At 43.5% G+C, this 71,862-nt stretch overlaps 2 protein-coding genes across 6 annotated transcripts; both read right to left on the reverse strand.

Annotated features, from left to right (window-relative positions):
• Positions 1-14,694: 14,694 nt before the first annotated feature.
• Positions 14,695-30,444, reverse strand: LOC134293767 (phospholipase A2 inhibitor gamma subunit B-like). Its single transcript, XM_062962372.1, has 6 exons — positions 30,281-30,444; positions 29,894-30,003; positions 27,895-28,023; positions 25,968-26,114; positions 17,639-17,773; positions 14,695-15,050 (listed from the first exon to the last, which is right to left on the reverse strand). Exons 2-6 carry the CDS (start codon positions 29,940-29,942, stop codon positions 14,833-14,835), a joined length of 678 nt encoding a protein of 225 aa, XP_062818442.1. The 5' UTR covers positions 29,943-30,003; positions 30,281-30,444; the 3' UTR covers positions 14,695-14,832.
• A 22,944-nt stretch (positions 30,445-53,388) lies between these two features.
• LOC100552667 (phospholipase A2 inhibitor and Ly6/PLAUR domain-containing protein) lies at positions 53,389-62,516 on the reverse strand. 5 transcript variants are annotated; one of them, XM_016994782.2, is made up of 7 exons: positions 61,093-61,462; positions 59,626-59,715; positions 59,029-59,145; positions 58,347-58,499; positions 56,574-56,714; positions 54,546-54,596; positions 53,389-53,618 (listed from the first exon to the last, which is right to left on the reverse strand). In XM_016994782.2, coding segments are annotated over exons 1-7 (579 nt in total). In that variant the 5' UTR covers positions 61,118-61,462; the 3' UTR covers positions 53,389-53,616. The 5 variants fall into 5 exon arrangements, with proteins under 5 accessions (XP_016850271.1, XP_062818443.1, XP_008111987.1 ...); XM_062962373.1 differs by lacking the exon at positions 61,093-61,462 and adding an exon at positions 62,156-62,516 and having other exon boundaries at positions 53,389-54,596; XM_008113780.3 differs by having other exon boundaries at positions 53,389-54,596; positions 61,093-61,461.
• Positions 62,517-71,862: the final 9,346 nt, after the last annotated feature.

Genomic DNA, 71,862 nt, shown 5'->3' on the forward strand with positions numbered 1-71,862 from the left:
CTTTCACAGTGATGGAACCCCTATTGAATGAACAGGAAATAACAATTCAAAAGCAGGAACAGATTTTTTGCAATTGGTAAAGTTTTTCTATATGAACTATAAAATTGTGCAATAAATCTTAGGAAAGGGCAAATGCTCTGCAATTTAGCAAACAAGCAGGGTGGATTGTGTTCTCCCACTGTACCAAATTTGATCAGTATAGCTGAAAAAATGAGAGCAGGAGAGCCCCCGAACTCCCCCCCCCTCTGTGGCTGTTTTTGGGCGACTGCGCATGCGCGTCCGCCATTAACGAATTAATTTTGAAGATAACGAATTTTCGTTAATTTTGAAATTTTTTGGGGGCAAAATTCGTAAATACCACCAAAAACAAAACGCTGCCCCCCTCTAGTTTTGAAATGAGTTTAGAATCAAATTTTTCATGGATCGATTATCTACCATCAATCACAGCTGTGGGCATACTTTGGAAACGAAGGGCTGTGAAGGCTTGCCTAAGTTTTGGAAATGTGAGCCTAGTCAGGTAGATAGCCCTCTCATGGTCAAGTTTGTACAGTCTTTACCAGTGAGAAAATTTTGAGTTATTAATAGCCTGCCTATCCAGGTGAACACTGTGATTTAAAATATATTCCTTGAGCTTCTCCCTTGAGTTCAAGATGGAGGGTGTATTGGTCAGAGGGGGGTGAAATTCAAGCAGCTTCTGGTGTCTTTATTCCAGACTTTGCATTTTGCTATCTGTTCAAAACATCCCCTGGGGAGGACCCTAACTGATTAATCCTTTACATTTCTCCAATAATTAAATAGGGTGAAGTGAATACGTGATCTAATGGAAGGGAGACCAACCTCTGCCCGGACTAAGGCTGCTGGGGCGCCTGGGGGGAGCCTCAGTAGTTTCTTAAGAAATGTATTTTGAAGGGTCTCTAGTTTCACTGTCTGAGTCTCATCCCATCCCCAAACAGCAGCACCATACAAAATCTGGGCTATGACTTTACTCTGGAATATTTTGAGTGCTGGAACAACAAGATGACCCCCTGCAGTGTTGTAAAATCTGAGGATTGCTCCAATAGTTTTCAAAGCCACTGTTTTAGTATGTTTTATATGGGATTTCCAAGATAGTTTTTCTGTGAAATGGATTCCAAGGTATTTAAATTCCTGGCATTGTTCAATTTGGTGACCCCTGATGGTCCATCTGTGTTGAGAGTGTCTTCTTCCAAACACCATTACTTTTGTTTTATTATAGTTGATATTCAGCTTTTCTTCAGAACAGTAAGTGCCAAGCTTAGAAAGCAATCTCCTCAGCCCAATTTGGGTAAGTGAGATTAGAACCATGTCATCAGCATACAATAGAATGGAAATTTTCTTGGATCCTACTGTGGGTGGAAAAAATTCTGGCCCTGAGAGTGCTGGTATTATGTCATTTAGATAAAGATTAAAGAGTGCTGGTGCCAGTAGACATCCTTGTTTTACTCTTTTATTTGTATGGATGGGGTCAGTTAATGAGCCAGAGATACCAACTCTTATTCTAGCCGTGGTGTTAGTATAAATTGCCTTGATTAAAAACAGTAGGCGCTTATCCATGCTGGTGTTAGCCAGTTTATGCCACAACAGGTTTCTATCGATAGAATCAAAAGCTGCTGCTAAGTCAACAAAGGCAACAAATAGATGTTTGGTAGGTCCGGGAATGGCTTGTTGGGCTAAAAAATACAAGGTCAAACACTGGTCGATTTTACTTTGTCCTTTTCTGAAACCAGCCTGTTCAGGGTAGATGATTTGGTTATCATATTCCCAGTCTTCTAATTTGTTTAACAGAAGTCTACTATATAACTTTGAGTCAATATCTAAGAGGCTAATAGAGCGATAGTTGTTGGGATCTTGTTTATCACCTTTCTTGTGAATGGGGACAACTATGCTCTGTTTCCAGCCCTCTGGGATTATGCCTGTGTTATTGATTTGTGAGAACACTTTGGCTAATATTGGAGCCCACCACTCTGAAAAGTTCTTAAATATTTCTGGGGGCATCATATTTTCCCCTGGGGCCTTGCTCAGAGCCAGGGCTGTAATCAATTTCTTTACCTCAGAGGTTGACACAGGAGACCAGTGAGGCAAGCCGATGGTAATGGGAGCACTAGTAGAATTCCCTGGGGAAGTAGCTCCATAAATCTTACTAAAATGATCAAACCATTGCTGTATTGAAATATGCCCAAGCACTACCGGCCTGACCGTATGCATTCCAGATGAGATGATATCCCAAAACTGCTTTTCATTCTTTTCCGGCACAGCTAAGGATAATTGGTTCCATTGAGCTCTAACATGTGTGTCTTTTTTCTGCTTTAAAAGTGCCTTGTAGGATGCCCTCATTTGAGCTAGACTTACAGTAACAGCAGCATCATTTTTTCTAAATGTATGTTTGGAATACTCCATTAGACCTTGCCTGGCACTTCTACATTCAGAATCAAACCATCTGTTAATTCCCACCTTACTGGGGTTTAGTTGTTTGTTACAGACCAGTTTGGGTCTGAGATTTTGAATGATGGATTGATAGGCATGTAAAATGTCTGTGTTAGAGTCTAGGATGTATTGTCGGTGAAGTCTATAGGGATTGCTCTCCAATATGTGTAGAATGGAGTTGCCTAAGTTGACTGACCACCTTATTCTTCGTTCTCCAACATGGATTCCATTTAGATTTTGGGGATTTTGGGAGGATTGTGCTGGAGGTGATGTTTCAAAGTTAAATATGAGAGACAAAGGAAAATGATCACTCTCAACCCTATTATTAATTGCAAATCTTTGAATATCAGGTAGCAGGTCAGCAGAAACTGCTATATAATCGATAGTACTAGCTCCCCTGTTGGTGACGTAGGTATAGGCACCTTGTGTTGTATCATGCTGGGTTCCGTTGAGGCAATGCAATTGATGCAAGGATAGGACCTCTAAGAAACTCAGACCTAACTTGTTTCTAATTGTGTCTTGAGAAACCCTGTCAGCAGATGTGACCTGGCCATCTTGCCCAAAGTTAGTGCCTTCCACTTGTTTCATACCCACCCCAATTCTAGCATTAAAATCTCCACACAAAAGGAGCTTTGTGGAGGGATATTGGCAACACTGAATGTTGTTTGTCTATTGGCATTGAATGTTCGCCATATATGTGTTCATTGTAATCCGCCCTGAGTCCCCTTCGGGGTGAGAAGGGCGGAATATAAATACTGTAAATAAATAAAAGAAATAAATAATTCCAAACAGGTGAGGGTTTCAGATAGCCTGGACCAAACATTATTGGGATCACAATTTTTTGCTAATCTAGGTGGAAAATAGACATTTATACAGATTACACAACCAAAGAACGTGCTCTTAATGAGGAGGACCTGTATATATTGCGGTAGGGAACTATCCAAACTTTGAATGTCCACATGCAGATCATCTGAAATGAAAATGGCAAGGCCTCCACTACCACGGCCTTTAGAGCTCGTTTTCACAGCTGGAACTGAATATGCACTGAAACCATGGAGAGAAGGAGGATTTGTTTCAGTGGCCCATGTCTCTTGCAAACAAATAATTTTAAATTGTTGCAGATAAATTGCAAAATCTGCATCATGGAATTTATTTGTCCATCCCATTATATTCCAAGATAGCAGTTGTAATTGTCACGTTGGTGTAAATGGGTCTGAGACATTACCGATCTCCAGAAGTTCAGTCTGAGCAGGAGTTGTTTGGTTGGGTAGCAATTCGTGTGTTGAAGGTGTCTGATTTTCCCTCATAGGCATCAGAGGGTGCATTGGACCCCGCCAAATCCCTCGTAGCATGTGGGGCTTCAACAGAGGGAACTAAGTCTATTAATGGTTCAGCCATGTCCCTGATAGTAAACATCATGTTCTTAAGGTGGTCCAATCTACAAGCAATGTCTTGTTGTTCCTTGCAGGATGGCCTACTTAGGCCCCGAGGCTGCTTCTCTGTTAGTGTACTAAGGGTTTTGGCTGTGCTGGACTGCAGCATGTTCTTGTGAAATGTTTCTTTGGGATTTCTCAAACAATTACTGTTGTGCAAAGGAATTATCAAAGGGGTGATGCTTGAATCTCGAAACACCCTTGTTGGTGTTATTTGAAAACTGGACAGAAAGAGCTTCATCTTCATCAGCATGCTGGGAATTGTCATCTGCTCAAACGATATGAGAATCCTGTCGTGAGCTGACACTCTGGGAAGCCACTCCACTGTGAGCATATCGATACTATGTGGATGTATGTTTAATAGCTGGCTCAAAGAAGTTCTGATAGCTCTAAATGAATTCCATTTGCCCTTATTTATTCCAATGTGGGCAATTTGCAGCATTGTTTGATTTGCTTGTAATATCCTATTGCCATTATGCATTTGTAGCTCCTTAGTGGGTAATTCAGAGGTGTTTTGGTGCACATCATTATCCTCCTCTCTGGCTGTTATCCTTAGCTGGACATTCTTTTAAAGGTATACTTTTCTGAGTGAAGCGGTCAACAGCAATTTTGAGAAGCTCCAACTGTCCTACTATTTTTTCTATTCTTTCGAAGATAGAAACAACAGTGTGGGCTGTAAGAAGACATTGGTTCATCACAAAGTCTGTGGTAATTGTTTGCCCTGTATGTTGTCTTATCTCGGTAAAGAGGGGGTTCTCTTCCACTTCATCTGTTTCAATTGACTCCAAGGATACTCTTTCATGATATGCAGCCAAGTTGTTGTCAGAGGCTACTGATAGAGGCTCGTTAGCTTTATCATGAAGAATTAAGGGAGTAGCGTTGTTGTCAGTTGTAGTTTCAAACAGGGTGTTTAAGTCAGATATACTCACAGTTCCTTCCCCGAAGAGTTCATCAATTTTCAGTTGTTTAGAAGCCTTGTGGTGCGTTGTTGACTCAGGGCTAGTCCTATTGCGTTTTCTGTTTCCCATTTCCAGGTAAGGGAGTAGGAAAAACAAAAAATACCGGAGCCCGTTAAATCACGTCCTATCACTCCGATGCCATCTTTCCCCCCATTATTTACCGATAACCGCTTCTTATCCTTGGATAAAGAAAACAGAAACTCCGGTAACAACTCAACAGCATATCAAGATGGAGTGTCCTTGGATTTGTTCAGGGGAGATACGCCTGGAACAAGCTCACTAATTACTGAGTTAAAACAACCTGAGCTATTGCAGCAGACAAACTCCACCAGTGCATTGATGCAGCAATGTTTACTGACTGCTAAAACAGTGACATTTATTTTTTGATAAACTAAAGAATGTAGCAAACCAGATTGAGCAGCTCAGACTGTCTTTTGACTCTTTTGTCCAGAGGAATATGGCCCTAAGAGAGAGCACAGTACAGGCTGATGGCATGGGGCCCAGAAGGGAGGCAAATACAACGGATGAAAAGCCTTGCACAAAGGCAACTAGGGGCTACTCACTTACTTCTACTAAGTGTAATAGGATCCTACAAGCAAACCAGATAATGCTGCGAATTTCTCATAACAACATAAATAAGGGCAGATGGAGGTCATTCAGAGCTATTAGAACATCGTTGGGTCAGTTACTACCTATACACCCCCAAAGTGTTGACCTGCTTAAAGCTGAGTGGCTACCCCAAGTATCTGCAGATAAGAAAATCGTAATGACCTTTGAGCAATCAACATTACCATCTATGCTGATGAAGATGAAGCTCTTCCTGCTTAAATTCCAAATAGCTCCTATGAGGGTTTTCCATGACCTGGACATCAGCCCACTGATAACTCCCATGCATGGTGATGACATGCCTGTGGAAGTGGGCAGACCCAGCCTATTAGCCCCCAGGGAGACTTCTGGCAGGAATAGGCCACAGTCCAGTCCAGCCAAGGCTGACAGCAAACCAACACAGAAGCAGTCTACGATCCTGAGCAGTGCAACCTGTGATGATCAGCGAGACATTGACTTTGGATTGGATCATCTTGAGACTGTAGTGACCACCATAGGGGACATGGTTGAGTCATTGGTGGGCTTAATGTCCACTGATGAGTCCCCACAGGCTGAGATGGACTTAGAAGTGGGCCCTGTTAATGTTAATGACCTACTGGAGCTGAATGAGGAGGACGAGACCCCCACCTTGTCTCCAATTCAGGTCTTGGTACCTAGGAGGGATGACAGCAGACCCCCTATCCATGATCTACCTCCCAGGGAAGGAATGAGTGTACCCTCAACATCAAGACAGAATAATACTACTGCTGAAGAAATACAACAACCACAACATCTGCGGCAAACCAGAAAGGAGAAAAGAGATCCCCACAACAACTGTGTTTTCAGTGGGGATATTGGTGGCATCATACCAGCCTCAGACACGAATTGACTGTCAGAATCTTCAATACTCATACAACCTGGCCAACAAGAACACTTAGAGACAGTAAGACCAATCCAGATTGTAACCTGGAATGTAGCTGGCTGGAAAGAGACCGTTGATTGCGAACTGGTGAGATTCTTATCTGATTTTGAGATAACAGGGCTTCAAGAGACTTGGCTGGTAGGAGTGGTTGACTCAATACAATTACCTGGATTTCAATGTTGGCACACACCTGCTCAGAAAAGAGGAAATAAAGGGCGTGCCTCAGGGGACCCATGTATGTGTATTAAGGAGGAATTACAGTGAGAAGGGCAGAGATTGTGCAAGGGGGATGATATCCACAATATATTGGCCATTAAGTTTAGTTATAAAGAAATGGAGCTTATATTGATAAATGTCTATATCCCACCACTCACATCCTCCTATTACAGTCCTGATGCCTGGGTACAGCTAGAGATAATGGTGGAAGAACTAACAGTAGCGTGTACCCAAGCAATAATTATTTTATTTGGAGATTTTAATGCTAAATTAGGCCCATCTATACATGATCTAGCCCAATATGGTGGCCTTCCACATGATTTTATTAAAAATCACCCAAAATGGTACTCAAGAGACAAAAAGATCAATAGGTCTGGTATAAGTCTGGCATCACTGATCTCGAAGTGCAATTTACAAATCCTAGGAGGTAAGAATAATAACAATAATTACAATTATGTATACCCCTATACATTTCATTCTAGCCATACAAGCAGTGCCTTAAATTTTATATGTGTTTCAACAGGCAAGGCCAATCTTTTTTCACAGATCAAAGTACTTTTGAGGGAAGAAAATGACCATCAACCAGTGTGTGTGAAATTTTTGGGCCCCTCAGATTTAAGACCAAATAATAGGAATGATAACTGGATTATGGCCAACACTGAGGTGATACAAAACAAAAGACTTGCCTGGACCAAAGTAAACATGACAGCAATAGCTAATAGCCTCAAAACAGAGGATATTACAAACTGGAACTCAATAATTCAGTCACACTCAGCAGATTGGCAGACAGTCTCTAATGCATTTACAAATATCTGTGGTAGTCTAAAGGAACATCTTGTCACAAAATCCACTCCTAAAGGTCCTTACTTGAGCAGAGCGCCCTGGTTTGACAAAGGATGCCAACTTCAGAGAACAAAGCTGAGGTCGGCAATGAGACGTGCTCAGGGACAACATCTTGTAAATCTTCAATTAGAAATGTTAACCCTGAGACGAGAATATAAGAAACTTATAAAAACAAAAAAGAAAAATCATACAGTCTCGATCTGGTCAGGGCTTGAGTGCTCAGCTAAGAGTCATAACTCAGCTATCTTTTGGCACACAGTAGCTAGAATTTTGAAGGAAAGGAAATTTGCATTTGATATACCTATTCCTGCAGAGGACTGGGAAAATTACTACTCCCACTTGTTTGCCTCCACAGAACCTACAGAGACACAGTCACGAGGTAAAGATTTATCAATAAAAGCTCTACCCTAAGTCATGCTTGTTCTACCTCCCAGTCCCACAACAAGACCCCACTCTTGCTTAGTCACCTTCCCATTCATGATGATGCCAAATCAACTGACCCCTCTCTCCCATCAGTGGAGAGAAGCTCCTTTTTTAAACAAACAAGTACCTTTGGAGGCTTTCCTTTCCAGGACAGCTGACTAGTCCCGGCAATTGGCAACTCCACCCAGTTCTTCCATCAGGGGGAAGAGGGCTCTCATGGAGGTGGCCCCATTGAAGTGATATGGGGGAGGAGAAAGCACGGTCACTATCAACCCAGGGAGAAGCGCAACAGAGTTTTTGCGACCCTGGAGAGGTTTAGGTGTGGTAGTCTTCAGGACAGACCCCCCAACCTTAAGGTCCTGCTTCTGAACGCCAGATCCGTCAATGGTAAAACAGCTGTCATCCAGGATTTGATCCTGGATGAGGAGGCGGATCTGGCATGCATCACCGAGACGTGGCTGGATGAGCTGGGAGGTGTGACTCTCACCCAGCTGTGTCCTCCAGGTTTCGGGGTGCATCAACAGGCCAGGGTTGGGGGGCGGGGAGGAGGAGTTGCGGTGATCTTTCGGCAGTCCATCGCCCTGATCAGATGCGCCGTTCCACAATCCCCGAGGTTCGAGTGTGTTTTCCTGAGGGTGGGAGCCCGAGACAGCTTGGGGATTCTGTTGGTGTACCGTCCACCCCGCGACCCAGCAGTCTCTCTGTCTGAGCTAGCAGAAGTGGTCTCCAATGCGGCCCTTGTCTCCCAACAACTGATAGTTTTGGGAGACTTTAACATTCATGCCGAGACCACATTGACAGGAGCAGCTCAGGATTTCATGGTTGCCATGACAACCATGGGGCTGTCTCAAGTTATATCTGGGCCCACACATCAGGCAGGACACACCTTGGACCTTGTTTTTATTGTGGACGGTGGGACAGTCAGAGTGGAAGAGCAAAACATTCTTTCATTGTCATGGTCTGACCATCATCTGATCTGTTTAAGTATCGCCGTGCCTTCTAACCTCCGCAGGGGTGGTGGACCCATTAAGATGGTCCGCCCCAGGAGACTGATGGATCCGGATGGACTTCTGAGGTCTCTTGGGGATCTTCCTGTTCTGGAGACTGGCGATCCTGTCGATGTCCTGGCTGATCGCTATAACAGTGAGCTATCAAGGGCACTGGACACGATCGCTCCCAAACGTCCCCTCTCACTGCGTAGAATCGCGTCGACTCCTTGGTTCACCGAGGAGCTGGCTGTGATGAAACGTAGGAGGAGGGGACTAGAGTGCATCTGGAGGAAATCTCAGGACGTGTCCGACCAAGCACGGGCTAAAGCCGCTATTAAGGCTTACTCCGTGGCTCTGCGAGCAGCCAGGAAAGTTTTCATGACTGCCCGCATAGCGTCTGCAGCCAACAGGCCATCGGAGTTGTTTCGAGTTGTTGGGGAGCTCCTGCGGCCTCCCGAGGCCCAGGGGTTTCCTGATGACTTGGCAACTCGGTGCAGCGATTTCGCGCACCATTTTGCAGGCAAAGTTGCTCAGATACGCCGTGAGTTGGACTCCAGCTTAACTGTGGTCCCAGCGGAGGTAACCGAGGTACCTGTCTGTGCGATCTTATGGGATTCTTTCCGGCTTGTTCTTCCTGATGACGTGGAGGGGATTCTTGGGTCTGTGAGGGCGACCACCTGCGCTCTGGATCCTTGTCCTTCTTGGCTGGTGAAGCTGGCCAAAGATGGGTTGTTGGATTGGTTTGTGGCTATTATAAATGCCTCCCTGGTTCAAGGGTCAGTTCCATCCTGCTTTAAGCAGGCGGTAGTAAAACCATTATTAAAAAAGACCTCGTTAGACCCATCTGTATGTAACAACTACAGGCCAATTTCCAACCTCCCATTTCTGGGCAAGGTTCTGGAGTGGGTGGTTGCTACGCAGCTCCAGGGGTTCCTCGATGACACCGATTTTCTGGACCGCTCGCAGTCTGGCTTCAGGCCTGGACACAGCACCGAGACGGCTCTGGTCGCCCTGGTGGATGACCTCCGCAGGGAGCTGGACAGGGGGAGTGTGTCCCTGCTGGTTCTCTTGGACATCTCAGCGGCTTTCGATACCATCAACCATGGTATCCTTCTGGGGAGGCTCGCCGGAATGGGAATCGGTGGCACAGTTCTGCTGTGGCTTCGGTCCTTCCTGGAGGGCCGTTCCCAGATGGTGAAGCTGGGGGAAACCTGCTCGGACCCCTGGCCATTGACCTGTGGGGTCCCGCAAGGGTCTATTCTATCCCCCATGCTATTTAACATCTACATGAAACCACTGGGAGAGGTCATCCGGAGTTTTGGAGGGTGTTGCCATCTCTACGCAGATGACACACAAATCCACTACTCGTTCCCATCTGATTCCAAGGAAGCCCCTCGGATGCTGAACCAGTGCCTGGCCGCTGTGGCGGACTGGATGAGGAGGAACAAGCTGAGGATCAATCCTGACAAGACAGAGGCCCTCCTGGTCAGTCGCTCGTCGGATCGGGGTATTGGGTGGCAACCTGTGCTGGACGGGGTCGCACTCCCCCTGAAGTCACAGGTCCGCAGTTTGGGGGTCCTCCTGGATTCAGCGTTGACGCTTGAGGCTCAGGTGTCGGGAGGGCTTTTGCACAACTCAAACTTGTGCGCCAACTGCGACCATACCTTGTGAAGTCTGACTTGACCACGGTGGTGCATGCCTTAGTTACCTCTAGACTGGACTACTGTAATGCGCTCTACGTGGGGCTTCCCTTGAAGACGGCTCGGAAATTACAACTGGTCCAACGCTCGGCTGCCAGATTAATAACTGGGGCGAATTACAGGGAGAGATCTACTCCCCTGTTTAAGGAGCTCCACTGGCTTCCGTTCATTTTCCGATCCCAATTCAAGGTGCAGACCATCATATATAAAGCCCTAAATGGTTTGGGACCCACCTACCTTCGTGACCGTATCTCCTTCCATAAACCTGCCCGATCTCTGCGATCGTCAGGGGAGGCTCTCCTGTCGCCACTGCCTTTATCCCAGACCCGCCTTGTAGGAACAAGGGAGAGGGCCTTTTCTGCTGTGGCCCCCCGTTTATGGAACTCATTGCCCATTGAAATCAGGCAAGCCTCCACTCTTTCAGACTTTAGGAAAGATCTAAAAACATGGCTCTTCCGGTGTGCTTTCGGAGAGTAACTGTTACATGCTTTTGTTACGCCCCCCATTATTTATCCTCTAGACTGTCTGCTATCTTTTCCTTAGTTCCCTGTGGTTTTATTCTTATCCTTTTTCTTATCCTTTTCTCACCCCGAGTTTTAACTGAGTATTAGTGTGGCCTGCCCTGTTATATTGCTCTTTGGATTTTGTGTTGTACTGTATATGATTCTTTATTGTATTGTTGTAATTGTATTATGATATGTTGTTTTTATATTGTGTTATATTGTATTTTCCCAGGCATGGCCCCATGTAAGCCGTCCCGAGTCCCCACTGGGGAGATGGTGGCGGGGTATAAATAAAGTTTTATTGTTATTATTATTATTATTATTATTATTATTATTATTATTATTATTACCCCTTTGGCCACCAGTAACAGAAGATGAGATCAGATGTATCATAAATAATTTGAAGACCAATAAAGCCCCAGGGGAAGATTATTTACCTGCTGAGCTATTTAAAACACATCTGGATTGGTGGGGCCCCCTGTTAGCAGGCTTATTTACACACATAAATAACAGCTGCCAGATTCCAGTTGGATGGAAGATGGCTATAGTTGTCCCTGTTTCCAAAAAAGAGAACAAAAAAGACCCTGGTTCCTACAGGCCAATTAGCCTAATTGATATTGTGGCCAAGATATATGCCAGATATCTCCTGAACAGAGCTGAATGCTGGGAAAAAGAAAAAACATATCTTCGTTGAAGAACAGGCTGGCTTCAGGCAGAATAGATCAACTATCGACAATTGCTTTGTTTTAAATCATACAATTGCAAAATATGTCAGCAGAGGGAAACAACTGTATGCTGCCTTTATAAATCTTAGCGCAGCATTTGATACTGTAAATAGAGAGACGTTATGGAAAAAATTAACTGATCTCAATATGGAACCCAGACTGCTTGCACTAATCAAAGCGCTTTACACAAACACCTTCCTGAAAGTGCGATTCGGGACGCAAGGAGCCATGAGAAACAGTGTAGAAACATACAAAGGGGTTAGACGAGGGTGTATAATGATCTCCCCAAACAGCTGAAGGACCCAGAGGTACATATGCCTAAGCTGTGTAAAACACACTTTAACATCCTACTATATGCCGATGATATGATTTTATTATCATACTCGCAAGTCGGGCTACGTAGGCTGCTGAGAAGATTTAATACTTATTGTCATAACAACGCTCTAACTATTAATAAATCAAAGTCAAAAATAATGGTATTTGGCAAACGACATAACAGACATAGATGGTTCCTGGATGGTGAACCAATAGAGCAAGTTTGTACTTTCACGTACCTGGGAATTGTTTTTTCTGAGACCGGCTCTTGGCTACCACATCATCAAAGAAACTCAGTCAGGGCAAGAGTACATATAAACCAACTGCTTAAATTAACAAATCACAGCCAACCAGGATCTTTAGACCCACTTCTTAAAGTGAAGTTTACCCCCATGATTTTATATGGAGCCGAAGTTTGGGGTCTAAACCAGGTACCATTATTAGAGCAATCACAATCACAGCACCTGCGAAGTTTTCTAGGAGTAGACAGGACGACCCCAGCTGCCGCAGTAAGAGCGGAACTGGGAGTATACACAGTTGATGGCTTATCTAAAATCAGGGCCTACAACTACTGGATAAAATTGATTGTCATGGCAAATGATAGACTGCCAAAACTGTGCCTGTTAGAGCAGGTAGAAAATCAACATCAGTCCTCTTGGCTAGTTCATCTGACAAAATACATTAGGAGTTGTGGACTTCCGATTCAGTATCCAAATCTCTTAGAAGAACTAGACCCAAAAATATTTGCTCAATGAGTACTGGATATAGAAGGTCAAAAAGACATTGCTACCCTGAGTAAAGCTGGCTCATTGAAATGGTTAAGCCATTTTAAACATACTTTCCAAACAGCCAGGTATCTAAAGACAAAAATGCCTAAACACCTCAGGAGGGCATTTACCAGAGCCCGTTTTGAGCAGCTGGATACGATGGTCAAACACGGAAGGTTTAATCAAGTTCCATACAACGAACGATTTTGTATTTGTGGAGCATCAGAGATGGAGGATATCGCACATGTTTTGTTCAGCTGTGAACTGTATAAGAAAGAGAGAGACCAATGCCTCAGGCCATACATTATTCACAAAACACACTGGGACCCACATATTAAAATTTCATTTTTGTTGGCCGGCCAGAATCCTAAAATAACACACAAAACAGCCCTTTTCCTATTCAAAGCAACACAGCTGAGAATTGCATATCTGGAATCAATTGGGGTAAACTGTGGAGGTGATGCAGATATTTGACCTGAACGGGGTCTTGTTAACAGCTTGTTTATTTTAACTTCTTTTTTTACCACGGGTTGTATGTTGTATGTTGTATGTATGTCTATGTGTTAAATGTTTTGATACGGCCGATGGGCTAATCAATAAACCGTGATTTACATTGAGTGCTACTTATTGTTTCTGGAAACCACTTTGTGTCCTGTTCTGGTGAGTCTGCTGTTAATATGCTGTTTCCAGCTAGATGCTCATTGCAACATCGTTTTGCTAACCAAGTCGTTTTGCTACTTGATGAAGAGCACCAAATGGCATTCACCAACCATGTCACTTAGAGCAGGGAGGGTGTGTGTGTACATTTTGTGGACACCCAAACCTCGAGCCAGCTTCAGATTGGATTTTAGTGCCTGAGTAGAAGCACCTTAAGTTCAGTATGTTAAATACATCTCATAGTCAGAGCTAACTGAGTCATTTTGCTCCTTGACAAAGAGCACCAAATGGCATTCACCAACAATTCTAGTCTAGGCTCTTCTTAATCCGAAGAGTCTATGCACTAAAAGCTTTCCAATTAGAGTGCTGCAGTACATTCTATATGGTCAGCTCAGAAGACTGGGCGACTTGGAAGATGCTGAACAGACTGGGCTCTGGCATCACGAGAGGCAGAGCTAACCTTAAGAAATGGAACTACAAAGTGGAGTCCATGACATGTGAGCATGGAGAAGAGCAAACCATAGACTCCTTACTACAATGTGGCCTGAGCCCTGCCACATGCACAATGGAGGACCTTCTCACAGTGACACCAGAGGCACTCCAAGTGGCCAGCTTCTGGTCAAATGGAATTTAGTATAATGCAAAATTTTTAACTTTGTTTGTGGTTTTTCTATACATTATAACTGTATTCTCAATTTGCTTCTGACACGATAAATAAATAAGCTCAGACATTGCAAAATAAGTGCAAAATGCAGAAGCTGAACTGATGCCTGGAACATCATACAAAAGCCACACAACACCAGTTTTAAAGGAATCACCCTAACTGCAAATATACCTCCCATCAGAATTCATGGTGCTGGTAACATGAAGAGGCAACTCTACTGCCCAAGAACTGAGATCTAATGGAGAAGTCACCTTCTGTCGGGAAAATGTGTTGTGGTAAATCACAGGAGAGAGCCTTTTCTGCTTTCGCATCCCAGCTATTGAATTGGAGGCCCAATTGGCCCTAATGTTGTTATCAACTATTTCTGTTATCAAATTGTTCACTAAATCCTTTGGAATTACTGGAAATTTAAATAACCTCTCATATGTAATTAGGTAGTGCGATAGAGCTCACATACATGGGATCAAAATTGCTGTGTGGTGTCTTCCAGTTGCTATCTAAATCAGTGGCTTCGAATGTGTGTGTCTTTTATTTTAAAAAACACAACAGGATTTTCTATTACATTTTTGACACACTTGTGTTTATTTTCACTGAAGAAAGCAGAAAATCCTACAGGTCAGCTTGCATTAGAGAGATTGACATGGAAGTGAAAAGGAGGTACAGCTGAATGTTAGAGTGGATCCGGTCTTTTACACAGAGAGAAAGATCTTCAACAACAGGAGCCAAAAGATGCTTGCCACGGAGCAGCTGGCTGAATTCAATTCCTTAGAATGTCCTAGCTCACATTTTCCATTTAGAAGAGTTGAATAATGGCTCCAAATCGGAGACTGACCCGCAGCTAGTAAACCACAGACATGCTTAGTAGTGCAGCCCTTAACAGTTATGTTAAAGCCGCGGGAATTTACATCTAGAAGAGAAGATGTGTGGGTTAGAGGAATCATGACAGTTACTGTTCCTCCCAAGAAGTCCATATTGGGACTCCCCTTCAAATAGATGTGCTGCTAAGGAATAGTTTTGCAATAATAATAATAATAATTATTATTATTATTATTATTATTATTATTATTATTATTATTATTATTATTATTTTATTATGACACAGCAAACAAAATAGATATGCTGGATTTCATATCACAAAATCACAAGTCGAACAGCTATAGCCCTATTGATCCAGGGAAGTCATGCTCCCCCTCTATTCTGCCTTGGTTAGACCACACCTGGAATACTGTGTCCAATTCTGGGCACCGCAGTTGAAGGGAGATGTTGACAAGCTGGAAAGTGTCCAGAGGAGGGCAACTAAAATGATCAAAGGTCTGGAGAACAAGCCTCTCTCTCGTCCCCACCAATTGGGTTTCCAGCCTTTTCTAATGGCGAGAGGCCTTTAATTTACAGAGGAAAGGCAAGGCACTAAGGCAGCCTTTTTGGCTTTGCCTTCAGTTTTGCTTCTTTTCATTGAATATGAAACTGACTTTGGGAGCCTTCAGAGATTTACAAAACTAAAAAAAAAATGGGGTAAGTTTTGATTCTTAAATTTTTGGTGCAGACCACGCCTACATAATTGATATCAACTCGTAAGTACGAATTTAGCAAATTTGGTACGACTTATGAGGACAAACAAAAATGCACACCTCTATTAATCATGGAAACTGTGACTCAGTGCTTACAACACGTAAAGTAACCCAATGTTTTATCCTCAAAATAAGTTAGTATATTTTAAAACTCCAACATTATACCCGGCTAATTTGCTCAGTGCAGTCCAGCCTCTAGGTAGATTTAGCTGTAGTTTCATGGAAATGAATGTTGGGAATTAAGAAGCAGCATGTTGGATCAAAACAAAGTTCTATGCAGTCCTAGTTCATACAGCAGCTCGGGAAGCTCGCCTGAAGCAAATGAATACAAAGTTCTCTCCTGAATGTTCTCACACACACACACAAAAAAAACCCCAAACTGAAATACAAGGTATACAGCCTTTGGTACTGGCTAAATAAGAACTTCATCAGACAGAGGTGGAAAAAGCAGGGGAAATTGTCTTCTTGCATGAGATTCCATCTTTAACGAAGATGAATTTATTTAGCCTAATCACACAGGATTGCCTCCTCCTCCTCAACCATCCACTTAGAGGAGACCCAAGGCACCATTCTTAAGACTGACACTACTTCTGGATTATTTGATCTTCCCCCTTTCAATCACATTACTCTAGAAGAGACTGAAGGGCACCGTTCTTAAGAATGCCCATTCCTCTATGTCATTGAAACAATTCAACATGGGCAAATCCTACAGATCCCATCCCACGTGTTTTTAAGCGCTTTCTCCCGTTTCCAGATGCATCAGGAGCTCAGAAGATGATTTCCACTTCACTGACAGATGACAGCCAGAAGTCTGTCTGAGTCATATGATGGGCTTCATGGTACTTCATCTATGAACTGTTTTAGAAGGGTGTGGAAAGGGATGGAACATACATGCAATGAAGTCCTAAGGGTGCAGAGACACTGTAGCATTAATGCAATTTAACATCACTTTAATTAACATGGCTCAATACTGTGGAATCATAGGAACTGTAGTTTAGCAAGGTTTTTATCCTTCACAATCAAAGAGTGCTAGTACCTTAGTAAACTGCAAATCCCAGGATTCCATAGCATTGCATCCTGACAGTTAAAATGGTGTTAAACTATGTTAATTGTACAATGTGGATGCACCACAGAGTCGTAGCCATAGTTCCTTCCTCCATAAGTATCCCAGTGCCTTTCTGAAGCCCTCACTACATCTGGTATTGGTGAATTTGATTGCTTGTAGGTTTGGTTCTCTAAAGATCTGTAGATCCTCCAGCATGATATTATCTTGAATTCAACATTATCCCTTTTACACATGTACAAGCTCTAGTTCCAGAAATATATTTCTAACATATATTTTAGTAATATAATGCAGGTTGAGTATCCCTTGACCAAAAGGCCTGGGATCAGAACTATTTTGGATATTGGATTTTTTCATATATGTACATAATTAGACATCTAAATATGAAAATCATTTGTGTTTCATAAAAGCCCGAAGGTAATTTCATGCACAATACTTTCAGTAGTTTTGTGCATAAAACAAAGTTTGTATACATTTAACCATCATAACACATAAGTGTCACTATCACAACCTAGAGAAGAATCACATTCCTTGTTGGGTCAAACTTTCTTGGAATTTTGTCTTGCAGACATGCTATTGTAACCTGATACTAAAAGTCTCTCTCCCAAAATCTTTCTTTCTTCACCATCCTCCATTGCTAGTGTTTCCAAAAAAATCCAATTAAACCAATACCAAAAAAAAAAAACATGGGCTGGATTTGGTTCTAATAAAAAGATTTTGTAAATGGAGAGTCTTTGTCAGAGGTTTTGTTAACTGAAGTGGGCCTGTATATTGTGGTTACCCAATGCCTACAATCCCCCTTGTCTTTTGTTTTTGACAACTTTGATCCTACACACTTTTTGCTACATTTGATCTGGGACCTACAGAATTGTAAATAAACGTCCATTTGAAAGCAGTATCTATTTTCCCCCACGCAATCCATCCTCCTTTCATGACATTTTGTTTCGATAGAATAGCATGAAGGACAACGTTTTCCATTGTATTTAGGCATCTCTGGATCTGAAAAGAAAAAGAAATCAGGATTAGCATTAAATTCTGTCCTGACTGTGGTCTTCTGGAATGGGCAAGAGTGCATTCATAGTTATCGCTGGTGCACTAACTGTGCCATTCCTAGAGTTTTCCAGTCTGTGCCATAGTCCCATCCCATCTGGATTACTATAATATAGTCAATATGAAGGTGCCTTTGAAATGTTTAGTAGTCCCTCCACATTTGCTGAGATTAGGGATGCAGAGTCCATGCAAAAGTGGTAAAAATGTGAATTTAACACTCTTTTTTAACATTCTCTAGTCATTCAAGATGTTGGCGTAGAATCATGCTGGAGGACCTACAAATGCTTACAGAAATGTAATCTCTAAGCATTTGTAGGTCTTCCAACATGATTCTAAAACTGTACTTGAAGACCTATACATTCCTAGAAAAATGTTTTCTCTAGTCACTTGTAAATCTTCCATCATGATTCTGTGGTCAACTGGAAGTTGACCAGAAATGCATCTTGGAGAATATATATATATATATATATATATATATATATATATATATATGGCATTTCCAATCAATGAAAAAAATGTTTCAATTCTCATTTCTAAAGTAGGGGGCGCCAGCGCTTCGATATAGAAACTATTTCTGATTTTTTCCCTCAAAAATTTCAGATATTTCCGAAAATTTGTAATGTTTCTAAATGTTTCTAAAATGGCGGATGCGCATGCGCAATCACACACAAAAAACAGCACCCGGGGGAATTTTACAGGGCTCTCCTGCCCTCATTTCTTGAGCTATCCTGATAAAATTTGGTACAGTGGGAGAACACATTCAACCCTCCTATCTCACCAAATTGCAGAATGTTTCCTGTATCCTCTGATTTTTGGCAAAATCTTCATAGCTTTTATAATAAACTATTTTTTAATAATTGAAGAAACCTGTTCCTGGTTTGAAAGTTTTATTTCCTGTTCAATTGTGTTTTTTTCAATGTGAAAGTCCTTCTTCTACTTGTGTAACTTTGTTTCTGTGTCTGATTCTCCCTTTGTAATATTTTTAAGGAAAAAGGACACTGGAAATCAATGGTATGTCTTGCTATGCGCTCCCAGAAGCCCTAAACCCAAAGCCTTCATTAGGAAATGTACTTGTGACCAAGCCAGGCAATGCTCAGGCACTGTGTGCAAAGGAACTTTGGAAACTAGAAATTCCCTTTGTTATATTTTTAAGGAAAAAGGACAGTGGAAATCAATGCTATGTCTTGCTATGCGCTCCCACAAGCCCCAAACGCAATGCCTTCGTTAGGAAATGTACCTGTGACCAAGCTAGGCAATGCTCGGGCACTGTGTGCAAAGTAACTTTTGAAACTTGATTTTCCCTTTGTAATATTTTTTAGGAAAAAGGACACTGGAAATCAATGCTATGTCTTGCTATGTGCTCCCACAAGCCCCAAACTCAATGCCTTCCTTTGGAAATGTACCTGTGACCATTGCCAGGCAGTGCTCCAGCACTATGCAAAGTAACTTTTGAAACTAGAGATTCCTTTTGGAATGTCTTGGTAAAAAGGACACTGGAATGAAATGGTATTTCTTGCAATACCCCCTCTCAGAAGGCAAAAACCCAATGCCTTGTTTTTGAAATAGACTAGTGTTTCAGCAAGGGTATGCTATGCTCCAGTAAGTACTATGCTTAATAAAATGGAAAGCTAGATAATATTTCTTTAATATTTTGGTAAAAAATAAAAATAACCCTGAATTCACTGGTATTTCTAGCTGAGCGCTCCCCAGAATGCACACACTCACTCAAGAAGCAACGAGCAACTACACCCTCAACCCTTCTCCCTTCCCTCTTCTCCAACACCCAAGCTCGGGCCCCGTCACCCTCTTCCTCTCTTCTAAAAACACGAGGCTGGCTTGCCCTAGCTCTCCCTTCTCTGCTGCTACAGAGCCCACCACCCTCTCACGCGCTTCTCCCAGCCCCGAATGGCCCGCCCTGGCCACAAACCAGGCTTTTATGCAATTCTGCAGCGTGAACGCAGAGGACGTTAGCCCCCACCTTTGCATCCATCGCGGATGCATCTGATTGGACAGGGAAGAGCAACTATGTTAGGCTGCGCTAAGCTCCCATTCAAGGTAGGTTGGATCAACATTTTTAAAAATATTTTTTAAAAATATATTTAAAAGAATTTTTTGGGGGGAAAAAGTAACGATACATATTAAGAGACAATTCGAGAATGGGCCAACGTTGCTTCAAATTACAATGCCGGTTGCGCTGTGAGACCACGTGTCGGAACACGTTTCAAAAACCGAGAACAAAATGAAATAAATCTGAATTAAGAGACAATTTGAGATTTTGGACATACCTAATCATATATATATCCACACACACTAGCTTGGGTACCCGGTGTTGTCTGGATTATTTGAAAAAGTCAGTTTTTAAATTGTACAAAATGCATAAGGTTGTGGGTGTACTACAACTCACATCATGCCAGGTTAACCCTGAGAAATTCCATCAGTACTTAAATTTGTTATGTTGGATAACTTTGCTCTAGATAGATGCATCATTGGCAGGATTCAGTGTGCTCTCTGGCTGTAGGATAAACTACAACTCTCACTATGGTGAGCCAGTCCCCTCAAACCACTCCAGTAGGTTGAGTCAGTCATGGGGGTTCTGTGTGCCACGTTTGGTCCAGGTCCATCATCGGTGGAGGTCACAGTTTCTCTCTTTGTTGTTGAACTACAACCCCCAAAAAGGAAGGTCAGTTCCCCCCAAACTCCTCCAGTAATCAAATTTCAGCATATCAGGTATGTGTGCCAAATTTGGTCCAGATCCATCAGTGTTTGAGTTCACAGGGCTCTTTGGATGTAGGTGAACTACAACTCCCCAAAATCAAGGTTAGTTTTCCCCAAAGACCTCCAGTATGTTTTGTTGTTTATGGGGGTTCTGTGTGCCAAGTTTGGTCCAGGTTCATAGTTGGTGGAGTTCAGAGTACTCTTAGTGTTGTGACTCAGCAACAGCATAGCCTGCAGAGCCAGAGTGAAGATGAAGAAGGGGATTCTGGGTTTCAGATGCAAGAGCCAGATTTTAGGTGAACTATACATCCCAGTACTAACAACTCCTATACATCATGGTGAATTCTCCCCAAACCTCTGCAGTGTGTTCAGTTGCTGTGTGCCATAGAAAAGAATAGGAAAGGGTTAAAGGAGAGGTAGTGGGTGGGGTCATGCAAATTCCACACCAATTGAGAGAGTAAGGAACACTGAGATGTCTGTGGTGGAGAAAAAACAGGAAATCTAGAATGAAATTGTCCCCATATAAAAGCCTTCACTTGGGTGGTGGGCAGTATGGTGCTTGTGGAGGATGTTGACAGGAATCTTGGACATTCTCGCTATAACCTGTAATGTAATTGGAGGGAAGTGTCAGCTTCTGATGGTAGTTTCTAGCAATTAACCAGTACTCACACTCCAAGGTGGACGTAGCCAGCTTTATTGCTCCTACACACATGAGAAAGAAAATAACACTACTAATTTTCTTATTACCTTCAGACCCTTTTAAAGTACTCTTCCCTCCTCCCCTTCCAAACCCCTCCCCAGTCTTCTCCAACTCCTGTGAACGATTTCTCAGGGAAAGAAACCGCAAAACCACAAGAAAGAAAGTAAAAACAGTATCAACGTTGCATGGTAACTAGGTATACAATATTATCGTGGCTTATCAGAGTACTTCAGATGGAATTTCTTGACCACCCGTGACGCCCTTACATCAGAATGATTCACCCATTCAGGGTCAGGAAAGCCTTTCCACAAAATTAAATATTGGAGTTTCCCATAATGTTTTCTGGAGTCCAGAATGTCCTTGACCTCAAAATGTTCTTGTCCCTCCACCATGATTGGTTCTGGCACCCGAGAGAGGGGGTGCCATTTGTGTTGACCCAGCACTGATTTGATTAGGCTAGAATGGAAGACAGGATGTATCCTTTTAAAGTTATGTGGAAGGTCCAGTTTCACAGTCACCGGATTTATCTTTTGCACAATAGGGTAAGGCCCCACAAACTTGGGGCCCAGCTTTTTAGAGGGCTGAGAAGATTTAAGGAATTTTGTTGACAGATACACTAGATCCCCAATGTTAAACTTCACTTGAGGTGCCCTTTTTATTTGCATACTTTTTATATGATTCTTGTGCTTCATGTAGAGTTTGTTGTATTACTGGCCAATTCTCTGAAATTTTAAAACTCCAGTCCATTGGTGTAGTAGATTCTAGCTCCCCTTGTTCCAGTTCTGGAACTGGCATGGCGTCTTGTCCTGATACTGCCTTGAAAGGAGAGATTCCCGTAGATGAATGTACTGAATTATTGTAAGCAAACTCACAAAAAGGCAGCAATGACACCCAGTCATCTTGCTGATAATTGGTATAACACCTTAGAAACTGTTGCAAAGTCTTTTGAACTCTCTCTGTGGCTCCATCCGTCATGGGATGATAGGCTGAGCTGAGAGCTTGTTTGGTACCTAATAGACGTAAAAAGGCCTTCCAATAGTTGGCGGTGAATTGTGGCCCTCTATCTGAAATTATCCGTTCTGGGGCCCCAATGTCTTCTTGTGGTCGACTGTTATGCTGAGGCATACGTAAGAGAGCATCTGCCATACAATTACTTTTCCCTGGGAAAAAGTTTAGTGTAAAGTTAAACCTACTAAAAATTGGGCCCATTGCAGCTGCTTTGCATTCATTTTCTGAGGGGTCTGTAATGATTTCAAGTTCTTATGGTCTGTCCACACCTGGAAGGGGTGTTTTTCCCCCTCTAAAAATGCCTCCATGTTGACAGTGCCCCTTTTACCGCAAATGCCTCTCTTTCATACACTGGCCACCTCCTTTCAGTATCCGAAAACTTCTTGGATAAATAAGCACATGGTTTTAAAACTCCTTCTGATGTTTTTTGAAACAGTATAGCTCCATATGCAACATCGGAAGCATCGCACTGGACCACAAAAGGCTGTTCCGTGTGCTAACACTGGTTGCTTCCGTGTCAGTGTGCTAACACTGGTTGCTGAGTAAACATTTGTTTCAACTTTACAAAAGCCTCTTGGAATTGAGGAGTCCAATTTAATCGAGCCCCTGGAGTTCTCACCTTGGCAGACTCTCATCTTCCTTTAGTTTTTAGTAAGTCTGTCAAGGGCACGGCAATTTGTGCAAAATCCTTTATGAACTGCCTGTAAAAGTTGGCAAATCCTAGAAAACTCTGGAGCTGTTTTCTTGTTTGAGGCGCCTTCCAATCTAACACATCTTGTAAGATTAGTGTCCACAAATTCCCTCAAAGCTTCCTTTTCTCTTTCCGACATGGCATACAGCTTGGGCTTAGGTAACTTGGCTTGTGGGTCTATTTTTATGGCACAATCTGTCTTCCTGTGCGGGGGTAATGTCCCTGCTGCTTTATCACTGAACACATCAAGGAAGTCATGATATGCCTCTGGGATAGTTTTCTTTAGCAAGTCCATCTCCTGTTCTACTGGTTGTATGAGTACACCAGCTACATCCCTCTCTCCTGGTCTGGGTTCTTTATAGGATGGAGAATACATCCCATCTGAAAACATCAAAGTCCTTCTCTCCCAGTCGACTTGGGGATTTCTACTTCTGAGCCAGGCATTTCCCAGTATCACTGGATATTGTGTTTTTGGGGTCACCACAAATTGTAAGGTTTCTTGATGAGTTCCGACCCTCATGGCCACAAAATCAGTTTTGTACTCCACTGGGGCACCTCTTGCTTTGGTCCCATCTAATTGTGTAAACACAATGGGGGAATCCAACTTTTCTAATTTTAACTCCAGCTTCTCTGCCACTACTGGGGAGATCAGACATCTGGTACACCCACAGTCCACCAGGGCCTTCAGAGACACAGCTTTCTCCTTCTCTATATTGGCTAGAACAATCTGTAATAACATCATTTCGCAGTCATTACTCACCAGCGGCTCTGCGCCCCGAGAGTTCCGGATCTGCGGCTGGGGCGCCCTCACTGCAGATCGTGGGAGTTTTCCGCCAGGTGTCCCAGTTCTCCCTCGTCCTCACCCGACTCCAGGATTGGGATCTGCCATCCTGTCGTCCTCCTCTCTGCCCACATTCACCCTCTCTCTTCCAGCCCATCGGGATGATGCCTGCCGGGGCTTCTCCTTCCCTTTGTCGGGGCGCTCTGATCTACTTCCCCTCACTGGATTCTTCAGGCAATTTCTTGCTAGGTGTCCTTCCTTTCCACACACAAAACATCCATAATTTCTTCCTCTCCATTCCTGGCTGCTCATGCGCTGCCTGGGAGGATACTGGAGCCCTCCCGCACTTGCCGCAGGTGCAGCCGTGTTTCTACCAACTGTAAAATCCTTGGCCCGCTTTTTCACTTGCTGTTTTATTCCTTCCACTTTTCCAGCTAACAAAATCCAGGACTCTAAGTCCTCTGGATCATCACGGTATAATGCCCATTCTAGAAGATCTGGTCTCAATCCTCCTTTAAATAGCTCCACTTTAGTGGCAGCTGACCATTCCGGGATTTTACCTGCCAATGACTTGAACTTCAATGCATACTCTACAACCGAGTTATTCCCTTGGCTCAATTGCCTAAGCTGAGTCTTTGCCCTTATCTTCACTAGAGGGTCCTGGAACCTCAGCTTTAAAGCTCCCAAGAAATCTTCCAACCGGTTAAGCTCTGGGGCTTGAGTCTCATAAAGTTGCACCATCCAATCTGCTGCTTCTCCCCTCAGCTTTGCTCCCACTGCATGCACTCGGGCTGCTTCTGAGGGAAAAGTATGTCCCCAGTCCACCATATAATTCCTCACATTGGTCAGGAAATAAGATAGCTCCTGTGGGTCCCCTTTAAACTTTACCTGCAGCTCTCCTCTGGCAAATCCTTGTCCAGGAGGGATGATGGGAACTCCTCTCCCTGGTGGCAGCATCGGTGGAGGCCAATTTATTCCCTTCTGTTTGTCTTCTCTTGGTTCACCAGTAGGCCCCATGCTTTTATGAGCCCCTCCTTCCGCTCCTGCTGGGATTTCAAAACTGGCACTTGCAGCTGACTTCTCTATACTGCCCACAGGTTGCACCCCTTTCCAATAAAAGGAAAGCTCTCGTAGCATGGTTTCCATTGAATCAACCTTGGATTCCAAAACTCGAAGGCGCTGTGGGGTCTCATCTCCATGCCACTGAGGTGGTGCTCCACCCTTCCTTCTCACAGTCACCCCTTCTGCACCAGTAGCAGGGAACTGAGCAGATGTCCACTGCGTGCCAGCAATTGCTCTGCCAACCACCGTCTCACCATATGGGGATAACAGCGTTCCTGCCCCAGCTGGAGAGGTCTCTGTTTCATCCTCCTCACTCTCCCTGAGAGCCTGTTCCAAGGACATGGTTTGCTGGTTCTCTCACTGCTATTCAGGACAAGTAGTAAAGTGTGAGTAGTGTTATTATGTCAGCTTCTGCTGGTAGTTTCTAGCAATTAACCAGTACTCACACTCCAAGGTGGACGTAGCCAGCTTTATTGCTCCTACACACACGAGAAAGAAAATAACACTACTAATTTTCTTATTACCTTCAGACCCTTTTAGAGTACTCTTCCCTCCTCCCCTTCCAAACCCCTCCCCAGCCTTTTCCAACTCCTGTGAACAATTTCTCCTGATTATCGCTTCCTCACAGGACTGCTCTCCTCCTCCAGGTTCGTTTGTTAACGCTGACCTTGCTTCAGGTATGTTGGCAGGGGCAGGAGTCAAATGCTTGTTCCTCCAAGCTTTGAATCATGTCCTGACAGGAGGGACATTGGTGTCTCTTGAATAGTGGGAGCTATAGTTATTTGCGGAAGTGGGACACACATACAACTTTCTGCATGTGTGCGCGCACACACACACACACACATACACACATATATGTATATATTCCAGTTGCTGCCACTAGTTTCCCCAACTCCCTTTCAAGGGAAGCTAGATCCCAGCAGATATAGACCCTCTACCACTTGTCTAGATAATTAGTACCTTAGCACCAAGACATTCTTTCTAACGTTTAGTCAAAATCTATCCACCTATATCTTAAAAGCATTAGTCTTGCTCCTATTTCTGGAGCAGCATTGAAGAAATCTGCATCATGCTTTCGATAACAAATCTTTAGATATTTAACAATCTGAAGAAAATTGGGTAGAGGAGATGAAGAAATAGTGGGTGAAAGAATTGAAGAAAAAGAAAACCAATAACATGTACCTACATGCAAATGGGTTACGGCAGTAGTCCCCTCTACAACAAACTAAAATTTTTTTGTAGAAGCCTTCCTGCACATACATCTCAATGATGGGAGAATTACAGATGTTCTTGCTTTCACAGCTTTTCGCTGTGGCTACAAATGGACCTATATCTACAGAGGAAAATGGAAAACATTTGTGCAATGAGTAGCAAACTGCCTGATGTTATAGTCTGCTATTCCACATCAGTCATATTGTCATAAATAATGGATCCATATCGGGTTATGCACCTTCAATAATTGGACCTGTCTTCAATAGCACAGGGTGCTTCCAGACAGGCATGTATCCTGTGAACATTCACATTTAAAAAATGCAGATGTTCCTGGGTGCCTGTCCACACACAACCAGAAGGCCCGTACTTTCTGGCATGGGTGTCCAGATGTCACCTTCCAGGAGAACACCCGGACACTGTTATCCCCTCCCCAAAAGCCCCCCAAATCCCTTTTAAAGGTTTTAAAAAACTTACCAGGCCTCCATTACACTGTTCCTGCAGCTCTCCTGGCACGTCGCAATGATGCACCAGGAGAGTGGAGGGGGGGGGCAATTTTCCTCCTCACACCCCTCTGCTCTCTTGGCGCATCATTGCTACACTCCAGGAGAGCTACAGGACCACTGTAGTGGAGGCCTGGTAAGTTTTTTAACCTTTTTTTAAAAAGGTTTTTTTAACCTTTTTAAGTGGAGCCTTTGGTGGCGTAGCGGGTTAAAGCCTTGTGACTTGAAGGTTGGGTTGCTAACCTAAAGGCTGCCAGGTTCAAATCCAACCCAGGGAGAGCGCGGATGAGCTCCCTCTATCAACTCCAGCTCCATGCGGGGACATGAGAGAAGCCTCCCACAAGGATGGTAAAAACATCCGGGCGTCCCCTGGGCAATGTCCTTGCAGACGGCCAATTCTCTCACACTAGAAGCGACTTGCAGTTTCTCAAGTCACTCCTGACACAAAAAATAAAACCTTTTTAAATGGGTTTGGGGGGCTTTTGGGGAGGGGATAGGTGTTCTTGTGGTTTTCCGGCTAATTTAGTCCAGACAGCGAAAGTAGTTGGTTTATCCTGTGTCTTCCTGGAAGGCGCAGAATAAACCCACTAACAAATTAATTCGCCACAAACCAGGGTTTTACTGGTTTATGGTGAATTAATTCATGTTTTCTGAAGACATTGTCCAGACAGCCCCCTTTTTGTTGTGGGAAGTCCTGCATTAAAGGGGCTGTCTGGATGGGCCCACAATTGCACTGATTCACCATTCCATGGTCCCGCAATTATACTTTTACAACACTCATCGAATGACGGAATCATAGAGTTGGAAGAGACCACGTGGGCCATTCAGTCCAATCCCCTGTCGTGCAGGAAAAGTATAATCAAAGCACACCCAACAGATCGCTATCCAGTCTCTGTTTAAAAGTCTCCAAAGAAGGAGCTTCCACCTCACTGATTGTTTAAACTATTACAGTTTCTTAATTTTTTAAATTTAATTCCATCGTTAGAAACAAAGAAGGAAAATATATGTATAAAATAAAAACAGCCTGTTTGGGAAAAGAGAGGATGATAATCCTGTCCTCTGACATCAGGTTACTGCTAGTATGCAGCATAGGATCAGGAGGAACCCACTGAGTATGAATCCTTGTGTATTTAGCCCATTTTTGTGAGGCTGAATTAGTCTTCCACAACTTTATATGATTTAGTTTGGCTTAGTAAGCTCTATAACATCAATAGTAACAGGGCAGGTAAGTGCATCTGCATTTAGCCAGTACAAATGGTTGAGAAATTGATGCAGTTTGGTTTTGCTTAAGAAGTAAAAATTTCACATTTCTTCAGAAATCACTAGCAGTTGGAAGTCAAACTGACCAATCTATTCACTTCCAGCGATAAACTGCCCTGATACAAAGTCTCTACTACTTACCCATATATTCGACCGTGTAAGTAACAGCACAGACATCTTTATTAACAGGGCACCTTTGCTTAGGGCTAGAGCACAATCTCCAAGTGGCATTGCAAACCTCACACTCAAGAGGAACATGTCTGGCATTATCTGGAATGGGGGAAAACAGGGGAGAAAAAAGAATGACCGTAGTTTCCTACATATGCTGAAATGGCAGAGAAAGGTTTGAGGCAATGAGACAAAGAGAGTTCCAGTGGCTGTAGAAAAATGACGTCTTTATTCTCAATGGCCAGTGACAATACAGCAATAAAGAAAAAGACCTTCTCCTGTAATCAGGATAGCGAAGGTAACTTAGACAAAGAAACACAGATCCTTATATACTATTTTGGCCTGCCTCTATCTACGTCACACAGGTATTATCAATCACCAATTAATATCAAAAAAGTCTTACTGGGCACTTAACTAAAAGCTATCTTGGCATTTTCCTAAATACAGACTAATTTCAAGACCTCTAACATTCCATTAGGCGTTATCTTTGGAATCCTCATCTCATCCATTAGGGTTTCTCGTTAATTAAGGAGAATCCCAGTTATCTTAGCTGTCAGAGACTTAATGGCACTCCCCTCATGGCGCCAGGTCTTATCTTGACATCCCAAAAAATCTTAATTTGTCTCTTGTCCATTAGCTTATCTATTCTTGTTGACACTTAACAGATGTCTCTGGCACTTGAGTGAACTTTGGTCTGTTAGGGGTAGACAGTTATTTTGCTGAGTAGAGTATAATTTTAAGGCTAGCACACAATCTGCTGGTGATTACATATTTTTCTATATCATGATTACATTCAATATATGGTTTCCAATACAAGTATTATATTTTCCCAATACACCTTCATCAATGCAACTTCTTCACCTTCTTAGCCACTTGGAGGCCTCACTTCTACATTTCCTCAGCATCATGCAAATATCCACATGCTGACCTATGCTATGTTGAGCCTGACTTCCTGTTAAGCACCAAAAATGGTTCACATAGCCATGCTTTGCTTCAGGCCCTGTGCTGGTACAGCTATACCAGAACCTTCTACTTTACTTTATTGCTGCAAATGTTTGCATTCTTAGGACAGGCCACCTGTCAATCACCATTAAGTTTGGTTCCGCCCCTTGTTCAGGGCTCTGGGAGGGAAGGAGCCATTTTTAAGTTTGTCTCACTTATGAAGCTCAGCTATAGGATGTAGACCAGCTCATCCTGTAAAAAGCTTCATATTTCAAGAGCACCAGGGTTAAAGACCACTGGGGTTAAAGAACACCAGGGATATTGACCGTCTGAGGATACAGAACAACAGCACAGAAACATCTGAAAGCTTTGGCTGGTAGGTCCACTCAACAACCAGATGCACTTGGGAGTTGGCAGTGGGTCCCAGACCAGCTAGGCCCAGATAACAGATAGCCTGGGAGGGGTTATAAGAGGGTTTTCACAGATATTCAAAGCCAATCGCCTGTCCTGTGGGGACAAGACTCCTTGAAGATTTATTATTTGTTCGTCAATAAAGACTTTGTTATTTCTTTAAAAGACTTCAAGGCCATCTTTTCAGGAAAATTCATTTGAGTATGGACTCAAATGACCCAGTTGAAAGCAGATATTGTGGGATTTTCTGTCTTGATATTCTGGGTTATATGCCTGTGTGGAAGGCTCTCAGAGCGAGCAGGCAGGCTCCGAGAAGCATCTGGCTATGTCTTTGTTGCCAGGTGCAAAATGATCACAGAAGCAATGAGATCCTTGGAGGACTTCACTGGATCCCAGCACTTTTACAATAATTTCACATCTGGCTATGAGGATCTAGCCCGTTGTTCTCTGAGGTTTCCTGCTTGCTGTGAAGCACATAATGGCCATGTGATGCATATTTAGAGACTTCTCAGTAAAGGAGGGGCAGCTTGGGGTGATGCAGAGTGGGCGAGGGAATACAAAGCCATAGGGTGTCTGAATTTCAGTCTCAATTTATAATGATCGACCACTTCCTCCTTACCTATTCTTAGGACAACAAAGAAGATTAAGAGCCTAAGCACAGACTGCATGGTGAAAGGAAATCCGGAAGACCTCTCCCCACATTGGGCTGAATTCTTTTGGTCAAAGGGCCTGCAAAAATATCAGAAAGAAGCATTGCATCAAAGAACAACTTTCTACAATGTTCTTGAGACCATTTTTAAAAACGACAGTTTTCCTCTACATTTGTGGTTTTTGGCTCTTGTGAGTTTGGTTATTCACAGATTGGATTTAAATCTATGTTCTCCAGTGTGCATCTGTGATGGACGACCTAAAGATTTGAAATTAAGAAATAACTTTACATTTTTGTACAAAACCTAATGTTTTCACAGAAGAGTGTTAGCCCTAATGGCATGAAAGTCAAATTTACTGCAATGATCTAGCGTTGTTTCTTCTTAGCAGCTGTTTCACTGTTCAGTTTTAACATTTCACTTTGCCATCAATTCCTCTTGTAGCCTTGATGAGAGATTTTCTTGCTCAGCACTTCCTGTTTGATGCCATAAAGAGTAGAGGCTGCCCTTCTGTTGAACTAATGCTTCTCAAAGTTCTAGAAAAACCTGGGCATTCTTAGAATGGTGACTGAGATCTCCATTAACAAGAACAATGAACAGTAGACAGGTTCCAGCTAAAGATAGCGTGGTCATTATGGCAGAGCTTCCCGCTATTAGACAGCAAACAGCAAACAAAACCAGTTTGGTTGGGCTCTGTGATGGAAAGCAAGGGGCAACTCAAGAGGGTGTCCAACCAGAACCTAACTGTCAGTACATAATGAGATAGAGCTTTTGTTCTTCATTTCAGTCCATTTCTGGTAAGAATTAATCAAAATGCATAATTGCTTCATATTCGGGATAGGAAGAACTTGATTTTTTGAAAAAATATGAGGTACACTAGAACTGATTGATTTCTTTGTCCAAACTCAAACTCTTGGATGTTGAGCTTTGAATCTGTGTTTATTCAACTATGTTAGTGTAGAAGCTTGCAGAAGCATTTCTTTGTTTCGAAGAGGCAGCACATCTTTAAAACCCATGTGGCAGGTGGGTACAACATGGCCATGTCAGTTGCATTTCTACAGATCAGAAGAAAGTCATTTTAGTGTGTTGCCTTATAAATATTTCTTTTTTCCCACCATGAACAAATAAATATAATCCAAATACTATTCACTACTTTGGCTATTGAATTTTAATGCCTAAATGTATGTTTTACTCATATTGTACTTGTTTATTTATTTATTTATTTATTTACAGTATTTATATTCTGCCCTTCTCACCCCAAAGGGGATTCAGGGCGGATCACATTGTATACATATAAGGCAAACATTCAATGCCATACACATAGAACAAAGACAGAGACAGACGCAGAGGCAATTTAACCTTCTCCTGAGAGGATGTTCGATTCTGGCCACAGGGGGAGCAGCGACGGCACTTCCTCATGTTTTTTATGGAGTCGTAAATTAGTTAAATTAGCCTCCCCACTTTATAAGTGGTACCTTAATTTCCTACTTGATAGATGCAACTATCTTTCAGGTTGCTAGGTCAGCAACGAGCATGGGCTATTATTTATTTTTAATTGTCGGGTGCTCACTCCGCCATGGGCTGGCCTCGAACTCGTGACCTCTTGGTCAGAGTGATTTATTGCAGCTGGCTGCTCACCAGCCTGTGCCACAGCCCAGCTGGTCATTGACCAAAGAAAAAATGTTTGTTCGTTGAAGATGGTTAGCGCATCCACTGGCAACCTCAAGGCCAGACTACTGCAATGTGCTGTACATAGGGCTACCTCTGTACAAAGTTCAGAAACTCCAGATAGTTCAGAATACGACAGCCAGATTGTCGATTAATACATCTAGGAATGATTGTAATACACTTATATTAAAATTACTCTACTGGCTGTCCATTGCTTTCAGAGCTAAGTATCAAGTGTTGCTTGTTACTTTTTAAATTATGTATTTATTCAAACAGACATAGATTTGGGTTTCTTGCGTGCAGTGCTATGCTTTCCAGCTATTAGTGTTCCATAAGTGTTTCTCAGATAATATATTTTATTTAAGGGGTTACAGACTTCTATTAAATATGCTCTAAATTAACGTTTCCTACAGTTTTATAGGTTCTCCTATATACATTTTAGTTTAATTTTACATTGAGATGTTGAATCATTGGTTGCCGTTCATCAACCAAGTTCTCTTCTTAAGAGTACAGTTATAGGTCCCGACCCCAAATGAGGTCCCCTTAGCTCAGTGTATGGGGCTGCGAAAAATTTGCCAACAGTAAAGGTTTTCTGACACTTATCCATTCACTTTATTAAATGGTCTCGAAATTGTGTACTTTTTAAATGACCGACCCCTTTTTATCCATAGTGGTGACACTTGTGTTACCTCATTTTGTATGGTCACTATGGGTTTTATTGTATGATGTGTTTTAACTGTTTATTTTATTTGATTGCTGTGATAATTGTTTCTTAATTATTTATACTAGTTTTAATCTTGTTATACTTTGTTTCTGTTTTGGGCTTGGCCCCATGTTAGCTGCCCTGAGTCCCCTCGGGGATGGTGGCAGGATAGAAAAATAAATTATTATTATTATTATTATTATTATTATTATTATTATTATTAATGTGCCCATTCCTCCCCATTAGCAACATGCAGTGTTTACAGTGGACTCTGCAGAAAATGCTTCAGCTGTCCTCCACAAAAAGGAAAAACAACCTGTTCAAGCCTTGCAAATACTAATTTATTGACAGTAAATATTTGATTTTTATATCTACAGTAGAGTCTCACTTATCCAACATTCGCTTATCCAACATTCTGGATTATCCAACACATTTTTGTAGTCAATGTTTTCAATACAATGTGATATTTTGGTGCTAAATTCGTAAATACAGCAATTACAACATAACATTACTGCGTATTGAACTACCTTTTCTGCCAAATTTGTTGTATAACATGATGTTTTGGTGCTTAATTTGTAAAATCATAACCTAATTTGATATTTAATGGGCTTCTTCTTAATCTCTCCTTATTATCCAACATATTCGCTTATCCAACATTTTGCCGGCCCGTTTATGTTGGATAAGTGAGACTCTACTTATATACCTATATATCTGGGATCGTGTAAAAATTTCTCAGGCAGAAAAGGATAGTGAGTGGACAAAGTTAAAAGCCCTGCTCTAACCTACGTGTGTGCAACTGTGATCACAAATCCCTGGCCACACTTTTAGCTGATCTTTCCTGTCAGTGGTTTTTCCAGATATTTTCAACTCCAGCTCCCAGAATTCCTGAAAGTTGGTCAAACTGACTGGAGCTTTTGGGAGTCAAAGTGCCAGAGAACAAAAGTTGGGAACCACTGCTTGTCAATGAAACCATTTCTCTGTTATCAAAGTCATGTGACATTTTATTTCATGTAAACATATTTCATTAAGCTTACAGCATTACATTACATTAATAAAAGAACATAAAGAACATTTGTTCTCAGCTCTCGCCTTTGACCCACTGAATCAACAGAGCCGTGGAACCACTTAAAACTGGATCCCATCCACTCTTATTTTTTATTTATCTTCTGCAGAGAAATATAAAGATCAGCTCCTCAAGATGTCATGCTTACGATAAGGGGTGCTTGTATATGGCACAAGCAGGGGTGAGGGGATGTTCTCTGTCATTGTATTATAAACATTTCAACCAGAAAGAGAGTCATAAGGAAGAATCCAGACGATGGGGAGGCCTCCTTGATTTGAGAGTCCTTAGCTGAAACACATAACAAGTTTTCAAATTTAACGCCAGGAATGAGATTGTGACCAAAGGCTTCAAATGTCACACAGGTAGATGCTGTAGTGCAACCTTTTCTCGTGAGCTTTAAAGTCCTGTTGGCTGAAACTAGAAAACAAAAGATGAATGAGTTAAATCTCCCCCTGCTGACCTCCTATTGAAGGGGAGAATGGATCATAAAATACAACATCCATTCATCACATTGTGTCTTGGTTGACTGAAATGGAGATACTGGAGATGGAAGTCAACACCTTCTCCATGCAATGTAGATGCTCAGATATTAAAGGGCAAAGGAGCCATGATCCTAACAAATCACAAGAAAAATAAGAAACAGAAAAGCCGACGCAAGGGATGATGTTATACAAACAGTCCCCAAAAACCTGTCAAAATAGAAATATCTTCACCTGCTTAAGAGTTGGAGAATAGAAGATGTGATAAGACAATGTATTATTATTTTTTAATGTTTTGGAATCCGCGGAGAAAGGCAGCTCCAGTAGAAGTCAAAACACACGCTGTATTGTAAGGGAAAATACGCCACTATACATGCAATTTTACCTCCATTGTTGCCAATAGAATATAATAATAATAATATACTTTATTTATATTCCGCTTTATCTCCCCGAGGGGACTCAGGGAGATTACAGAACACGTTTACGGCAAACATTCAGTGCTGTTATATAATTAACAAGGACAGACAATACATAAACAGAGTTAGGCTTTCCCATCTTTTCCATCTCCAGCACCTGGAGGTTGTACTCAACTCTGGCCTCAAGGTGGTGCTGTCACTCCTTCTTCTATGCAGAGTTTTGTCATCCATAGATGTCCTCCCGATCAAATCACCAGCATGTTCATATGGGCACCTCCCCGCTAAAAGCGGTACCTATTTGTGATTATGGGGCTTGTCCCCATGTGAGCCGCTCCGAGTCCCCGTTGGGGAGATGGAGGTGGCATACAAAAATAAAGTTATTATTATATTTATTTATTTATTTATTTTTCAAACTTATATGCTGCCACTCCCCTAGGGCTCGGGGCGGCTTACAAGAGCAGGTTAAAATCAACAATTTAAAAACATCTTTAAAACATCTTTAAAAAACAACTTAAAAACATCCTAAAGGCACCTTTTAAAACATCAATAACAGAACTCAAAAGCCTGCTGAAACAGGTGTGTCTTACATGCCCTGCGGAAGGCCAACATGTCGCACAAGGCACGAACTTCAGGTGGCAAGGTGTTCCAGAGAGATGGCGCCACTGCCGAGAAGGCTCTGCGTCTAGTTGCTGTTAGACGCAAGGTCTTAAAACTGGGGACTTCCAATAGGTCTTGGTCCTCATAACGGAAGGATCTCTGGGGTTTGTAGGGAGTGAGGCGGTCTCTCCTTATATGGTCCTAGACCATATAAGGCTTTAAAGGTAAGCACCATCACTTTGAAAGTGATCCGGTGCTCAATTGGTAACCAGTGCAGCTGCAGTAAGATTGGTGTTATGTGGCATCTCATCGGGACTCCCGCAAGGAGCCGGGCAGCTGCATTTTGCACCAATTTGAGCTTCCGGATCACTGACACAGGAAGGCCAATGTAAAGGGCATTACAGTAGTCCAGTCTCGAGATGACCGTAGCCTGGATCACCGTAGCCAGGTTGTCCCTAGACAGATAGGGGGCTAGCCGTCTAGCCTGCCGAAGATGAAAAAAGGCGGTTTTGCTAACGGTGGAAACCTGGGACTCCATCGTCAGTGAAGGGTCCAAGAGGACTCTCAGACTCTTTACCAGTAAAGACGGGAGTAGCGCTTCGCCATCCAGGGTTGGCAACTGGATATCTCCGCTGCCCGGTCGACCTAGCCATAGGATCTCCGTCTTTGCTGGATTCACCCTCAACCTACTGGAACGTAACCATCCAATAACGGCCTCGAGGCACTGATGAAAATTGTCGGGTACAGAATCCGGTCGGCCTTCCATCTTTAACACAAGCTGAGTGTCGTCAGCATATTGATAACACTCGAGCCCGAAATCTCATACCAGCTGAGCAAGTGGTCACATATAGATGTTAAACAACAGAGGGGAGAGAATGGCCCCCTGAGGAACCCCACAAAGTAGAGGGGACCTCTCAGAGACCAGGCCTCCCTTCCCCACTCGCTGTCCACGTTTGTGAAGAAAGGAGGCCAGCCAATTTAAAGCTGTCCCCCTGACTCCAGCAACGGCAAGGTGGTGAGTCAGAAGATTGTGATTGACTGTGTCAAATGCTGCTGTGAGATCCAATAATACAAGCAGCACCGACCCGCCCTGGTCAAGCTGGCATCGAAGATGATCCGTGATGGAAACTAATACAGTCTCTGTCCCATGCCCCGCACGGAAGTCGGACTGGAAAGGATCCAGTCCGGCTGTGTCGTCTAGGAACTGCTGCAACTGCACCGCTACTGCCCTCTCAATCACCTTGCCCAGAAATGAAAGATTCGAAACTGGGCGGTAGCTGGAGGGAACTGAGCGATCTAAATCTGGTTTTTTCAGCAGAGGAGAGACCACCGCCTCTTTTAAGCCCTCTAGAAATACTCCTTGCTCAAGGGAGCTGTTTATTATCTTCAGCAGTGGGTCGCGTAATCCCTCCAGGCAGGATTTCACCAACCAAGAGGGACACGGATCAAGGGAGCAAGTGGTCGGTCTAGCTGCAGCTATGAATCTATCGAGAGCCTCTGTGTCCAGCAGGACAAACCGGTCGAGGGTGGGTCCAGTGAGTGGCCACAGAATCTCAAGTTCTCTCACTGTGTCGATTGTGGCAGGGAGGTCCCGGCGTAGTAGCGAGATCTTGTCAGTAAAATAGCTCTGAAAAGCCTCGGCTGAAAGGGCCTGATCATCACTTTTTGGGATGATAGGGACCATAGTTAAAGATCGAATAATTTTAAACAATTTTGCCAGGTGTGAGCTGGCAGACGCTATCAGAGAGGCGTAATATGCTCGCTTTGCTTCAATGATAGGACTCCATGAAAGCCCTATAAGCCGATCTTGATACTCCGTCATGTTTTCGCCACACACTCTCTAGCCGTCTCTTTTCCCGCTTCATCGGTTGAAGTTCCTCGGTGAACCAAGGAGACTGGTTTCGGTGGGGTTGGAGAGGGTGTCTAAGGGCGATCTCATTGAGTGCATTGGATAGCCTGGTGTTCCATGAGTCCACCTGTGCATCGATCGAGTCGGTGACAGACTCCAGGTCTCTCAGAGCATTCCGGAACCTACTGGGTTCCATAAGTTTCCTTGGGCGAGCCCAGATCAGCTCAGCGCCCTTGTCGGGTGGGAAGGCATGCTCCAACCAGACTCTTAAAGTACAGTGATCCGACCATGGAACTTCTATAGTAGAGACTTGGGTCACTTGAATTTCTGCACTGAAGATCAGATCTAGCGTGTGTCCCGCCTGATGCGTAGGCCCAGTACTACAAAGCGAGAGTCCGAGTGTCTCCATGGTGCACACTAGGTCTGTAGCCACTAATGAACAAGAGTCCGCATCAGCGTGGACATTGAAATCTCCCAAGACAATGAGTCTGGGAAACCTTAGGGACCACTCCGACACTGACTCGAGCAGCTGGGGTAGGCTGTCTGCTGGTGTGTTGGGTGCACGATACACCAACAGGAAGGCTATACTCTCAGGAGAATCCCTCACCACACCAACACTTTCGATGCCAGAGATGTTCGGTACAGGAGCTGCCCTAAGAGAGAAGCTTTCTCGGGAAAGCATAGCCACCCCCCCCCACCCGCCTCCCAGTTCATCTGGTTGGTGATTACATAACCTGGAGATGTTATTTCCTGGAGTAGGATTTCGTCCCCCTCTTGGATCCAAGTTTCTGTGATACACACTAGGTCAGCTCCCTGGTCAGTAAGAAAATCCCTGATGGTAGCAGTTTTATTCCTTATGGACCTAGCGTTCACCAACACCAGAGTAGGAGGGGGGGAAACTGGTAGCCTGTCACAGATGTGTCTGGGGATAGGCCGCAGGTCAGAGGGGGGCCAAGTCTTCTGTTGACTCAGCCTCCCTCTAAAGTTCGGCCTGCGCCTACCATCATACCTCCCCCTCCCAGAGATTGTAGGAATTCTCATACACAGACTTCCTTCTCTTGGGGGTTCTCCAGCAAAAACTAGGTGCCTAGTGTTTGACTGACCCCCTGAAAAGGGGATGGAGCATGGCCAGTTAATAAGTGGTCATAAGGGGAGCCCTCAGGGTGATGAGGAGAAGGTGTAAAGATCAGAACACCCGGCTGGCATTGTGGGTAGGGGGATGGTCTAAGGGACGTCAGGTCCAGGGCCCCTTGAGCATGTTGGGGTGAGTTCTTAACCCCAGCCAACTGGGAGGACACTCTCTCTTTTACAGTCGCTGCTAAACCAGCATTCTGCAAGGCGCTAGTAGCTCCCTCTGCTAGTAAAATAGTATGTTCTGGCTTCTCACAAGAAGTCCGGCGTCTATGAAGGCGGCATTTCCGTCTCCGGTTAGGATGGCCCGCACTCCTGTGCCGAGGCTTCTTGGGATTTGGGGAAGAGGACAGAAGCTCACCGACTGCTTCGCCAAGGTCAGCCGCCAACTTTGGTGCTTGCCTCTTTGATAAGGAGAGGCAGCGACGTCGATGGGGGTTTTCATGAAAGGGGAACACTGAAGAAGAGACAGACACCCATCCAAGGATCTCTGTCACATCTAATGCCTCCACTTCAGGCAGAGAGGGCCAATCCCTTTCCTGTCCGGTGGTCCTAGGAGCTCCCCACCCAGACCATGGGCATGGGCAGGTCGGCCCAAGATTGAGAGGGCAGAGAGCTCCAAACAAGCAGCCATGTGAGGCTGACTCCAAAATCTCACTCTTCGGCATCGAGGGTGTACTCTGGCCTGGCTCGGGATTATCAGATGGCTCTCCATTCATCAGGGAGGCTCCACACAGAGTTGAAGGAGGCTCCCTAGGGTAGTCCCGGCTTTGATCACACAGGTTGACACAGCCTGTTTCCAGGCTTACCTCAGCTAGGGGAGTAGTTATTTGCAGATTGCCATACCATTAGAGGCGTTATTATTATTATTATTATTATTATTATTATTATTATTAATCTACCCACATTACTGTTTTCGATCTGCTAGGTGGGCAAAAGCTGGGCTCACGGTGGGAGCTCACGCCAACCCAGGCTTGAACTGCTAACCTTTCAGTTGGCAAGATTTTCAACAGCTGGCAGTTTAACCCACTGTGCTAAAGCCCAGTCCCTTTTTGTGCTATGGTGAATAATTCATTGCACAACTTTTGTTGCCAACGGGATGCCAGTTAACGGTGTGCATTTGTATGGAATCGCTGTTCTTTTTTTAGTTTCATTCGTTTTGTATCAGTTTTGTATTTGTCCCCATTTCCGAAAACAGGGCGCCTATACGAATAGAATTTTCACCTCGCTTATGAAAAAAATGAAAATTTTCAGGCCACTGGCGGCAATGGAAGGGCTTCCGAGGCTCACCCCCCCACACACACACTTGGTTTTTGGGCTAGAGGGGCGAAAATGGCCACACATGGAGGGCATTTCAACCTCTTTTAGCCCACCAACTTTTAAAAAGTTTAGATCAGGGGTCCTCAAACTTTTTAAGCAGGGGGCCGGTCCACAATCCTTCAGTTGAGGGGCCAAATTATCATTTGAAAAAGAAATACGAACAAATCCCTATGCACACTGCACATGTCTTATTTGTAGTGCAAAACAACAACAATGAAAGAACAATAAAATATTTAAAAATGAAAACAATTTTAACCAACATAAACCTATCAGGATTTCAATAGGAAGTGTGGGCCTGCTTCAGGCCAAAGAGATAGTCAAGTTAATTAGGATTGTTGTTGTTGTGTGCATTCAAATCATTTCAGACTTTGGGCGAGCCTAAGTCTAAAATTATTTATTTATTCATTTAATACATTTATTTTCTACATTTGTATCCCGCCCTTCTCACCCCAAAGAGGACTCAGAGCAGCTGTATGTACATACAATATATTATATTATTAACATAGCACAATATTAGCATTATATATTACCATATTGAACTATACCACTATACTGTAATATTATATGTAATATATAGCATGTGATTAACATTATTATATGGTATTATTATTAGTATTACATTGTATAACATGATAATATTATCAATATCATATGTATATATAATATATTATATTATTAAAACTGATATAAAAATATTATATTATAAATGAGGGCGCGGGCCAGGTAAATGACCTTGGAGGGCCACATCTGGCCCCCGGGCCTTAGTTTGGGGACCCCTGGTTTAGGTCTTCCCCAGAGTACTATTGTTATTAATATTATTATTATTATTAACATCCATCGGCACACATCAGCTGTGATGGGAAAACAGCCCTCTGTCATTACCTGCTTATTGTTACGCAGCCCGAAACGAAAGGAAAATGAAAGCAAGCATGGTGATCGTGCAGCTTTCTCTTTTGTGTCGCCTTTTGTTTCGTCCAAAAATTGCATCTTTCATTTGGTGCATCCAAATGGATGATACTAAATGAATAGATGAATGAAACAGAAAAAAAAATACTGCTAATGCCGGCCCATTTCTATTTTGCCCTTGAACTACGATCTCATCCCGACCAATCGCAACTGGTGGCAACTATGGATTGATGGACTAAATGAGAAGTTAAAACTCAAAGGGAAATAAAATTCCATGCAACAACATTAATACAAGTACCTCTAACCATCAGAACGCTTAGGGAGTGATCTTCATTTCTTGTACAGTAAACCAGTTGTTTGGGGCACTTGGTTTTGTCAGAAAAGCAGGATGGGCAAACCTTTCCATTGCGCTTTTCCTCTGTCTTTGGAACTGATGAAGAAAGAGAGAGAGAGAGAGAGAGAAGGGGAGGCAGAGAGATGGAAATAAAAAAGGTGTCAGCTTAAGAAGTAACTCTGCAATGAAAACTGTCCAACTTTAGAGGAAGCCTGTATGAATGATTGCGATCATAACCTATAATGTGTCAGAACCCTGGCTGCTGGGCACCAATAACCTTAGACGGAGGCCAGTCTCTATCTAATATCTTTATTAAAGAAATATATAAAAGCAATAAAAACAAGTGAAGAATATAGTTCAGAAACAGACCTTTCAAAAGAGGTCAAATATAGTCCCGCCAACAATCTCTTTCCCTAGAGAACGAGAAGCGAAACCCACTCTGTCCAGATGCATTACTCCTTAGAATTTCCCAAGGGAAGCAGACCTAATCAGCCAGTTGTTTGGCAGCGATTCTTAAGCATCTCCGATTAGCTTCTCTTACTCCTCTGTCTCTAGAATAAGATTCCTTCCTGGGAAACGGAGGGGAGTACTGCCCAAGACCTGGTTTACTGAATTCTTGAGGGCAAACATCAACATCCGGCAGGTGAAGGGACTCCGGCTCTTGTTGAACCGGCGAAAACCCCATGTTTTCCTCTTCATCTGCCACGATAGTACCAGGAACAGGACTACAAGGCCCATGAGGCATCACACTATCCCCGCCCCCAAGGCCCCCCTCATTCAGGGCCCCTCTCCGAGAGGGCTTGGTAGGGTAGGCCTGATGGAAGCGGCGGACTAAGTCGGGGGCATGGACTGTGGAAGCATCTTCCCAGGAGCGTTCTTCTGGGCCAAACCCCACCCAGTCAATGAGATACTGAAGGCGGCGGCGATGGAAGCGAGAATCTAAAATGTCCTGAACCTCGAATTCCTCCTCTCCGTCCACTAAAACAGGGGCCGGGGGCGGCCGGCTCAAGTCGGGGCATACACCATCCGCCGGAAGGAGCAGGGAACGGTGGAACACTGGATGAATGCGCATGGAGCGCGGAAGTTGGAGTTTGAAAGTCACGGGGTTAAGTTGCGCCACCACTGGGTAGGGACCAATGAAACGGGCATCTAACTTCCGGCAGGGACGGTGGGAGGGCAAAAAACGAGTGGACAGCAGAACCCGATCTCCTACCTTGATCTCGGGGCCCGGCTGGCGATGGCTGTCAGCGTGGCGTTTGTAGTCCTCCTTGGCTTGATCCAGTTGCTGGTGCAAGAGTTCTTGCACCGCTGTGAGTTCCTGCAGCCAGTCCTCCGCTGCAGGGACTTCTGAGGTTTCAATGACAGAAGGAAAGAAACGTGGATGGAAACCGTAGTTTGCAAAGAACGGGGTTTCCTTAGTTGAATTCTGGACACCATTGTTGTATGTAAACTCTGACAAAGGTAATAGGGAAGCCCAATTGTCCTGTTGGTAGTTTACATAACAGCGAAGGTATTGTTCCAAAGTGGCATTGGTGCGCTCAGTTTGCCCATCCGTTTGGGGATGGTGAGCTGAAGATAAACGAGAGTCTATGCCCAATAGTTTTTGTAGTGCTTTCCAGAAACGAGAGGTGAATTGAGATCCACGGTCAGTGACTAAACTCTTGGGCAATCCATGTAGTCGGAAAACATGTAGAAGGAATAAATCTGCAGTCTCTTTGGCTGTGGGGAGGCCATCGCAGGGGATGAAATGGGCCAACTTGGTAAAAAGGTCCACCACTACTAAAATCGTGGTGAATCCAAGGGAGGGTGGTAAGTCAGTGATAAAATCCGCAGAAATTATCTCCCATGGGCGAGAAGGAGTGGAAAGGGGATGCAGTAGCCCTGACGGCTTCTCCCTTCGTGTCTTGGAACGCTGGCATACAGGGCAGGTATTGACATACTTCTCCACATCCTTGCGGATCTTGGGTCACCAGAAATCTCACAGGATCAAGTGCATGGTTTTAAATAGCCGAAAATGTCCTGCTGGCTTGCTGTCATGACACAGATGAAGTGCTTTTTCTCTGCCGGGGCCTGGAGGGATGTAAACATGATTCCTGTAGCATAGTAGTCCGTTCTTAAGTGAGAATGGAAAACGTAGTCCTTGGCGAATCTGTTCTTGAGCCCAGGCATCTGTCTGTTGACTGGCTCTAATTTCTTGAGTGAAAAGGGATTCTGGGTTAGAGGAAGTTGGTTCAATTGAAGTGGATTTGGTGTTTCCCACTGTGAGCGTGGCAAAGTTTTCGGGTTGCAGCAATCGAGATTCTGAGGTCTCTCTGCGTCCTGCCGCATACTCTGGTTTCCGTGATAGAGCATCTGCTTGCTTGGTCTGAGCCGGGGTCACATAATGGATCTGGAAGTCAAAACATTCAAAGAACAGAGCCCAGCGCTGCTGCCTTTGATTTAACTTTCGTGCGGTCCTTAGATGCTCTAAATTTCGATGATCAGTATGAACTTCAATGGGAAATTTGGCCCCTTCTAACCAATGTCTCCAATTTTCAAAAGCTGCCTTTATGGCCAAAAGTTCTTTCTCCCAAATAGTGTAATTTCTCTCTGGGGCTGTTAGTTGACGGGAGTAATAGGCACAAGAATGAAGATGTTCTCCCACTGGTTGCATGAGCACAGCCCCAATTGCCACACAACCAAAGGGGTTTTAGGATCAGGGTGCTGTGGAATTGGCTGGGTCGTGAATAACTGCTTTAGCTGGTGGAACCCTTTCTCTGCTTGCTCCGTCCAGCAGAAAGGCTGTTTCTCTCGGATGCAACTGGTGATTGGGTCAGACCAGCGAGCGAAGTCTGGGATGAATTTGCGGTAGTAGTTGGCAAACCCCAAGAAGCGCTGTACTTCCTTTTTGTTGGTTGGCGCCCGCCATTCCAATACTGCTGTAACTTTTGCTGGGTCCATGGAGAGCCCTAGTGGCGAGATGCGGTATCCCAGGAAGTCTACCTCTTGCAAATCAAAGGCGCATTTCTCTAACTTGGCATATAGTCCATGATCCCGCAATCGTTGTAGCACCATTCTGACGTGTTGCTCGTGTTCCGATTGTGATTTAGAAAACACCAAAAAATCGTTGAGGTATATGATCAAGAACCGATCTAGATAGTCCTGGAAAATATCGTTGACAAAATGCTGGAAAGTTGCGGGGGCTCCGGATAATCCATAATTCATGACTAGGGACTCGAATAATCCGAATTTGGTCTGGAAGGCGGTTTTCCATTCGTCCCCTTCTCTTATGCGAACTAGATTGTAAGCCCCGCGGAGATCCAGTTTGGTGTACACCTTGGCCCCTCGGAGTCAGTCCAATAGGTCTGAGATCAATGGCAATGGGTAACGGTTCCGCTTCGTGATGTTGTTCAGGGCCCGATAGTCCACAACCAAGCGTAGATCCCCTGACTTCTTTTTCACAAACATCACTGGGGAAGCGGCTGGGGATTGAGAGGGTCTGATGAACCCCTTGCGAAGGTTTGACTCTATAAACTCCCTGAGAGCTTCTTGCTCTGGTTCAGTCAGGGAGTAGAGATGTCCTCGCAGAATTGGGGCCCCCTCCACCAGGTCAATGGCACAGTCATAGGGTCTATGTGGGGGTAGTTTCTCGGCTTCCTTTTCATTGAAAACATCCCAAAAGTCCGAATATTTCTTGGGCAAGGTGATGATGGGTTCTGCGTCTGTGGCATGGCAGACCTTGGCTACTAGACAATGGTTTTGGCAATACCTTGAAGCGAACTGTAGTTCTCTGTTGGTCCAGGAGATGTTTGGGTCGTGGAGGGTCAGCCACGGGATACCCAAGATCACGGGGAAATGAGGAACCTCGGTAACGAAGAAGGAGATTTCTTCCATGTGTTCCCTTATCCACATTCTGGTGGGCTCAGTCCATTGACTTACTGGACCTGTCTTCAGGGGTCGCCCATCAATGGCATTCTTGAAATCATGATATTGTAATCCCAGGGAGTTAGCATAGTCTCTATCGATGAAATTGTTTGTTGCCCCTGAGTCTATCATGGCATGGATCATGAAGGGTCCCTTTTTTGCTGACCACAGTGTGATCACCAGGAGAAATAGGACCCCGGTTTGCGGCTCTTGAGTGGAGTTTTTGACCGGGTTGGCGAGCCCTTCTACGCCCGGTCGCTGGCTTCCCCCGCTGGCTTTGTTCCAGCCGCCTCGGTTGCCTCCGCCTCCACGGAGGACGCTGCCGCCAGACGGGCGGCGGGCTTCTTCTTTGCTGGACACTCCCTGGCGAAGTGGCCCCCATTACCACAGTACCAACACAGATTCAAGCGTTGGCGACGGGCCTTTTCCGCTACATCCAGCCTGGGGCGCACATTGCCCAACTGCATTGGTTCCTCCTCGCTTCCCATGGGGCTAGGGGCTGGCGGTGGGGATCTCCATACTGGACGTGGCTGGACACTGGTAGAAGTGGGGGGTTTTACTCCGGCTCTTCCACTCTGGCCTCGGAGCCACTGTTTTTTGTTGGCAAGCAGGACTTCAGCCCATAAACACTGGTTGATGACTCTTTCAAGAGTCCCTGGGGGGTCCACCTTAGAGATTTCTTCCTGCATCTCGATGTTGAGGCCCTCGCGAAACTGTCCTCTGAGGGCTATGTCGTTCCAGCCGGTGTTCTGAGCCAGCACCCGGAACTCGGCTATGTACCGGGACAACGGTCTGTCCCCTTGGAAGAGGCGTCGGAGTTTATGGCCGGCCGCCTCCTCGTCGTCCTCGATCCCCCAGGTTTTCCTAAGGTGGTTCAAGAATTGTTACGCGGTGTTTAGATGCGTGGAACCCGCATCGTATAATGCTGTCGCCCAAGTGGCCGCAGGCCCATCTAGGAGACTGAAGATCCACGCCACCTTGACATCTTCTTAGGGAAACTCGGCTTGGCGGGCTTCTAAGTACGCCTGGCACTGGCGACGGAAGACATGAACCTTGGAGGCCTCTCCAGAAAACTTGGTTGGTAGCGCTAAGGCAGGGAGACGGGCTCCACGTTCCTTCAAGCCCCGTATTTCTCCCTCCAGCGTCCGGAGTGTGTCCCGGATCTGATTGAATTCATCTTGGGAAATGGTATAGCTGGGTGGTTGAGCTGGGGCGTCCGCTCCGGCTCCTGTAGACATTCTGGCCTTAGGTTGTTTGGTGCTTAGTTGGCGGAGTCAAACTGTCATAACCCTGGCTGCTGGGCACCAATAACCTTACACGGAGGCCAGTCTCTATCTAATATCTTTATTAAAGAAATATATAAAAGCAATAAAAACAAGTGAAGAATATAGTTCAGAAACAGACCTTTCAAAAGAGGTCAAATATAGTCCAAAAATGTATTGTCCAATAAATGATATTAGAGTTCAAAATTTTAATCCACTTGACCGAAACACACACTCTTGCCAAGCAATAGTGTGGGGAAATGTCAGAGTCTTAGAAGTCCAATGAAGCTTGACAACAAGGCTGGAAATAAACTTGATTCTTGACTAGGTCCGTGACTAGAAACAAGGCAAAACGTGAAGCGTGGAACAGGGTCCGTGGTTAAACTGCAAGGCAAGGCAAGGCTCGAAAACTTGATCCGGGAAGCAAGGAACTGGGGTTACGAAGTCCACACACGATCTCTCTCCTGAAGCTGATCAATTGACTCCGCAAAGAATCTCTCGTGCCAAACCCCTATATTGGGTCTCGTTTTCCCGCCAACAATCTCTTTCCCTAGAGAACGAGAAGCGAAACCCACTCTGTCCAGATGCATTACTCCTTAGAATTTCCCAAGGGAAGCAGACATAATCAGCCAGTTGTTTGGCAGCGATTCTTAAGCTTCTCCGATTAGCTTCTCTAACTCCTCTGTCTCTGTCTCTAGAATAAGATTCCTTCCTGGGAAACGGAGGGGAGTACTGCTCAAGGCCTGGTTTACTGAATTCTTGAGGGCAAACATCAACATCCGGCAGGTGAAGGGACTCCGGCTCTTGTTGAACCGGCGAAAACCCCATGTTTTCCTCTTCATCTGCCACGATAGTACCAGGAACAGGACTACAAGGCCCATGAGGCATCACATAATGCTTCCTTGAACAGCATACAATGCTCTATAAGACTTTAAATATTTCAACAATGATGTGGGCAGAAAGAGTTGCTAAATAGTAGAGGTGTGCATTCGTATAAAATTGCTGTTCATTTTGTGTAGTTTCATTCGTGTCGTCTCATTTTCGTATTCATGTCCCGCTAACGAAAAAGGGCTGCCTATGCGAAACGAATTTTCATCTGGCGTACAAAAACCCCCTAAAATTTGCTTATTGTTACAGGGCCAAAACGAAAGGAAATGAAAGCAAGATGATTGTGTAGCTTTTATTTTCATGTCGCCTCTTGCTTCCTATGAAAATGTTGTCATTCGTTTTATATAGACGAACAGCCAAAACAAAATGATAGCACAAAAGAAAAAATTTCGCGCACAACTCTACTAAATAGATTCCAAGCAGTGCTCAGAGAAGGTCCATTCAAGGAGGTGTTTTGCAACACTCAGTGGATCTAATTATCCTTTCAATGCTAGGAAAAATTAGTTGCTTGGCCTTATGAGTCATAACAGTGCATTGAATTCGAGCAAAATCCTTCCCACTGTTAACTCCTCTGGGTGTTGCAGATGAACTTTGACGAAAAATAAGGGAAGGGAGACTACACCACTTTCTCTTTAAATTGAAATGTACTGTTGGTTTGATCCTGAGAATGGCAAATCAAACTCAGTGTTATTTTCCATCAGAAAAAGAGGTCCAATTGTTCTGAAAGAGGTCCTCCACTCAAAGCATGGATGGGAACTGCACAGCCCTCCCTTCCATTGCTCAGCTGCTGATTCCAATACTCCTGCAAACTGTTTCCCAGCCACTTCTGGAGGGTTGCTATTCCAAACCTAAAGAAAAGTTAACTCCAGGATACTTACATCGAGGAAGAGTATTCCTGCAGGCATTCCCTCGACAACAAACGACGCTTGTCCGTTCATATCTCCCTCGCCCCGTATTCAGGTATTGCAAAGGCATTTGACATACTCTGCTGTTTGCACACGCCTTTACTCCTCTCCATTGACGGTTTCCCTCTGTAAATAAGCAATTCACTTCCTCAAACTGGGAAAATATTCATTGACTGATTCATGCCTTCCTTCAATCTGGCAATTTAACAAGAATCTAATTCTGTGTATCTCTTGTTTGTCTGTCTTATGCCTCCCCTCTCACTCAAGCAGCAGATTATCCATATTATTTCATTCCTCAGGCAAAGCTGCCATGTACATGTTAATGTAAAACTACAGCTAAAGCTCCCACATAGCCATGGCAGCATGTTTCAGGTGTTTCAAAGCTGCATGGAACAGAGGAGGAAACAGGGCATATGCAGGTAGAGAATACTTGCATTGCAACGTTTCCGAAAATAACATTCACAAGCAAATATGCTTTACTAATCCTGTAGTCAATTATACCAGCTCATACATTCAGTTTTGTTACAAGTATTTCCAGTACTGTGATTTAACAATTTCCCCTTACTTTGCTCTTTCATGGCGCCCTAAATATTTTACTGACATATCAGAAAAACAATTTATCTGAACAAAAAAAACTCACCATATGTGTCTTCAATTAATATTACAGCACAGGTGTCAAAGTTCTGTCCACAGGTCTGAGACCATCCTGAACATTTAGTGCCATCCGTGTTACAACTTGTACAACACAGAGAATTACCTGAAAAAGAAGGAAAGGAAATGGATTCATATCCACCTGTACAAATGTGTACAAATTGTTTTCTTCTGATTTCTCCTGGCTCTACACAGCAACAGAGATCTTCCTCAAAAGGGTCAGGCGTTGCCATGTCTATGGAGGGTATATACCACAAGTTATCATTGGTAAACTTCAGTGTAGAGTCCTAAAGGAAAGTGAGTAAAATATTTGGTATTTGTGCATATACATCTATTCTTGTATAGAAACAATATTTAGTGAAGAGAAAATAGACAAAAGAGCAATATTTCTACCCAATTTTCTATCATGTTTAGAGAAAAACTTCTGATTCTAAATCCAAAATATTGCTTCTAGTACATTTGCATTATAATTCAGTTGAAATATCTAATTATGAATGATGTTAAAATCTTTGCTTACTCCTGGGGTAGGAAGAAAAGAAACTTATTTTTTTTTATTGAGAAAAGATGCAAATTCCTTCTCTTTACCATTCCTTAGAACTGCAACGTTGAGTAAAAAAACCCAGAAAAGTCTTCATCGTGAAGGGAAATGTACTAAGGGAATCAAGGTCAGAAGAATCTGTAATGATATTGATATTGAACTGCAAATTAAACATGTACAACATACACAGGTTTAAAAACTCTACATTTTATAAGCAAATACAACTTGTTGGTTCTAGATTCTGTTGGTGCCAAATTTCTTTCATATCTCGAGTAGATCTATTAAAATCATTTGGACTTATATTTGTCATTGTCATAACTTACTCAAGTCCTTTGCATACAATGTGGCCATGTCTAAATATGTGATCAATAAAAGTGTCTTTCACAAATGAATAAGTTATTCCAAAAACTTAACTGTGATATTATGTTCTACAGTCAATTGACCTGAAGTCAAAGGAAACGGATGAAGGTAAAATCAGGACAATGGTTCATATAGCTAAATATATTCCATATGGTGACAAAAGTGTCTCACCCTGCTCTGTGTTTGGGCTTCCAATGTCTCCTTAGTTGTTTCATATTTATTTAAAAGCATGTAACCTGCCCCCCCCCAAAGAAAAACAGTGGCATGCTCTTCTACTTGATTAAGTGATATGTTACCAGTATTAGGTGGCACACAGAGTTCCCTTCTACCGTGGGGGAGAAAAGTGTTTGTTTATCTGTCATTTCCTCCATCTGGTCCCTACAGGTGCTTCTACCACCAACTTTTCCATCACCACTCTTAGCTATATAGAAAACTGTTTGCCTGTGTGTAAATATATTAGTATGACCTGTAGAGTTTTGAAGACCCGCAGGAATTTCATAAGGTTTTCTTAATCGAGAAATATTCAGAGGGGGTTTGCCAGTTCCTTCCTCTGAAACATACTAAAAACCTGGGATTCATTGGAAGTTTCCCTTCCAAGAAGTTATCTAGGTGAATCCTGCTTAGCTTTCATGATCATATGTGATGTTTTGCCCTTAGACTATTTAGATCATTTTATAGAAGAATATGCTTCAACCCTCCCAAAAAAACAACAACCCATAATTAAATTCAAGGTTTACAAACTTATAAGTAAACCATGAATGAGCAGGGGAGTTTTTCTATATGCACTTTGTTTCTCCTTCCTCTTTATGCTATCTCAGGTTCAAATCCCGGGAGCGGAGTGAGCGCCCACTGTTAGCTCCAGCTTTTGCCAATCTAGCAGTTCGAAAACATGCCAATGTGAGTAGATCAATAGGTACCGCTCTGGCCTTGGTCTTGTAATCCCCCACCCCTCCCAAGTTCACCCACACCTTCAGGATGCAACCTCCATAACTGGGATTTTGTTAAAACCCACCCTGGATTTACTGACATGCATGCAAGACCTTCTTGCACTGTATGTCTTCTTCTCTCGCAAATCGGCTTTAGTAGATATAGGTATGTGTTCCTTTGGCTATTTAAGGGGTTGGAATTCAGTATGGTAATGTGTGGGGTGGCTCAACAACATCTTGCTACAGATACTAGGAAAGAGGAAAGATCACATTCCTGGGTGCTCCCTTCCAGAAGCTGATGGACAATCCCCAAGACTCTTGCAGCTTTCCCAACCAGTAAAAGGGAGAGAACAACAGACCAACACAATTACAGAGGAAGATCCCTATAGTGGCAGCAGGGAGACAGGATTTCATCCAAGTCATAGCTTTTCAGCTGAATCTGTCCAGCAGTTGATCAATGATCAATCTAAAAGTGAAAGGAAGCTTCCTTAAATTGCAACACAACAATGTTCCATGAAACCCAGCACAATCCATGACATGGAGATCGCATGTGAGACTCCTTTCCACAGAATTTTATGGAGTATGAACTCATCCTTTCCCTGACTTCAAAGTCCTTTTGGCAACCCAGATCCAAAAATAAACTCTAGAACAAAAATACATTACTTGCTTACTGATTATTACATTTATGGAAAAGTGAATAATCTTACACATCAAAATGGTCTCAGAGGGAGGGAGGATCAAAGAAAGTGGCACCTTCTAGTTGGGCAATTCCAGTCCTCTGTGGAACAGAACTCTCGACCCACCTGCAAACAAGAACCAAGGAGTGCCAGGTGCTCTCCAGCCTTCAATACCTTCCCAAAGTGCTGCTTTCCCAAAGGAATCAAGAAAGTTCCAATTATCATTGCTAATCTGAATCTGTTATTTTGTTTAACTATTACACTCAATTTGATGTATTTTACAGTTTCTATGAAAATATTTCAATGTGTTAAAGGGCTTTTTATGGAAATATAGTAATTCGAGGAGGAACAACAACAGGAAGATACCATAATTTCTTCAATGAAACAAATGGAATAGATAGATGATACATAGATAGATAGATAGATAGATAGATAGATAGATAGATAGATAGATAGATAGATAGATAGATTTAACCTTAATAATGAATGAGATTTTAAGTGATAACAAAAACTATCGAATTGGGATAGAAGGGCATTAGATTCTGCCATGATGAAATTTCCATTAAAAAAGGAAATAAAGCAAAATTAATAAAGTAACACATACACACAGCTATACCAACAGTGTCGGAAATAATCCTCCACCCCATCCAAGTTTCCCATTTCTAGTACATTGTGAATATTCTCCAGGGTGCTTTATGTACCAAATTGCATGAGGCCCAGGGCCAATTTTGAGAAATATTGGATTTCAACCTGCTTTCACCCAAATCATAATCCAGCCCCTCTTGAGTATACCAAGTCTATATAGTGCTGTGACTGCAAAGTGTAATTGCTGAAAGTATCAAACCAGGATAGAAAACTGGCTCATATGTATGCTTTCTGTACCATTCATAACAATGCCTTCAGTAAGTGAAGAAAATGAAAAAGTGATCTTTAAAATAAATTTAAAAATTGAAACCCATTTGTAAAAAGTGCAGTCCACAAACACTGCCTTAAATCTGATAAGAGTCCTCAGCAGGCTTGTGCATGAATTCGTTATGAACGTTTGCCTTCAGCTTGTTTAGTTGGTTCAGAAATCCATAACAGCATGGGCTGTGCCACCATTTTTTTACCGGCTGCAACATAACAGTGGGTGTCAAAAACCGGCTGTTTTCAGTTACATGTGGAGTGCGGGAGAGAGGCAGCCTACGTTAACTAAGTTTTTACTTTGTATTGTATGTTTATATGCTGTAAGCTGCCTTGAGTCCGCTTGCAGAGAAAAGTCGGGTAACATATCTTTAATAATAATAGTAATAATAATAATATGATGGGAAAGAGAAGGGGAAAGGAAGGATAGGAGATGTTAAGGATGGCTGTCTGGAGGCCCCAAACTGAATACAGCACCACTGGGCAGTTGGTGCTCTCTCTAAGCAGCCAGTGGGATGGATTACACACCCACCCTAGGGGCAATCCATGAGTCCTTGGATAGCAAGTCAGTATAGATCTGCCCACAAAGAAACTATTGCACAGAATGTAGGAAGCTTGGAAATCAGTAAATGTGATCATCTATGTGTGCACATTATGATTATATAACACTTTGATAGGAACTCAGTCAAGCCTAGCTTGGAAACATTGTTCTGTCACGCGCTGGGCCTGTAACTATTGTCTTTGTATAGGACGTATAGGGCACCTCAAAGAGAGGTTCTTGAGGATTTTCCTGAAAAGGATAGTCCTTTGCATCTTAAATGAAATAACAAAGTCTTTATTATTGAACAAATAATAAATCTTCAGGGAGTCAAATAACACTTCAAGGTTTCCTTAATAAACTGTTGGCCTTTTCAGTCTTGTCCCCAGGGGACAGGCAATTGTCTTTGGATAACTGTGCTTTCTCTATAAGAAGAAAACCCCCTTTATAACCTCTCCCAGGCTGTCTATTATATGGGCCTAGCTGATGTGGGACCCACTACCGATTCCAAATGTGTCTGGGTATCGAGTGGACCTACCAACCAAGGCTTGCAGATGTTTCAGCTGGTGTTCCGTGGATCTGTGGTGCTGTTGCCTCTCTGAGGTTTCTTTGGAAACTTTAGGGCTGTATCCCTCAGGAGCTGTGAGGCTGAGAGGCTGTGAGCTCTTAGCCAGAACCTTTGGGACCTTTCCCCAGGAATTTCTGTTTCTGATTCCTCAGATGTTCTATATCCCCGGATGTTCTATATCCCTGGATGTTCTTGAGATATGAAGCTTTTCTTCAGGACGAGCTGGTCTACCTCCTATAGCTTAGCTTACTTAAGTGAGACTGACTTAAAAATGGCTCCTTCCCTCCCAGAGCCCTGCACAAGGGGCGGAATCAAACTTAATGATGATGGACAGGCGGCCTGCCCTATGACTGAAAACATTAGCAGAAAGAAAATAAAGTTGGAGCTTCTGGTACAGCCGTACCAGCACAAACATAGCTTTCTCTCCATTTCATCCTCACTACATAAGATGTATGCTCCCACTTAGGACAATATCATGTTAAAGTTCTAAAGCACAGGTCTGCAGTTCCCTATCACCTGGTTTCCTCTTGCAGAATTCTGGGAAATGTAGTAATGTGAAGCTGAGGTCCTTTCTGTCTGAGAATTTCAAAGGCTCCACCCTAAATTACATTTCCCGGAATTCTGCAGAAGCAAACTGAGCAATAGGGAATCGCAGACTTGCACTTTGGAACTCTGATGTGATATTGTCCATATTCCTTTTGCCAAACACACAGTATAAATCAGAGCAGAGTAGCAATTCCCCAAAACAGACAGGGAAACATCATCTGGGACAGGTAGAAAGGGAGTTTGTGTGATTCTTGAGAAGTGTTTCTCCATCATTTCACAAATATAAAAATACCTTAATTCTTTTGGTCTAGGTAAAAAATAAGACAGACCACTCTATGGCATTAAACATTTTAATCAACAGGAATAGACATTCAAAGAACAAACTGCTGTTTTCATTAACATTTTCTTCCTTCGCATTTACTTGTCGAGTCACAACTCATCCCTTTCCCTTTGTTTATTGCAACAACAGATGTTTAGGAACAATTGTTGAAGGTGTCATCAAAGAGAGATAGTAATTTCACGTTTCAGAATTGTAGCTTTGATGAATCAGTAGAAGGTGAAATGTTCTGTGAGTTTTGGGGAAAGAAAGCATTTATACCACTGATACGAAAAACGGAAATCAACTTGTAATTATTTTTTCTCTTTCTTTTTCTGTACCCTATAATTAGCATATAATTCCTTTTCAGTATTTGTTGTAGTAGTTAGCATCAGTGTGCATTAGCATTAGTGAACATTATATAAACATGTTACATATTGGAATGTTTTTCCCCATATATGGAGTTCAGTTAACAACATTAAAATGATAAAATTAACAGATATTGTAAAATAGAAGAAATGTCATTTAAAAAACAATGGTTGGATAAAATGTTAGAAATTCTGGACATGAACAGATTAACTTTTTAAATTAAAAAGCATACAGAAAAACCAATTAAATCAACAGACTGGAGACTTTGTAAAGAATTTCTGTGTGTGTGTCAGGAGCGACTTGAGAAACTGCAAGAATATATGAATATGTATTCGAAGACTATTAAGATTCTCTTGAGAACTTAGCTAGATCAATATATAAAGAAAGGAAGACCCCACAGAAGAGAAGGGGATAAGAAAAGTAAATTAATCTACAAGGTTATAAAAGAAAAAAAAAACCAGAATAAAAGACCTAGAAAAAGGAGAATGAAAGACCACAAAGTGCCTCCTCCCTCTTTTTTCCTTTATCTTACCTTTCCTGTTCTTCCCTCCCCAAAATCCCTTTCTATATCCATTCCTTTTCTTTTACCCTTATTTACCCTCCCTTCTTTAACCATATTTTATGTATTTTTGAAAGTGACTTAAAAATGATTCAAATGAAAATTAACAGGTGGCCTCCAATACAAACTCAGTGTCAAAGAATGGAGGCAAACAAGAGAGATATCAGTCTATAGGACGCGCTAGGGAGCAAATAGGTTTAGGGTTTTTAGCTGAACGATCTGTTCTGTGTGACGCACCGGCTAACTTACAGAGGCCTCCTGTAGCACAGCCCCTTTTGTAGCGAGTCACATTACGGGAACCTGGCGGACAAAGGCAAGACAAGCAGTCAGAAAAGAAAAAGGGAACACTGGATTCGTAATCATTCCTCACTCACATCAACACAGTTTTATAAAATTGCATCTCTTTGAAAAGCAATTGTATTAGTCCACATCTCACATTATACAGAAACTGAAGAATCCGCTCGGGGAGATAGGGTAGGTTATAAATAAAGTATTATTATTATTATTATTATTGCTACATGAACGGAGATGACAAGCAAACAAAGTTTTAGAATAAGACCCAGCAACATCAAGAGTAGGAATTTGAATGCATTGCAGGGCTGGACTTCTTGCCCTGTCGCCAACATTTGAATAATATCTAAAATTGCAATGCAAAACAGTGTTTCTGAGAAATGCATTTCTTGTGCAGAATGTTGCCATCCAGAAAGTGTACAATTTCACGTTGAAATAAAAGACGGACTCTCATTTTGCCACTGGTTGTAGAAATGTTGCAGCAATGCTGGCAGGAGACATTGGTAGCAGAAGAGTTGCAAAATGGGGGAGATGAAGCAGAGGATGGACATCTTTAAATCATCTTGCCAACTGGTGAATTGGGCCATAGCATATACAATCACTCACAATCAATTGTATATCCTTGGATGCCTCAGTTAACCCTGTGTTTTTTTCTGAGTACCACTTGTTTAAGAGAAAATGTGATATCAGGGGCAGAAATAACATTGGGGGGTGGGGGGTGGGGGGTGGGTGGGGAGAGAAACAGGTCCCTACACAACAAAAGGAAGAAGGACTCCAAATGTCCTTTGTTCAAAACTAACAAGGCTTACCTGTGAAATGAAACAACCAAGTTTGGCAAGCCTTGCATTACCGAAGAAAAACTTTTTGACTTTTTAAGAAAGAAAATACTGCTATTGAGATTGGTTTTGTTCTTAAGTTGAATTTGTCTGTAAGTCAGAACAGGTACATTTTTAAGTGTTATTTCGTATGTTATCCAAATCATACATATACATATACATATATACATACATGCATGCTTCGGATAGCATAGGGAATTATTACACCCCCATGGGGTTTGTTTTGCTGTCTGTGCCCCTGTTCAGAAGATTTCTCCTCACTTTCTGTCCCTGTGATAATTGGATTTTGAAAAACCTGGCTTGTTATGGAAACAAAGATTGGTGATAAAGCTTCAGAGATGCCACTTTTTCCCCATCTATCTACAATTAACAAATCAAAGTGCTGGAGTGAAGCAGTCACTGAGTCCCCAGTCTTACACAAGAAACTGAACAAGACAATAAAAGAAGACAGCAACATAGGTTGTCAAAAATGTCAATACTTTATATCCATTATTTTATTCTTTGTCACTCCCCACACTCTATTAATAAAAATATATATTTCAGAAAAGAAAAAAAGGACTTTTTGACTTTTCCAGAGATCCAGAATTCACTCAGGGGTGTCTTTTCCTTGCACCTACCTTGACACTTCTTAGGTTTTCTACTTTGGTGAAATGGAAACAGAAGGAACTAATGTATATAGATCTAGACTTTAAAATATGCTGTGGAGAGTTGGGGAGGCAAGTTTATTGCTCTCCACGTTTCTTCCTTTTTGCTTCTCAGAGCTGCTCAGAGATGGAGACAGTTGCTGTTTATTCTGCCTTTTGTAAACAGGCATTAATTGGTTATAGTTGGATCAACAAGAAAATAATTCATTTTTTTCTAACTAGGTTTTATTGCATTTTTTTTGCAGACTTGGTGCTGCAACACAACATCACAAGTCTTTCTTTCTCCACCTGTCTTTCATTATCCCTCAAATGCCAGTCCATAGAGGTCAGAAAGAAAGCAGACTGGATGAGTATAAAAACATCTTTATCAGAGGCTTTATTAACTGATGCAAGCTCGCTTCAAATGTACCGGTTCAGACATTCCTCCTCATTTACTCCTCCCAAAAAACTTGCCCGTTGTGTGATAAAAGCTAATGATCTTTACAAGTCTAGAAATTTGGAATTACCTTGCCAAATGTATTGCTGTACTTCGATGCAGTAGAGTTCATCCCCAGAACAACTTACTTTGGCTGATCCACATTCAGTGCGCTTACTGGCTAAGCAGGCTGGGCATTGCCTCCCATTGGGTTTGATGAACCCTGGTTGGACTGAAACAAAATAGAAGGAGTTCATTACTTGTGCAAGTAAAAGTTGTATCTCTGCTTAATCCCATGAAGCCAGGCTACATGAGGAATTAAACGCCAAGCTCATTCTGCAAAATGAGACAAAAATCCTAATATCACACTGATCATCATCATCATCATAATTTTTATTTTTAACCTGCCCTAGCTTTCCAAAGGTACTCAGGGAAGCTTCCAAAACTAAAATAGCAAACATTTAATGTCATGTACAATCATAAAGTTAAACACATACAGTTAAAAAAAGATTAATCAACTTTCACTAAAAAGATGTAAATCAATCAGCCAGGTAGTACAATAAAGTAGTTAAAATATCTGTGTGTGTGTGTGTGTGTGTGTGTGTGAACAGTGTGTGTCCTAATGGTTATATGTGCAGCATGGATTTAAAAGTACGTATATGCGAAACCAGGAGGATCTACATTCACACATTAGTCCAAAAAGCTGAAATCATTCCAAAACTTTAGAGAACGTATACATCACACATGAAAAATGTCAACAGCTACATTGTCCACAAGGATAAAATGATTCTTTGGTCTAGCTGACATTCAAAATTGGTGGACAATGAATACACGTCCAGGTCATTTATTGTTGATGGACATGCAGTAACAAGGATCTGGATGCAAGTTTTTTATGGGGAAGAGTTGTAGTTATCCACCTGTTCTGGGCCAACATGGAAAAGATGTGTCTTCATGTGTGTGTGTGTGTGTGTGTGTGTGTGTATTGGGGAACAGGGGCTGAACAATTTTTCTGGTAAGGTTTGGGAACACTATTGGCAGGTTTAACTATGTCTTTGTAGCTACATCTGGAAATGGACTTTCTGATGCAGTATGTCAGCCAAAGCTCCAGATTGTTAGATTAATAATCCCTACATTGAGGAGTTGTGTTAATGTGCCTGCCTATTAATGTGCCGGCAATGATTCAAGTTCTCTCTAGTCAATAAGGAGTTAGAGTGGCAAAATCTTACATAAGATGAAGGGAGATATCATTTGACAACCAGGATTGATGTGAGAGGACTATCTGCCTGCGATTTCGTTTCCCTGTTGAGATGCTTTTGGTAAAGTGATGTAAAGGCTTTTTGTTATTTTACTCCATTCTATGGCTAGCTTTCTGTGAGGTCCAGTGAGTTTGTTTCTGTAATGTTGCAGCTTTCCAAGCAGTGCTCAGAGAAGGACCATCCAAGGAGGTGTTTAGCAACACTCAGTAGATCTAATTATCCTTTCAATGCTAGCAAAAATTAGCATGAGTCATAACAGTGCATTGAATTTGAGCAAAATCCTTCCCACTGTTAACTCCTCTGGGTGTTGCAGCTGAACTCTGAAGAAAAATAAGGGAAGGGAGACTACACCACTTTCTCTTTAAAATGAAATGTACTGTTGGCGTGATCCTGAGAATGGCAAATCAAACTCAGTGTTACTTTTCATCAGAAAAAAGAGGTCCAATTGTTCTGAAAGAGGTCCTCCACTCAAAGCATGGATGGGAACTGCACAGCCCTCCTTTCCATTGCTCAGCTGCTGATTCCAATACTCCTGCAAACTGTTTCCCAGCCACTTCTGGAGGGTTGCTATTCCAAACCTAAAGAAAAGTCAACTCCAGGATACTTACATCGAGGAACAGCATTCCTGCAGGCATTCCCTAGACAACAAACGACGCTTGTCCGTTCATATCTCCCTTGCCCCGTATTCAGGTATTGCAAAGGCACTTCACATACTCTGCTCCTTTCACAGGTCATTTCTGTTCTCAATCGACGTCTTCCCTCTGCAAATAAGCAATTCACTTCCTCAAACTGGGAAAATATCAATTTTTACTGATTCATGCCTTCCTTCAATCTGGCAATTTCAACAAAAATCTAATTCTGTGTATCTCTTGTTTGTCTGTCTTATGCCTCCCCTCTCACACCAGCAGCAGATTATCCATTTTGTTTCATTCCCCAGGCAAAGCTGCCATGTACATGTTAATGTAAAACTACAGCTGGAGCCCCCCCCCCACACACACACACACACATACACACAGCCATGTTTCAGGTGTTTCAAAGCTGCATGGAGCGGAGGAAGAAATGGGGCATATGCAGGTGGAGAATACTTGCATTGCAACATTTCCGAAAATAAGACAAGCAAATATGCTTTACTAATCCTGTAGTCAACTATACCAGCTCAAACATTCAGTTTTGTTACAAGTATTTCCAGTATTGTGATATTAACAGTTTCCCCTTACTTTGAGCTCTTATGGCACCCTAAATATTTTACTGACATATCAGAAAAACAATTTATCTGAACAAAAAACTCACCATCTGTGTTTTCAAGTAATGCTTTAATACAGATGTCATTGTGGCCTCTACAGGTCCGAAATGATCCCGTACATCTAGTGCCATCCCTCCCACAAGTTTCACAACGCAGAGAATTACCTGGAAAAGAGGGAAAGGAAATGGATTCATATCCACCTGTACAAATGTGTACAAATTGTTTTCTTCTGATTTCTCCTGGCTCTATATAGCAACAGAGATCTTCCTCAAAAGGGTCAGGCGTTGCCATGTCTATGGACTGTATATACCACAAGTTATCATTGGTAAACTTCAGTGTAGAGTCCTAAAGTAAAGTGAGTGAAATATTTGGTATTTGTGCATATACATCTATTCTTGTATAGAAACAATATTTAGTGAGGGGAAAATAGACAAAAGAGCAATATTTCTACCCAATTTTCTACCATGTTTAGAGAAAATTTTCTGATTCTAAATCCAAAATATTGCTTCTAGTACATTTGCATTATAATTCATTTGAAATATCTAATTATGAATGATGTTAAAATCTTTGCTTACTCCTGGGGTAGGAAGAAAAGAAACTTATTTTTTTTTTATTGAGAAAAGATGCAAATTCCTTCTCTTTACCATTCCTTAGAACTGCAACATTGAGTAAAAAAACCAGAAAAGTCTTCATCGTGATGGGAAATGTTCTAGGAGAATCAAGGTTAGAAGAATCTGTAATGATATTGATATTGAACAGCAAATTAAACATGTACAACACAGGTTTTAAAACTCTACATTTGATAAGCAAACACAACTGGTTGGTTCTAGATTCTCTTGGTGCCAAATTTCTTTCATATCTTGAGTAGACCTATTAAAATCGTTTGGACTTGTATTTGTCATTGTTATAATTTACTTAAGCTCTTTGCATGCAATGTGGCCATGTCTAAATATGCGATCAATAAAAATGTCATTTCACAATTGAATAAGTTATTCCAAAAACTTAATTGTGATATTATTATGTTCAACAGACAGTCAACTGGCCTGAAGTCAAAGGAAATGGATGAATGGTCCATATAGCTAAGTATACTCCATAGGGGGGCAAAAGTGTCCACCCTGCTCTGTGTTAGGGCTTCCAATGTCTCGTTAGTTGTTGCATATTTAAAAGTATGTAATCCCCCCCCCCAAAAAAAACAACAACAGTGGTATGCTCTTCTACTTGGTTAAATGATATGTTACCAGTATTAGGTGGCACACAGAGTTCTCTTATACCGTTGGGGGAGAAAAGAGTTTATCTGCCATTTCCTCCATCTGGTCCCTGCAGGTGCTTCTTCTACCAACTTTTCCATCTCCACTCTTAGCTAAATTGAAAACTATTTTCCTGTGTGTACAATTATTACAGTGGCCTGAGGAGTTATGGCAGTCCCAGGAATTTCATAAGGTTTTCTTAGTCAAGGAATAATCAGAGGTAGTTTTGCCATTTCCTTCCTCTGAAACACACACTAAAGAACCTGGAGGCACATCCAGACACTCCCTTTAATGCAGGAGTTTCACAATTAAAAGGGGGTCATACAGATGACGTCTCAGGGAAACACAAAACATTCACCACAAACCAGGAAAACCCTGGTTCGTTGCGAATTTAATGTTTAAAATGGGAATGTTCCCAGCTTAAAGCGTTGTCTGGATGCGCCCTAGGATTCATTGATAGTCTTTCATCACAGTTCCTGCCAGTTCGAAAACATGCCAATGTGAGTAGATCAATAGGTACCGCTCCGGCGGGAAGGTAACGGCGCTCCATGCAGTCATGCCGGCCACATGACCTTGGAGGTGTCTACGGACAACGCTGGCTCTTCGGCTTAGAAATGGAGATGAGCACCAACCCCCAGAGTCAGACATGACTGGACTTAATGTCAGGGGAAAACCTTTACCTTTACCATCACAGTAGTAACCAAGGCTTAGCCTGCTTAGTTTCCAAGATCAGTTGGGATGTTTTTCCTTTAGAATATTTAGACCACTTTAATAAAAGATACGCTTCCCTCTGCAAAAAAAAAAAACCCAAACAACCAAACAAAACAAAACAAAAACACTTAAATTTGGGATTTACAATCTTACCAGCAAACGATGAACAGAGGAGCATTTCAAGCCTACAACCTATATGCAGTTTCTATCTTCTCCCTCTTTATGCTAACAGGTTTAACAAAGATCTCATAACCACACCTGCTCCCCATACCCAAATCCACCCACACCATAAGGATGCAATCTCCATAGCTGGAATTTTGTTAAGGGCATGTGTATGCCTGTCCTGGGTTTACTGAAATGCATTTAGAACTGTCTTGCATTGGATGTCTTCCACTCTCGCAAGACTGCCTTACTAGACAACTACGTGCTCCTTTAGTCATTAAAAGGGTGGTAATTCAATAGGGTAATGCATGGGGTGCCTCAACAATATCTAGCACAGATACAAGGAAAGAGAAAAGGTTGCATTCCCAGGTGCTCCCTTTCAGAAGCTGCTGGATATTCCCAAGGACGTTTGAACCTTTCCCTGCCAGTGAAAAGATGAGAACAATAGCCCGATGCAACTACAGTGGCAGTAGAAGGCAGGATTTCATCCAAGGCATACCGTTTTGAGTTGAATCTATCCAGCAATTGATCAATCTAGAAGTTAAGGAAAGCTGCCCTAAATTAAGTCTCAACATAATATAACACCATGTAACAAAATTTGAAAAAGTTCTGTTTTCTGGTTTGTAAGTGCTATTTCCTGTTTAATTATGTGGTACTTACTTTGAAAGTAGTTATTATACTCCAAAAACTTCGTTTTTGTGACTGCCACAAACTATGTTGAATTGATTAGACTGTATGAGATCTTCATTGAAAAACTATAGCAAAATATGCTGCAGGATGCTCCAAAAAATCAATGTTTTTACAGTTTAATAAACTTCTTTTATAATAGGACCAACTAGGAAATGACTTTTATAAACCAGGAACAAAAATCATGTTACATAGTGTAATTCACATCACTGAGGTGGACAGAAGTCACATGTGAGACTCCACACCCCAGAGGATTGTTTTTGGGTACGAAAGAACCCCAACCTTTCTCCCCAACTTCCAAGTCCTCTTTTCAATCCAGATCCCAGGATAAATTCTAGAACTCTAAACACATTATTAATTTACTTACTGTTTAAATTTCTGGAAAAGGAAATGAGCTTACACAACAAAATGGTCTTCGAGGGAGGGAGGAAGAAGTAAAGTGACACCTCACCACTTGGCACTTCCTAGCTGGGCAATTCCAATCCTCTCCAATGTGGTGCGGAGCTCTCAGCCCACCTGCAACAGAGGCCCACAGAATGCCAGGTGTTCTCTAGTATCAACTACCTTCTTAAATTGCTGCTTTCCCAAAGGAATCAGGGGAGTTTCAATAACCAGTCACAGCTAATCTGAAAAATCACTTATTTTATTTAACTATTTCAATCAATTTGATGTATTTTACAGTTTCAATAGAAATAATGGTAATATGAGGAGGAGGAGGAGGAGGAGGAGGAGGAGGAGGAGGAGGAGGAGGGAGAGGAAGATAAAATAATTTTCTTAATTAAACAAATGGATTATTAAAAATGTACAACTGAATGGTGGATGTGATTGTAAACGGTAACAAAAACAATGGACTTGGGATAGAAGAACATGTTAGATTCTGCCATGATGAAATCTCTCTCTATAGATAGATAGATAGATAGTAGGGTTGTCCGGTCGATGGAAAAATTGTTTCAATTCTCATTTCTAAAGTAGGGGGTGCCGGCTCTTTGATGTAGAAATTATTTCTAAATGTTTCACCCAAAATTTTCGGATATTTCCGAAAATTCGTAATGTTTCTAAAATGTTTCAATCGCCAAAAAACAGGAAACCGGGGGGGACATTTCTGGGGGTCTTCCGCCCTCATTTCTTGAGCTATTCTCATCAAATTTGGTACAGTGGGAGAACACATTCTACACTCTTTGCTCAACAAATTGCGGAATGTTTCCTGTCTTCTATGATTTTTGGCGAATTTTTATAACTTTTTATAATATACTATTTTTTTATATTTTAAGAAACCTGTTCCTGTTTTGAAAGTCTTATTTCCTGTTCAATTGGGTTCTTCACTGTGAAAGTCCCTCTTTTCTATTTGTGTATCTTTGTTTCTGTGGCCGGAAATCAGCGAAAATGGTGGTCATTTGCAGAAACTGGAAACCCCTCCGCTCCTATCTAAAAATAAGGTGGTGATATTTCAGCTTCCTAAGACATGGGAGCTCGTGTCCCACTCCCTTGTGACCTGAGCCCCACACCACACACCCTGCCCCTATCTAATAAAAAGCGGTGGCCGGGGGGGGGGGGTTGTGCAACAAGGAAAAGGGGTGCTCACTGCTCGGGACTCACTGCCCCGCCATTGGGAAGGCCGAAGTCTTTCCTCTGGGATCACTTCGTGGTCCATTCCCAACAGTCTTCCTTGGCTGTGTGCAGGCACTGCGGGATGCACATTAGCAGACCTGAGGCATTTGTCCACCACTGGCTTGCAGTACCACATGAAGAGACATCATCCTTCAATTCCCTTGGGAGGGGGATCCCTTAGCCCCGCAAGCAGCACCCTGAGCTCTCCTTCTTCTCCGTTAGGGTCTGCTGGGAGAGGGTCTCAATTAACCCTTGACAATTGGGGCCATTCCACTGGAAGGAAGAGAACAAGGGGAACGGCACCCACCGTTGAGCAGATCACTCAGCGTCTGGGAGAGATGCTGGCTCTTGACCACCATCCCTTCAGAATGGTAGAGCAAGAAGGCTTTGTGCGGTTCGTGGAACTGCTGTGTCCGCAATACAAAATCCCATCGTGACAAACCTTTTCAAGGACAGTGATACCAGGGCTGTACGTGTACGAGGCCTGCAAGGTACGCGACGCGTAGAGGCAATGTTGCGGAGCGCCCTTGGAGGGCACATCCATTACACGTCTGACATTTGGACAAGTGTTGGTGGTGGCCATTCCTATCTTTCGTTGACTGCACATTGGGTGTAGCCTTTTTGGCAGCTAGACAAAGGGGGGCCCAAGTCCCACTGCCCAGGGGGGCCGGCCACCGTTGGCCAGCCCCATGCCACTAGCCCAGCACCCATGGGGAAGGGGGTGTAGCCTTTAGGGCAGCTAGACAAAAGGGGGCCCAAGTCCCACTGCCCAGGGGGGCCGGCCACCATGGGATGTCACCCAGCACTGCCCATTTCTGCCAAGAAGCAGGAATTTCCTTCTTGAGTGTCTCTCTCGTACCACGGTGTTTGTCGCATCACCCTCGCCAAGCACAAACAAGATCCAAGCCTTCAGGTTGTCTGGGCACCACCCTCGCATCAAACGATGAAAAACTTGTAGAGATCCCCAGGGTGGGCCCCATTCCACCATGTTTCCTCTTCTATAACCAGAGAGTTCTGTATCAACCAGAACAGAGCCCCAAAGTATCTAGCCGCCACAAAGGCACACTCCCTGACAGCAAACCGTCTGCGGCCCTGGCCGCAGCCCCACCGGATGGACACAAGCAAGCTGGCAGTCTGCAGGGTGGCCGTGGCCACCATCACATCAATAATAACAATAATAATAACAATAGTAAGAACTTTATTTGTATACCCCGCCCCATCTTCCCGGAGGGACTCGGAGCGGCTTTCATGGGGCATGCCCGTCAACAATACAATTGCAGCAATTAAACATTAAAAATTATCAACAATAAAACAAATGTTGCATCAATAAAACACAAAATCAATAAGCAGTCAAAGTCGGCATACAGCATTAAATGGTTAAAAAACAGAGGGCTAAAAACACGGCTCTGGGCCGAGGGCAGAATACTTCAACATTGAAGAGGTAGTTTCACAGTTAAAAATCACTAAAGTGCAAAATACTCATGGCCTGGCAACCTATTCTTCAATAGGCAGAGATCTACCCTACAATCCTCGAAGGCTTTTCGGAAGAGACAGGTTTTAAGGCTCTGATGTAACGATCATGTTTCTATGGAGAAGGAAGACTTGTGTGTGTCTGTTGTTCAGTTATTAAAGTTCTCAAGCCGATGAGCTTGAAGGAGGGAAAGGAATTCTGTTGCTTTACAGTTTCGGTCAAGTTGTAGATGTAAAATAATGAAAAACATTGTCTTTATTGTGTAGAAATGAAACCAAAGAACTTTAACCTTGCACCAATTTCGAGACAAAAGAAACCATGAAGAAATAATTCCTTTCTTTTAATAGTAATACCGTGTTTCTGAGTGGTTTGTTTCTCTACTTGAGAGTCAGCGGAAGATTTTGCTCACATATTTTCTCTCTGTGTCACATCCTCTCATACACACGCATAGACAAAAGTATTATAGATGGCAGTGGCAGGGATCCAGAAAGAAAGGTTGACCCCTGTCATAGTGGGATTTCAGTGATCCCATATTCTAAAAGCATTGGAAAGGAGTGGGATATAAAGAAAAAGATTCCGTTATCCTAAACGAAAAGGGGCTTTGGGCAGGGTGTCCCACATGTAATGGTGGCAGTGGTACCAAAGTTGTATTTAAAAGCACCGTACATTTCCTTCGTGAAAACACAGTCTTCCTTTTCTATTACAAAACACTATGAATTGTCCAGGACTGTATACTCAACTTTAATAGCGGAAAAGTGCACTTGGTACTGTAGCACTGCATATGTTTCTGCATGTTCCCTAAGACTTTATGTTGTTAAGACAAAATATGAAGAGCAAATATGAGAAAAAAACACACAAAATTAGACTACGTTAGTGGGTAGTTGGGTGCCATTGCATCACCTATCGTTGGTGTACCGCCAGTTGCAGGATACTGCTGTAGGTTCATTGCACCCTGCATGTTTGCCATCTTATTTCCATACAGCTGGTCATTGCCATTCTTGAAAGCTGTGGTGCAAGCCCCAAATCCACCCTGCTTGCCACTTCCTCAAAAGTTGCTTCCAAAAGCCAGTTCCATTACCAAAACCTAGAGCACCATTATCCACCATTCTGAGTTTTGCACCAAAGTCTGTCTTGACAACTGCACCATAGGTTCTTTCTAGGTTTTCCCTCTCTGTAAATACAAGTCCACCTCTTTTGTGAATAGAATACATTGCCTGCCTGGGGGAGCATCGACATAAGATAAGAAACACTGATTCCGTTTTTTTAATAAATTAGTTTAAAAAATTGGCTGGGTCAGATTACAGCGACCGGCGCTTCTCATCTTAAGCAAGAGGTGTTTGAAGCCAGGTGGGAAAGCAGAAGCATGTAGGTTTTGCCAGATTGAGCCGCATGGCCGTCCAAGCAGCATGGAAGCAGAGGGATTGAAGATGCTCACATCGCGCTGTTGACACACGAGCCTAAAATGCGACCCTCATAACCAACATCGCGGACAACGAGGGCGTAAAGCCCTGAGGGACACATTGGAAGCAATTTTGAAGTTTAATCCATATATTGTAATCCTGTGTTTGGTTGACATAGAGAAATTTAAATCCTGATTTTCCTTTTCTAAGTCGAGATTTGTAGTTTGTGGCTTTAATTTTGTCCTCGTGTTGTTTGGGCCGCTGCCCCAAGTAAGCTGCACCGAGTCCACGCGGGGAGATGTTGGTGGGTAATAGATAAATTTTTATTCCTTTTAAATTGTTCATATTATAATCACTCGGAGAGTCAGCCTCGCTTCAAAGGGATTTCTTGATATTCTAAGACCGGGAGTTTGGCCTCGAGGAAGACCATTCTCTCAACAGAAAGGTCACTCGGAAAGCTGCAGCAAGGGGTCACACCATCGTCGGCCATGCTGAATACCCTCTTGAAAGCCATGAACTGCGTGGAGGACAATAAATGGCATGTGCTGCGTTTTTTGGAATTCCATGGCACCAAGTCTGTCCCCCGAGAAGTGTAAGTTGCCATGGTAGGAACAGAAAACGGATCAACCAACTGGTTCAAGATTGGGAATGGGGTGCGGCAGGGCCGCATAATTTCAGCCTCTCTAATCATCAACCTGTTTGTGCAGAACATATAATGCGACATGCATGGCTTGAGGAACTGTAGGCGGGATTTAAAATTTATGGAAGAAACATTTACAACCTTTGGTATGAGATAACAGTCTGATGGCTGAAAGGAAGTAGCGGCAGAGGAGCCTTATCTCAAAGATGAAAGAAGAAAGGGCCAAAGCTGGGTTGTAAGAAAAGGAATCTTAAGGGGACCACACAGATTTATAACTGTCAAAATCAGGGATAGGATGTGGAGGCGATGTCAGACCTTTTATTTCTTCTTGCGACATATCACTGCAGATGCAGACTGTGGCCAAGAAAAAAGTAGAGGTTTTGGAGAGCTATGTCCGAACTTGACAAAATAAGAGCAGAGACTTCACGCAACCATAGGAGGACCGCATACTCGCATTGTCATAGCAATGCAATTCCCCATAGTAACCTGTGGATGTGAGAGCTTGACCGTAAGGAAGGCTGAGCGAGGGAAGAATGGCACTTTTGAACTGACTTGCTATATGAAAAACAGGAGAGTGCCTGGGACTGAAAGAAGATCCAACTGGTCCATCCTCCATGTTATAATGCCCAGCCTCTTCAAGGAGGGAAGGATATTAGAGGCAAAGCAGCTGGCTGGCATGGACTTGAAGGAAATGTGGCCGTAGATGTCCGACAGGGAAGTCTTGTGTGAATCCGTCCATGAGTTCTCCATGGCTCGGAGAAGACTAGAAGTCTGAGCACTGCGTGAAAGACTTTGTCCCGTGTGATTCAACCATCTTCCCTCGTCCTCCCGTCAAACCAGCAAGAAGCACTTCCATAACCAGAGGACCTGTGCCCACATCTGTCTAGCAGCCACGAAGGCACACTCCCTTACAGCCAAACGGCACCGTCCCCGTGCGCGGCAAGAGGGTGCGGGGACCATCAGGCGGCCGTCCCGCGGGCAGAGCGTCGACCACCCTCTCAAGGTGATGGGACAGTGGAAGACAAATTTGAGAAGGGAGTGACCAAGGCCGAGGTGTACTACTTACTCCGGTGTGATTCCACCGTCTTCTATCGTCCCGCTGTCAAACCAGCAAGAAGCACTTCCGTAACCAGAGGACCTGTGCTCACATCTGTCTAGCAGCCACGAAGGCACACTCCCTGACGGGGATTGGCGGGGACCGGAATGTGTACTTGAAAGGCTCTTTCAACTGTCGTCCGGATCCCACAACCTCTACTGCCTAACTCCGGTCTGGGCACCTAACTTGACAGCCAGAGGCAGGCTGGCATCAAAACTCTCATAACCCACAAGAGTTGTAAAAACAGATGTAATCCGCAAAGAGAGCACAAGCCCCAAACCCCTTTCAGCCCTGGATGGACGACCAATTAGCCCCAGGGATACCCGACCAGGCATCGCCGTAAGTAATGGAACCTCATATGCATATTTTGACATCGTGGACAATGCATTAAGAACAGAATGAGACAACAGACATTTGATTGAATAAAGAAGTTTTAACTTTTATTTTTATGAAATACATGCCAAAGTATAAGACAACTCAAAACACAGGAAATGTTGTGCTTGCAAACGTTATATTTCAAATAGTATTGCAATCCTTTGGGGATTGCTTTGTGCGGTGCTCATCAAATGGCAGCAAAGTATGTCTCTTCTCAAAACAGCAATCTGTGGAGAAAGGGCATCCCCCTAGTAGGACACCAGGATAGAGGAGTTCATAGTGCCTGCCCATCGTCAGTGAGAAGTTGAGAAAAAAGCTCAATGTTCCGAGAAAAGGTCCATCATAGAAGCGGGGTAAGACTTGGCGTTATGAAGATAAAACCTCTGGTCTTCGGAGAGGGTGCCTCACTTCCAAGGAAGCTCTGGAAAATTCAAAACAGGGAGGTTGGCCTTGAGGAAGACCAATTTCTCCACGGAAAGCGGATCCAGCAAGCTGCGGTGAGGGGTCACGACATCGCCGGCCATGCTGAATACCCTCTCGCTCTGCACGCTGGTGGGAGGGCAGCTGAGGAACTTGGCAAGATGCGGCCACATTGGCAAGATGCGGCCACACGTGTTCACGAGAAGACCAGTAGGCCAACGGATCACAAGATAGATTCTCCTGCGGTTCCTCGAAGTAACGGTTGATGCTACACTCGGCAGAATCCAGCTTCCGTAGCTTTGAGGAATGAGACGCTCCCGATTGTGACAGAATGGCGACCATTTTCCCGAATAAATCTTGCCGAGGCTGCTGCTGCTGCCCTTGCTGCTGACAACGTTGCTCTCTAGAGGTCGGAATCCTATCGCACGGCACTTCCGGGCTGTCGGACTCGCCACTGGCGCTAGTGCTAGGGGTGGCAGGCATCCGTGCCAGGGGGCCCATGTGCTGCTCTGCCCCCCCCCCCCCGCAGCTACACACTCCTCCTCGCGCACAAGGTTGACGAGACGTGCCTTCCACTCTGGATAGTCTTTGGAGCAGACGGTGTCCTTAAACCTCGGATCACAGATGGCTGCTATCATATGGACATAGCTGTTTTGCAGCGGTTCCAGACGTTTACGGACAGCGATGGTCAGCCTTCTCACGACCAGGGAGTCCAGTGTTCGACCTCCTCCCAGCATTTCCAGATGCCTCTTTAGGGCCAAGACCAAAAGCACTCCCTGGCTGAGAAGGGCCCCCTGTGCCGATAGGGTCTCGGTTGCTTCCTTGAACAGTCTCAGAACTTCCACCAGTTGTGAGATGGTGTCCCACTCTTGCTTGCTCGGAACAAGCTTGCCAATAGACGCAACCAAGGAAAGGGAGATCCCATGGACTGCCTTCTGCTGCTCCACCATTCTTTCTAGCATCTTGAAGGTAGAGTTCCACCGGGTGGACACGTCCTGAAGGAGCTTGCGTTGCGGTAGCCCCTCCAATTTCTGTCTGTCCCTTAGCTCTCGGGCAGTCTTGATGCTGCGGTGGAAGAACCCGGTGATCTTGCGGCAGCGTTCAATCAGCTGTGACAGGTGTGTGCCACCGGCGGAGGCCTGCTGCTGCTCCTCCATGCTCTTGAAAGCATCCTTGACCGTGTTGTGCAGCAAGTGTGCCAAACATGTAATGTTGGTGAAGCCGGCGCTTTCAACTGCCCTAATCATGTTTTTCCCCGTGTCAGTGACCATGAACCCCGTCCTCATTGTCTCCGGATGCCTTGGTGTCCAGGCCGCCATCATGTCCTCAAGGATCTTGCAGATTGTTTCTGCCTTGTGGTCTCTATCAACACCCTCCAGGGCAAGGAGGGCTCAGCGCTGACCGGTCTCCACGCTGTCACCTTTATCCCACCAATGTGTGGTCAACGACAGATAGGAATGGCCACCCCCAACACTTGTCCAAATGTCAGACGTGTAATGGATGTGCCCTCCAAGGGCGCTCCGCAACATTGCCTTTACGCGTACCTTGCAGGCCTCGTACAGCCCTGGTATCACTGTCCTCGAAAAGGTTTGTCGCGATGGGATTTTGTATTGCGGACACAGCAGTTCCACGAACCGCACAAAGCCTTCTTGCTCTACCATTCTGAAGGGATGGTGGTCGAGAGCCAGCATCTCTCCCAGACGCTGAGTGATCTGCTCAACGGTGGGTGCCGTTCCCCCTGTTCTGTTCCTCCCAGTGGAATGGCCCCAATTGTCGAGGGTTAATTGAGACCCTCTCCCAGCAGACCCTAACAGAGAAGAAGGAGAGCTCAGGGTGCTGCTTGCGGGGCTAAGGGATCCCCCTCCCAAGGGAATTGAAGGATGATGTCTCTTCATGTGGTACCGCAAGCCAGTGGTGGACAAATGCCTCAGGTCTTTACCCCTGCTAATGTGCATCCCGCAGTGCCTGCACACAGCCAAGGAAGACTGTTGGGAATGGACCGCGAAGTGGTCCCAGAGGAAAGACCTCGGCCTTCCCAATGGCGGGGCCCCCGGCGGCCTTTGTGGGGTGCTCACAGGACTGGAGGAGGAAGGAGTGGCTTGCAACATGACGTCCTCTGTGGGAACGGCACAAGTGGGATTGCCTTCTTCCTCATCATCATCCGATGAAGTCAGTGTTAAGGGAAGCCTATCTATTTCTTTCTTAATTTTTATGTCCGGCGCGAGGACAACGACACGACCCAATTCAGAGACATCCGTGGCAGCCTCTGATACGGTTGGCGGTGTGGTTTTATCACGGAGGGAACCCTTTTCTGACGTCGACCCACCGGGAACACGCCCTTCCACCATTTCTGTTTGCACAGCACTGCCCTCAGGAGCACCCCTTTGTTTCCTTCCAGTGCCACCCCTCGTTCCTCTTCCCAAGGCCAAGCCTCTCCCCGAAGTCTTGCGGGAACCACCTATTCCCCATGAACGCTTCATTACAGTGCTCTCGCTGATGAACTCCCCAAAACAGTTCCGTATGTTAAAATAGTTTATTGCAACCGACAGAGCCTTTGTAATTTGGACAGGGGCCGAGAGATCAACGGAGCCTCTTTCTGTGATCCCCCTAGACTGGAGGCCAATGCCTTCCCTTGAATGTCAAACTGGGCATGAGGGAAGCACTGGCTGGAATGCACACGTTCTTTGGAAACTATTACTTCCAATGTACCCTTTTAATTTTGGAAAGCTATGTGTGTCTTTGTAATTGATGCAATAACACTCAGCCCGGGGGCTTGGGATTATAAACGAAGTGTGAGGTAAGCTCAGTGCTTACAGAGAAACAGACATGGTTAGAAAACTATAATTTTCAAGGTCCCTCTTTTTAAGGCTTGGAAGAAAAGGCTTATATGGGGTGATTGCTTTATTCCAGAAAAATTTAAAAAGGAAAGAAAGGCTAAAGTTCTCCCTCAGGAGCTCAGCGCTTACAGGGAAGCAGACGTGGTTAGAAAACTATAATTTTCAAGGTCCCTCCTTTTAAGGCTTGGAAGAAAAGGCTTTTATGGGGTGATTGCTTTATTCCAGAA

Source organism: Anolis carolinensis, unplaced genomic scaffold, assembly GCF_035594765.1.
Source record: "Anolis carolinensis isolate JA03-04 unplaced genomic scaffold, rAnoCar3.1.pri scaffold_10, whole genome shotgun sequence".
NCBI lineage: Eukaryota > Metazoa > Chordata > Lepidosauria > Squamata > Dactyloidae > Anolis > Anolis carolinensis.

What these genes read in the sequence shown, in the direction of transcription:
- LOC134293767 (XM_062962372.1), bottom strand. Translation starts at nt 29,942, where the DNA reads ATGCAGTCTGTGCTTAGGCTCTTAATCTTCTTTGTTGTCCTAAGAATA. An exon ending in CTTTGTTGTCCTAAGAATAG is followed by an intron (nt 28,024 to 29,893) that starts GTAAGGAGGAAG and finishes CCCCCATTCCAG; the next exon opens with ATAATGCCAGACATGTTCCT. An exon ending in CTGCCGTAACCCATTTGCAT is followed by an intron (nt 17,774 to 25,967) that starts GTAGGTACATGT and finishes TTTTCTTTTCAG; the next exon opens with ATCCAGAGATGCCTAAATAC.
- LOC100552667 (XM_016994780.2), bottom strand. Translation starts at nt 59,752, where the DNA reads ATGTTTAATTTGCTGTTCAATATCAATATCATTACAGATTCTTCTAAC. An exon ending in ATTACTTGAAAACACAGATG is followed by an intron (nt 58,500 to 59,028) that starts GTGAGTTTTTTG and finishes GCTTATTTGCAG; the next exon opens with AGGGAAGACGTCGATTGAGA. An exon ending in CAGGAATGCTGTTCCTCGAT is followed by an intron (nt 56,715 to 58,346) that starts GTAAGTATCCTG and finishes ATTTTGTTTCAG; the next exon opens with TCCAACCAGGGTTCATCAAA.